At 39.6% G+C, this 51660-nt stretch overlaps 1 protein-coding gene across 1 annotated transcript; it reads right to left on the bottom strand.

Moving 5' to 3' along the window:
• Positions 1–5067: 5067 nt before the first annotated feature.
• On the bottom strand, positions 5068–36723 carry LOC124988463 (cytochrome c oxidase assembly factor 7). The gene is made up of 3 exons (XM_047557951.1): positions 36503–36723; positions 33356–33496; positions 5068–6345 (listed from the first exon to the last, which is right to left on the bottom strand). The coding sequence occupies exons 1-3, from the start codon at positions 36606–36608 to the stop codon at positions 5897–5899; spliced, it is 696 nt and encodes a 231-aa protein (XP_047413907.1). The 5' UTR covers positions 36609–36723; the 3' UTR covers positions 5068–5896.
• Positions 36724–51660: the final 14937 nt, after the last annotated feature.

The following is a 51660-nucleotide window of genomic DNA, read 5'->3' as shown; positions in this document are numbered from 1 at the left end:
ACACATAATGGGGGGGTGGGAAGAGTTAGTGTTAGGGTTGGAGTTGGGTTTAGGGAGGGGGGCAAGAATGGAGGAGGGAAGGACTGTATAGAGGGAAAAGAGGGGTGGGAGGGGTGGGGGGAAGGGAAAAAAATAACAGAATGAATCAAACATTACCCTATGTAAATTTATGATTACACAAATGGTATGCCTTTGCGCCATGTACAAATAGAGAAACAACATGTATCCCATTTGTGTACAATAATAAAAATAAAAAAAAATAAAAAAAAAAAAAAAGCCAGCCTCAGTATCTTAGAGAGACCCTGTCTCAAATACAAAAATAAAAAGGGCTGGGGATGTGGCTCAGTGGTTAAACACACCTGGGTTCAATCGTTGGTACCAAAAAAAATTATTATTAATTCATATTTTTTTCATTCTTGGTCAGGTGCCCGAAAGACACATCTCAATTTGCCTTTGACTAATCCAGAATTCTACACATTGGTAGGAGTCAAAGTCTAGGTATTTTCCTTCTGCCATGCTACTCTTCACAAAATTATAAGCAATTTCATAAAATAAATAAAATGCAATTTATTTCTAAATTAGAAAAAAAAAAAAAATCACCAAACAGCTCAACAAGTTTTTGGTGCCCATCCCCTTTCTGCAAGCTCTAGTCAATATGAATGGTTCCCACTATCTACCCAGTTGCTAAAACAATGGGTGGTTTTCTTGGTTTTGTTTTTTTAACCTCATGCTTGATTCTACTCTTCTCCCACACCCACAAGAATAAATTTTGCTAATTCATCTGCCTCAATCTCTCACCTCTTCCCCTCTCCTTGCCTGACACTCCTTGGCTTGGGCCCAACATGTCTCACCTTGACCTTTCGTAGCAACCTCCCTGCCTCTCTCTAGTCGTCCCCCTTCCAATTCATTTTCTGCACCGGGATGATCTTCCTGATTTCCAGATGTGATCATTCCATTCTTCTGCTCAAAACTGAATCACCTACAAGATAAAACTCAAGCCCCAAGGGAACAAGAACACCTAGAAAGGGAGGAGAGGGGCTCTTGTTGCCCTCTTTCATGGCATTAAGCACTGTACTATCAGATTTTAGGGAGAAGACAAATCATTACTCAATTACAAATCTTCTTCCCCATTACACCATCATGTCCTTTCTTAATTTCCTGTATTCAGCCCAAGCCTGGCATGGAGAGAACATGCAGGAAATAGTCACTAATGATGATTCAAATGCCTGCTGGCCAGAAGGCACAGTAATGATACTGCTTGCTGTGACCAGAGTCTGAAACCCATTTTTAAACCTTGTTTCAAAGGCTGCACAAAAGTGAGAAACTCATCCATACTGGCTCTTATCAACCTAGTGCCTCCTACAGCGGCCTAGAATGAAATGGTCCTGGATCTCTCTGGACAGTAAATAATTGTTCTTTGCATTTGAGTAATTTTCATGAAACCTAACATTTTGACACTTAATGTTCACTCCACCGTTCCCAGTCCCATCTCAGTATGTGACTCAGCAAGCCAGGTACTAAAGGTCCCAGGCAGGAACTAACCCATTAACAAAAATGATTCAGCACATCTGCCACCCAACAATCAAGTAAACCAATTCTTCAAAATCATAAACCCGTTACTTAATTAAAATGCTTTGAGTATTTTTAAAAATTAACATTGCTTTGTTAAAAGAACGCCTGTAGGTGGAGAAATGAGGGATAATGGTTTCTTCTGCTCTGTGTTCCAAATTTTGTTTCATGAGAGTATACTATTTTATTTATTTAAATTTTTTTTTTTTAATACTGGAATTGAACCCAGGGGTACTTAATCACTGAATCAAATTCCTAGCCCTCTTTTTTTTTTTTTTTTTTTTTTTTCATTCTGCGACAGGGTCTTACTTGGGCCTTGCTAAATTGCTGAGCCTGGCTTTGAACTTTCGATCCTCCTGCCTCAGCCTCCAGAGTTGCCAGGATTACAGGTGTGTGCCAACATGCCTGGCAAGAGTATACTACTTTATAATCAAAAACTTCAAACTTTGCTTTTAAAATCATGGGTTTAATAATTGTAGTAAAGTACACATGAAATGTACTATCTTAACCAATGTTAAATGTATAGTTCAGTAGTTTTAATTATATTCACATTGTTTAGCAATCTCCAGAACTTTTTCATCTTTTGAATTTGAAACTCTATACTCATTTAACAACTCTCTAGACACCTCACCTCACCCCAGACCCTGGCAAGCATCATTCTACTGTGAGTTTACATGCCTCTTACAAGTTTAGATACTTCATATGCAGCATTTGGATTTTTGTGGCTGGGCAATTTCACTTAGCCTAATATCCTCAAGGTTCAATCATGTTGTACTGTGTGTCAGAATTTCCTTCCTTTTATGGCTGCACATACCACATCTTATTCATTCATTAATATATTGATAGGCATTTGAGATGCTTCCACCTTTTGGCTTTTGTGTGTAATGCTGCTAAAACATGGGTGTAAAAATGCATTTTGAAGACTCAGCTTCAATTCTTGTGGATGTGTACCCACAAGTGGAACAACTAGATCATATAGAAATTCTAATATTTTGCAGAAGCATTCCATTGCTTTCCACAACAGCTGCACTATTTTACATTTCCATCAACAGTGCACATCTTTGACAATGCTTATTTTAATAGTAGCCATCCTAATGGTGTGAGGCAATCTCATTGTGATTTTGCTTTGAATAGATTTTTCTTTTTTTAAGATCAATTTTAGGTTCATGGCAAAATTGAGAAGGCAGAGATTGTCCACATATGGAAAATCTACCTCTACAAATTAATAGCCTCCTCATTATCACTATCTCCCATCAGAATGGAACATTTTTTATAATTGATGAGCCTCTACTGACACATCACTATCATGCAAAGTCCATAGTTTCCATTAGGGTTTACGCATGGTGTTATACATTTTAGGAGTTTGGACAAACATATTATGATGTATGTCTGCCATTAGAGTACCATATAGTTTCACTACTCTAAGTCTTGTCCTCTGACTATTCATCCTTTTCTCCCACCTAGCCCTGATCTCCTCTACCCCCAGTCCTGGGGATTGAATTTAGGTACTCATGAATGCTAGGCAAATGTTCTACCACTAAACCATATTCCCAGTCCCTGATCCCTGAATCTTTTTGTCTCCAGTTTGGCCTTTTCCAGAATGGATAACCAGTGTCACATAGTAGAGATCATGTAGAATGTAACCTTTTGGGGTTGGTTTATATCATTTAGTAATATTCTTTTTTTTTTTTTTTTTTTTAAAGGAATTGCTAATTTCTTTTTATCACTGAATACTATTCTATTGCATGGACATACCATGGCTTATCCTTTCTTCTGTTGAAGGACATCTGGGTTGCTTCCAAGTTTTGGCAATTATGTGTTAGTTTTCCATTATTGTGGTAAAATACCTGAAAAAATTCAACTAAATGAAGGAAAGGTTTACTTTGGCTCATGGTTTCAGCTCATGGTCAGTTGACTCCATCACTTGGGGTAAGGCAAGGAAGGCAGAACATTATAGTGGTAGGGCATGGTGAAGGAAAGCTGATTACCTCATGCCACCCAGGAGCAGAGACAGGAAAAGGCCAGGTATAAGAAAAGCCTTTTCAGAACATACCCGTCAGTGACATCCTTCCTCCAGTTAGGCCTCCCTACAATATCTACCACCTCCCAGTAGTCCATTCAATTATGAACCACCAATGGATTAATCCATTCATGAGAACAGAGCTCTCAGGATGCCCTCACTTACCACAGCCTTCCCTCTTCACATTGCTGCATTGTGGATCAAGCCTTCAACCCACGAAACTTTGGGGGAACATTTCATATCCAAACCATAACAATAAATAAAACTGCTATAGACATCAACATACTGGCTTTTGTATGGATGTTTTCAATTCCTTTGGGAATACCCAACACATTGTATGTTTAGTTTGATGAGAAACATACACAGTGGCTATATTATCTTGCATTCCTAACAGCAATGGATGAGAGTTCCTATTGCTCCATATCACAACCAGCATTTAGTGTTAGTGTTCTGGATTTTGGTCATCCTAATAATTTTTTTTTTTTTTTTTTTTTGGTACTGGGGATCGAACTCAGGGCCTTGCGCTTGTGAGACAAGCGCTCTACCAGCTGAGCTATCTCCCCAGCCCTGGTCATCCTAATAATTGTACAGTGACTTCATTTTTTTGTTTTTTGTTTTGGAGGTACTAGGAATTGAACCCAAGGTACTTTACCACTGAGCCACATCCCCAGTCTCTTTTTATTTTTTCAGGGTCTCATTAAGTTGCTAAGCCTGGCCTCAAACTTGCGATCCTCCTTTATCAGCCTCCCAAGCCGCTGGGATTTCAGGCATGCACCACCCTGCCAGGTTTCATTGTTGTTATGATTTGCATTCTCCTGATGACATGTTATATGGAACATCTATTCATATGCTTATCTTCTATCTGTATGTCTTCTCTGGTGAGCTATTAAGTCTTTGGCCCATTTTTTAATCAAATTGTTTTTTCTTTTTTAAATATTTTTTTAGTTGTTGATGGACCTTTATTTATTTACATGTGATGCTGAGGATCAAACCCAGTGCCTCAGGCATGCCAGGCAAGCATTCTGTTGCTGAGCTACAACCCCAGTTCCTCAAGTTGTTTTCTTATGGATGAGTTTTAAGATTTCATTGTGGTTTTGATTTGCAATTCCCACATGATTAGTAATGTTGAGCATCTTTCCACATGCTTGTTGGCCTAGAATTTACTTTAAGCATAGGAAAAACTACTTTACATTTAAAAAATGAACTTAATGCCTTTTAAAATTTGGAAAGTCCCTCTCTTCCATCAGCTTGAGAAGTTTGGTGGTTGTACTTACAGCTGCAAAACTGGAAGCCAAAAACAGTAGGTGGTGACATATAATGATCCTGAAATCAGCAGGAAAATGACAAGTTCGCCCCCTGGTGACGAGGTAGAGAGATAATAGAAAAAGCACATGTTCTTAAAAGGCACAATTCCATGAAAAACACTCAACCCTCCCTACCTGGAATCCAGAAAGAACACTAATAATACAAAGTAAAAATCAAACAAAATAGTTTATTCACAGAAACAGTTAAAAAGGCTCAGTATCAGTAGGCAAAATATGTCACAAAGTCTTTGCTTACGAATTCCTAGGTGGAACGGCTCTGGGTATGCCCTTGGCATGAGCTATGCTAGGTGAGTGCCCTGGGATGCTGTGAATGTCTCCTCTATGGGAAGGCAGGTTTCCGTTTCATCTTAGCAACACGAGCCTTTAATCTTCATGTTGCATGGCTTTCCTGATCTATATTAATTTCTTGAAAGATCTGAATCTAAAGGCAAAAAGGAAGCCCACACCAATGATTACATAAGTCAGAGGGTGGCAGTCGTGACTACTTAAGTGTTCTTAGCTCCTTAAGACCTCCATTATGTAAATCAAGACACTCTGATTTTCAAGGCCCACCCAACTAAAATAATGATGATGATGATAGTGGTGGTGGTGGTGGTCATGACAGCTGATTCTTCATGCCTTGGCTGCTAATTTTTATCTTCCTGGTATTCGGCCCTCTAATCCCTCACACAAATCTTTATGGCTCCCTAGTTTGTGCCCATTTTTCACAGAGCTCCAAAAGTCTGAATATTAAGACCCCATAAATGTGGGAGTCTTCACAGAATACAGCCACATAAAGGATTACTGACAGAACACACTCACTATGGGCCACATCCCAGTAGGTGACACTCTGGAGCAAATGGATTTATGTAACCAGAGCTACAATATTAAGTCACAAGTTTTCCTGCTCCAGCAGGTTGACCTTTAAGGGCTGCATCAGGTCTCAGAAATAGAAGGCGCCAGCCTCAAGCTGTTTGTTGCCTGGGAGAGAGAGTGTGACACGTTACCCAAATGTTAACGGCTGCACACTTTTCTGCTGCTCTTTGTGCAGCTGTCGGGCACGATTTTTTAGCATCTCTGCCTTGGCCTCATCCTTATCAACACCATCCCCCATTCTATACATGCGGCTAGCATTGGCACAGGCCCAAACATGGCCCAGGTCACAGGCTTTCATAGAGTATTTACATGCCAGGCCCATGTCCTTGGGAAAGCCAGGGGCACCCTGAAGGAACATGGCACTAAGATTGAAGCAGCTGGAGGCATAGCTGCCATCACAGGCCCTTGTGTAGTAGTCCCTGGCCTTGCCCAGGTCGGGCTGGCCATCCTCATTGACCTGTCCATCATGTGCCAGGAGACCAACATTATGACATGCTTCCACAGACTTCTTTCCAGGCTTCTCACATGCCATCAAAAAACAGCTTGAGGCAGCTTTCAGGTCCTGAGTTAGTCCACCTGCAATGACAGAAGTAAAGGAAAAAAAGTAAACCTAAGTCAGGGCAGAATCTATCTGTCTCAGTTCAAAGTTAGAGAGCAATTACTCAATAAGTTCATATCCTCTGAATTAAGGCAACATGAAAGGAAAGTAGCCTGACATGGAGCACAGACCCTTCAGTTTTTTCAGCCATGTAATCTTTTGCTTAAATGCTGTCCTTATGAGGAAGCCCACATAGGTAAAGGAGGTCAAAATTGGAAACAATAATATCTACCTCAAGGGGTTATAGTGAGAACGTAGCATTTTATGAGCACTTAATTAAATGTTTTTCATTTAAATATACAGTTGGCACTCTATATCTGTGGCTTTGACATCTGCAGATTTAATTAACTTGGATCAAAAATATTCAGAACTCGTACATTGCTGGTGGAGTTGCAAATTGGTGCAGCCACTCTGGAAAGCAGTAATGAGATTCCTCAGAAAACTTGGACTGGACCCACTATTTGACCCAGCTATCCCACTCCTCGGTTTATACCCAAAGGACTTAAAATCAGCATACTACAGTGATGCAGCCACATCAATGTTCACAGCAGCTCCATTCACAATAGCTAGATTGTGGAACCAACCAAGATGCCCTTCAATCAACAAATAGATAAAGAAAATGTGGTATATATACACAATGGAATATTACTCAGCCATAAAGAAGAATAAAATTATGGCATTTGCTGGTAAATGAATGAAGATGGAAAATATCATGCTAAGTGAAATAGGTCAAGCCCAAAAAAACCAAAGGCTGAATGTTTTCTCTGATAAGTGCATGACAATATACAACAAGAGGGGGGCGGGGAGGGTGATGCAGGGGAGAGAAGAATGAAGGAACTTTGGAAGGTGTAGAGGAAAATGGTGTGGAAGTGGGTGGAGGACAGAAAGATAGTAGAATGAAACAGTATTACCCTATGTATATGTATGATTACATGAATGGTGTGAATCTACATTGTGTACAATCATAAAAATGAAAAGTTGTACCCCATTTGTGTACAATGAATCAAAATGCAGTCTGTAAAAATAAAAAAAGATTTTAATAAAAAAAAATATTCAGAACTCAGGCACAGTGGCACACACCTGTAATTCCAGTGGTTCAGGAGGCTGATGCAGGAGGATTGTGAGTTCAAAACCAGCTTCAGTAACTTAGTGAAGCCCTATGCAACTCAGAAAGACCTGTCTCTAAATAAAACACAAAAAGGGCTGGGATGTGGCTTAGTGATTAAGTGCCCTTGAACTTAATCCCTGGCACCAAAACATAATTAAATTAAAAAAAATCAGAAAAGGACATGGTGGTACATACCTGTAATTGCAGCAATTTGGGAAGCTGAGGCAAGAGGACTGAGAGGCCCTTTTATTTTATTAAAATAAAAAATAAAAAGGGGTAGGGACATAATTACTTTACCCAGGTAAAGTGCCCCTGGGTTCAATCCCAAGTATTAAAAAAAAAGGGGGTCTGTGACATTTTGTCATTATTCACAGAATGTATAGTAAAACAACTACTCACATTATCATTTATAATATATTAGGTATTATAAGTAATCTAAAGGTGATTCTAGAAGAATACTGGAGAAAAAGGAAAAGATGTGGCATGATCTCATGAAGGGAGATCAGTACAGTAGAAGAAAGGAAGGGAAGAAGGAAAGAAAGGAAAAGGGGAAATACTGGGGAATGATACCAATTATATCATTATATTGTATGCATGTATGAATACACAACAAATTTCATCATTATGTGCAACTATAATGCACCAATTAAAACATATGGAAAAAAATGCTCAGGTGACTCATAAGCACACTTTTTTTTTCTAAGAAAAATATAAAGGAAGATTACAGAGGTCATATGCAAAAACTATGCCATTTTATATAAGGGACTTGAGCATTCTAGGATTTTAGTACCTGCAGGAGTCCTGGAACCACAGATACTGAGGGATAAGTACATACTGAAGTCTTTTATTTGCCAACTACTGCAGTAGGTCCTGGGGAACAGACATTGCCCTGCCCTTGAGGATCTTGGTCTATGGCCTAATGAGACATATTAAACAACCATACAAATAAATGTATGATTCTAAGCGTGAAAAAGGTATAGAGAAGTACAGGTGAATAAGGATGTATTTAGGGCCTTGATCTAGCCTGGGGGTGAGGGTGAGGATTAGGGTTAGGTCAAGGGAAGTTCCCTGAAAGAAGTAACATTTGCACATTGACATAATGAAAAGGGGGGAAATAAAATATGGGTGAAGGATTTTCCAGGCAGGGGGGAAATAATTCAAAGAGAAAAGAAGCTACTGTGGCTTGAAGCCAGAAACCACTGAGGGAGGAAGCTGAAGAGACGGAAAGGGTCCAGATCATGCAGGGTCGGACTGGTCATGTTCAGGACCCTGAACTTAATCCTAAAAGCGATTGAGACACTGCCCCAAAATAATTTATCTAGACAGAGATAGTGAAAGGGCTCACTTTTTTTAGTTGCTTTTTTTTTTAAAGGCAAAATTTGAAATCCCCGTGTACTGTTACTCATTCTGAAAATAATATAAACATTTTAGCATTATGCTTTAAAGTAATGATTTCAGTCATCACCTATAAACAATTATCATTAAGTCAGCAACATCCCAGCGATCTTTGTAGCATGTTTAGATTAAATGCTGGCTGGCAGAATGGATACCAAATAGAAGTACTTTGAAAAACTGGGCCTGGTGCAGTGGTGCTCGCCTGTAGTCCCAGCAGCCCTGGAGGCTGAGGCAGGAGGATCTCAAGTTCAAAGCCAGCCTCAGCAAAAGTGAGGTGCTAAGCAACTCAGCGAAACACTGTCTCTAACTAAAATACAAACAGGGCTGAGGATGTGGTTCAATAGTTGAGTGCCTAAGTTCAATACCCAGTATCAAAAATAAAAAAGAAAAATTGGATTATATATACTGTTTATAAATAAAAATTTTACCTTTATTTATCAGAAGAAAAACAAACTGTAGGGGACTGAAATAGAGCAAACTGTAACTACAAAAGATAAGTATACTGGTACCTCATACGTTCATCTCTCCTCTCCTAGACCTCTCTATGTAGGTTATGTTATTTCAGCTCAAGGAGATAGTATATAACACAGTGGTTAATGGAGCCTGGGCTCTGTGGTCAGAAAACCTAGGCTCCAGTCTTGTGACCTTAGAGAACTTAACCTCTAAAAGCATTAGTTTTTTAATCAGAAAAATAAAAGTAACAGTATCTACTTCATATGGTAGAAACGTAAAATATATTCTTACAAAGAACCTAGCAAGTAAAGAGTACTTTGAACAGGTTGTTTGTTTTCTTTCTTGCAGTGCTGGAGATGGAACCCGAGGCTTCATGCACACTAATGAAGCACAACACCACCTGAACTACATCCTCAGCTTCAACAGTTATGTTTGTTTGCTTGTTTTTAACAGTTATGTTTTTATGCCATAAGGTATATGTTATTTACATCCTATTCATTAACCCTATTTGCCCAATGGTCATTCTAAATGGATTCTGTTCATCACTAGTTTCGTCATATGAGCTTCTACATTACTGAATTATTTCTTTTTTTCAATGATGTTATTTCAGGCTAGGGCTGTAGCTCAGTGACAGAGCACATGCCTAGCACGTGCATAAAAATAAACCACTACATAAAAATAACAACAAAAAAGGTTATCTCATTTTTTATACCTTTATTTTATGTATTTATTTTCATATGGTGCTGAGGATCAAACCCAGTGCCTCACACATACTAGGCAAACATTCTGCCACTGAGTTACAACTGTAGCTCCTGAATTATTTCTCTTGATTCACCTCTTTATTGATTAGCATATCGATTTTTCTAGAAATCATAAATTCTATATCCCCTGGAGTTCTTTATATTTGGAGGACATATTTCCACCACCTTAGTATTTATTTATTTACTTATTATCTTTTGTGGCATTGGGAATCGAACGTAGAGTCTTACACATGGTAGGCAAGCGTTCTACCACTGAGTGACACTCTAACCCTCTTTATATTTCAATACATATAGTTGAGTCTCTGCTTTTATATCCAGCCTAGCAATCTGTATTTATTATTAGTTTTTATTTACATTTCATACAATTATTGATATACCTAGGTTTAAATCTGTAGTCTTAATTTTCTATTTGTCACATAGCTGCTGTTCCTTTTTTCTTTTGAATTATATATTTCTAACATTCTATTTCATTTCCACAACTTTTTAGTTACACCTTTTTTTTTGTAGTGGTTCACTTATTGATTATCATGTGTAACCTGAACTTTTCACAATCTATCATGAAATATACTACTTCACACACAATGTAAAGCTCTTAGAATGGTGTACTTTCACTTATATTCCTATCCTTTCTGTTACTGCTGCCATGTGTTTTAATTTCCATATATAAAAAGCCTTACAATATACATTATTTTTGCTTTAAACAATCTTTTAAAGACACTAAAATTTTCCCTTTTTTCATTCTTTTATTTTTAACTTTTTATTCTACATATTTTGCTTCCCCCCCCTTTGGTACTGGGGACTGAACCCAGGGTGTTCTACCATTGAGCTAAAGCTGAGATTACAGGCAAACACCACTCCTGGCTTGCCCCATTCTTTTCTATTGTTATTACTGTTGTAATTGTTAATAGAGTGTTTCTGTATTTCCATATCTAGTTTGTTTTTATGTTGTAGGTGGTACTGTTGATTGTTTTCTTCCCTCTCAATGGAGCTGGGGTATCAAGCCCCAAGGCTCAAGTATACTGGGTGGTGTTTTGTTGCTGAGCTATACCCAAAACAAAACTGAAAGAAACTGTACCTTACTCTAGCCACAACCCAGGCCTACTTGAATCTTGGTGCACATTTCAACTTTAAAACAGGGAGATAGCTGGGAGCAGGTGGGCTCACCTGTAATCCCAGTAGCTCTGGAGGTTGAGGCAGGAGGATTGCAAGTTCAAAGCCAGTCTCAGCAACTTAGCTAGACTGTCTCAAAATAAAAAATGAAAAAGGGCTGGGGACATGGCTCAGTGGTTAATCACTCCTAGGTTCAATCCCTGGTACAAAGAGAAAAAAAAAAAAAAAAGGCAGAGATAAAAGTCCCCAAATGACAATCTGGTCCCAAGCAGACATGGCTAGGGAGGGCCAGAAGTCCCACTGCTGGACACTCACTCCATGGCAACAGCAGAGAGAAATGACACAATTATGTGGACACTGCATCTACAAGAGACCTCAATGTAAACTTGCAGTCAGCACATTTTAGACAAAACTGGAAGAGTAACCCCATACACTATGCTCTCTACAACACACCTACTGAACTACTAGGACCTCACTCATTCTTTCTAGAGCTACAGAGGAAGTGAGTCCCTTAGGTAAAATGTCAAAACTTACTAATCGAAGCTAGAGAAACCACAGGAAACTACACTACTAAATCCTTCTTGGAATTAAATTCAATGCTATACAACAACAGAGAGCCTAGGGCATATCATCAAGAGAAGACTACTCCCTAAGAAGGCCCTCACATAAAAGTGGAAGAGCGATGTATCCTAACAAATGAGCAAATCTCAATACACACAAGAAACACAAAAATACAAGACAATTTGACTCCTCCAAAATTTCATAACTCTCTAGTAATTGATTTCCAAGATATTAAAGTGGATATAGGGCTGGAGATATAGCTCAGTTGGTAGAGTGCTTGCTTTGCAAGCACAAGGTCCTGGGTTCAATCCCCAGCACCACAAAAAAAAATAAAAATAAAAAAAGTGGTGGATATAATGTCAAAGAATTGAAAAGAATATTTAAAATGATCGATGAATTAAAAAAGGATACAAATAAACATCTGAACGAGTTAAGGAAGACAATGCAGGATATAAAGGACAATTCCATAAAAAAAAAAAAAATCTGAAAAAAAAAAAAAAAAAGAGAGATCCAAGATGGTGGACTAGAGGGAGGCTGCATTCCTTGTTGTTACGTAACTCAGGTTTCAGTCAGAGGATATCTGTTTCTTGGTGAGGCAGTTTCTGCTGCTTATTGATCCCCTGATGTTTACCCCATTTGTCTACTGTGATCACCTGCAGTCTGCCAGGATATCGGCTACTTTTTGAGTGCAGATTGCTGTCTGGCGCCTACCATCCGCCATTTGCCTGCCTCTTGCCTGTCCATCACCTGCCATTCACCTACCCATCACCCACCGCCCAAGGTTCACCTGCCAATTGTCCTATAGCAGTGAGCAGACTGACCACAGACCAGCAGTGGAGTGCCAACTGCCTGCTGTTGCCTGGAAGTTCACTGTCACAGGACCTGCAGGTTTGGTTACACATGGCTGCCGCCATTTTAAGACAACAGCCAGGACTTGTAGGACTTGCCCCATCTCTAGGATACCTCAACCCGACCGACCACTCCCTGCCTCCAGGGCCCTCAGACTGACTGACTGCTCCCCACCACCAGGACCCCCAGATCGATTGACTGCACCCTGCCTCCAGGATCCCACAACCAGCCTCCAGGACCTCCAGTAGACCACACCCACACCCTGTGCTGCAGCTCCCCATTTGCCAACACATTTGGAAGCCAGAGCGGCCATCTTGGATAATCCTGGAAGTCATATCTCCCATCTTTAGGTGGGGCAAATCTCATCCTGAGACACCTGCTGGAGACTGGAAGCTCATTGTCAGGTACCTCTCATACATCAGGCTACTGAAGACTGGGAGGTTTGAATACTATATGACTGTTATAGTGTAGATTTTTAAAATTTTTTTTTCTCCTTATTGAAAAATTTTTTTATTTCTTTACTTTTCTTGTTCTCTTTTCCTTTTTTTACCTGTTTCCTCAGAGTCTCTTTCTCCCTTTTCCCGTGCTAACAACCGACTTCGTTTGATTACACTATCACTCTATGATCTAGACCTTCTTTTTTTGGGTGCTGGGGATCAAACCCAGGGCCTTGTGCTTGCAAGGCAAGCACTCTACTGACTGAGCTATCTCCCCAACCCCTAGAACTTCTATATATTATTTTCTTATTCCATTAACAGCTACATCCTACACCCCTCTCCATCCTCTTTGTCCTCTATTAGAAACTGCAGACCTTATTGCAAATCTATTTGTTATACTGAAGATAATAACTGAACTCATTCTGTTTATACAGAATGTATATGCAACATCGTTAGTATACTCATAGGGGCTATTTGGTTTAGGGTTGCATATTGTCTGAACTGGGCACTGCTAATATTGATCTCCCCCTTAAAGAAAAGGTTTTGGAAACTGATAGGGTCACTATAAGCCTACAGGGGGGAAACTGCAATACTCCAGATCTGCACTGCTAGAGGGGAAGATACATGAACAACATGAAAAAACAAGAGAAGAAAATGATCCAAACAAACCTAGATTCTATATTAATAAAATCCAGTGATTGGGGGCTGGGGAGATAGCTCAGTCGGTACAGTGCTTGCCTTGCAAGCACAAGGCCCAGGGTTCGATCCCCAGCACCACAAAAAAAAAAAAAAAAAATCCAGTGACAGTATAGTAGAAGAAATGTCAGAAAAGGAGTTCAGATTGTACATAATTAAATGATTCGTGAAGCAAAGGATGAGATAAGAGAGCAAATACAGGCAATGAATGATCACACCAATAAGCAGATGAAAGAGCAACTGCAAGAAGCAAAAGATCATTTCAACAAAGAGAAAGAGATTCTCAAAAAAAAAAGGAAATCCTTGAAAAGAAGGAAACAATAAACCAAAAAAAAAAAAAACAACCAAACAAACAAACAAAAACTCAGCTGAAAGCTTCACCAAGAGTAGATCAAGAAAAAGAAAGAATATCAGAGCTTGAAGACAAGGTTGATGAATTATCACATTCAGACAGTAATAAAGAAAAAACAGAAAGAAAGAGTGAATTGAACATGCAAGACCTATGGGACACAATTAAAAGACCAAACTTTATTGTTTCTTTACTGAGAAGAAGTTTTTTAATTTGAATCCATCCCCTTTATTGATTCTTTATTTCACTTTGTGTGCTTTAGGGGCCTTGTTAAGGAAGTCAGATCCTAGGTGACATGGTGACATGACATGGTGAAGATTTGGGCCTACCTTTTCTTCTAATAGGCACAGAGTCTCTGTTCTAGTGCCCAAGTTTTTGATCTACTATGAGTTAAGTTTCACACAGGGTTAGAGATAGGGGTTTGATTTCATTTTGTTACATATGGTTTCCATTTTTCCCAGCAGCATTTGTTGAATAGGCTATCTTTTTTCCAATGAATATTTTTGGCACCTTTGTCTAATATGAGATAACTGTATTTATATGTTTTTGTCTCTGTGTCTTCTATTTTGTACCATTGGTCTACGTATCTGTTTTGGTGCCAATACCATACCATTTTTATCACTATAGCTCTTTAGTATAGTTTGAAGTCTGTTCTCAGTAAAAGAAACAATCAGTAATGTGAAGAGAGAGCCTACAGACTGGGAGAAAATCTTTACCATGCACCTCAGATAAAGCCTTAATCTCTAGGTTATATAAAGTACTCAAAAAACACCAAAAAAACACAAATAACCCAATCAATAAATGGGTTAAGGAACTGAACAGACACTTCACAGAAGATACACAGTTGATCAACAAATCTATGAAAAAATATTCAACATCTCTAGCAATTAGAGAAATGCAAATTAAAATTACACCGAGATTTCATATCACTCCAGTCAGAATGGCAATTATCAAGAATATAAGTAACAATAAGTGTTGGTGAGGATGTGGAGGAAAAAGTACACTCATACACTGCTGGTGGGAATGCAAACTGGTGCAACCATTATGGAAAACAGTATACAGATTTCTCAGAAAACTTGGAATGGAACCACCATTTGACCCAGCTATCCCACTCCTCAGTTTATAAACAAAGGACTTAAAACCTGCAAACTGGCACCTGACGCATCACTGCTCCCCATCTTGGGTGATCATCTTGACCTGGTCACTGGTTTGGCAGGGCCTTGTTGTCTTGTCCTTCACCATTTGTTTCAGCAATGCTCCTCAATTTTCTTGGTAAGACCAGTTTTATATAAACAAAAATTTTCCTTGCTTTTTTTCTTGTCATAAATTTTCATGTATAAATGTATGTTTGTCAGCATTTTGTTTTTGTATTCCTATGAAATACAATTCTTCATATTTATCATTTAAAATAAAATCTGCAAACTACAGTAACAGAACCATATCGATGTTTATAGCAGTTCAACTCACAATTCCTCAACTATGGAACCAACCTAGGTGTCCTTCAACAGATGAATGGATAAAGAAAATGTGTTACATATGCAATGGAATGTTACCCAGCTTTAAAGAAAAATGAAATTATGGCATTTGCTGGTAAATGGATGGAGGGGGAAAATATCATGCTAAGCAAAATAAGCCAAAACAAAAAACCAAAGGCTGAATGTTTTCTCTGATATGTGTATACTAATTCATAATAAGGGGCAGGGGGTGCTAGAAAGAATAGAGTTATATTAGATAGAGGGGAATGGGTATAGAGGTAGGAAGGAGAATGAAACAGACATTATTACCTCATATGACTGACTGCATTACTGATGTGATCCTACAATATCTACAATCGGAAAAGTGAGAAATAATACTCCATTTATGTATGCTTTATCGAAATGCATAAATGCATTCTACTATCAATGTATAACTAATTAGAATAAAAATATTTTAAAGAAAAGACCAAACATGAATCAAAGGCATAGACAAAGGAGCAGAGTTACAAGCTAAAGGCACAGAAAACCTATTCAGTGAAAACAATAGCAGAAAATGTCTCAAATCATGGGAAGGACATGGACATCCAGAGACAGAAGGAATTTAGAACTATAAATAGACCTGACCCAAAAATAATCTCTCTACATCACATTAAATTGCCAAAAGTACAGAAGAAAGAATATTGAAAGCTGCAATAGAAAGTCACGTATAAAGGCAAACCATCAGAATAACAGATTTCTCAGCAGAAACTCCAAAGGCCAAGAGGATATGGAATGATGTATTTCAAGCCTAGAAATAAAATACTACATCTAGCAAAGTTACTATCCTTCAGAATTGAAGCAGAAGTACTCTCCAAGATAAGCATAAACTAAAGAAACCTATGACTACTAAACCAGCATTACAGAAAATATTTAAAGGAATCCTACACACAAAAGAGGAAGCAAGCCAGTCAATCACAAGAGCACAGGAAAGAATAAAACTCATTAGAAGACACTGATATGAGGGAGAAAGTCTTATATTTACATATATATTGCAGCAGTCTTTGTTCATTTGTGTGAATACTAGTTACCAAATTTTCCCTCAAGTAAACACTTTCTTTGGTATTTCTTATAGCATAAGTCTGCTAGTAACTCATTCTTTATGTTTTTATTTCAAAATGAATTTATTTACTTTCAATTTTAACTCATTTTAATTCAAGATAATTTAATTCACAATAAATTCATTTAGCTTCTCGGGGCGATCCAAGATGGTGGCCTAGAGGGAGACTGCACCCCCTGTCGCTCCAGAACCCAGGAGTTAAGAAGGGGAGGCATTGAGAGACTCGGACTGAAATAGAGCCACGGGTGAGTCTGCCCACTGGGTAAAGCTCGGCCCGGGGGGCAGGCCCAGATAGAGGTGGCTTATCGGAGCCGGGCAGGGCAGCTAGAGTCATCCACAGGCAGCCCTGCGCACTCCGGCGGTGGGCCCCGCCCACACAGCCAGCTTCTCCAGGTTCTCGGAAGGGAACTGGCCCGCTGGTGAGAGCCTTTCTGACCAGAACAAGCTCCGAGTCCCGGAGCCAGTGCAGCTCAGCGTACTCTGGCACGCAAGCAGATTCAGGGTCCAGACAGGGCAGCCAGAGACTTCCCCAAGTAGTCTGGACCCCTGCGGTGGGAGGTGCCGTTCAAGGCTAGCCTCTCGGAGCTGACCGCCCAGTGAGAGACTTTCTACATAGAACCAGCCACAAGCCCCCGAACCAACGGAGAGCCTCGATCCGCAAACAGCCTCTGGGATCAGGGCAGGGCAGCCAGACACCTCTTCAGGCGGCTCTGCCCACTCCGGCTGCAGGCTCTCTTCTCGGGGCGATCCAAGATGGCGGCCTAGAGGGAGACTGCACCCCCTGTTGCTCCAAAACCCAGGAGTTAAGAAGGGGAGGCATTGAGAGACTCGGACTGAAATAGAGCCACGGGTGAGTCTGCCCACTGGGTAAAGCTCGGCCCGGGGGGCAGGCCCAGATAGAGGTGGCTTATCGGAGCCGGGCAGGGCAGCTAGAGTCTTCCCAAGGTAGCCTTCCACACTCCGGCAGTGAGCTCCTCCCACACGGCCAGCTGCACGGTGCAGGCCCACAGTGAGAGCATTTCAGCACAGAGCCAGTTCCAAATCGTGGAACCAGTAGGGGGCTAGGGGCAGTTTTCTTCGGATACGCTGCTTTATCAGATTCCTCCAAGACATCAGGCTACTGAAGGCTGGGAGGTGATACACTGGAAATCTACCGGGACACTATAAGCCAATAGTGGAAAACTGCAATATCTCAGGGTCCCACTGACAACTGACCAATATGAGAAAACAAGGGAAGAAAATGTCCCAAACAAACCTAGATACTACATCAATAAAACCCAATGACAGCACAGCAGAAGAAATGTCAGAAAGGGAGTTCAGAATGTACGTAAATAAAACGATCAGGGAAGCAAATGAGGAGATGAAAGAGCAAATGCAGGCATTGAAGGAGGAGATGAAAGAGCAAATGCAGGCATTAAATGATCGCACCAATCAACAGTTAAAAGACCAAATACGGGAAGCAAGAGATCATTTCAATAAAGAGTTAGAGATACTGAAAAAAAACCAAACTGAAATACTTGAAATGAAGGAAACAATAAACCAAGTTAAAAACTCCATAGAAAGCATAACCAATAGAATGGAGCACCTGGAAGACAGAACCTCAGACATTGAAGACAAATCATTTAATCTTGAAAGCAAAGTTGGCCAAACAGAAAAGATGGTAAGAAATCATGAACAGAATCTACAAGAATTATGGGATATCATGAAAAGGCCAAATTTAAGAATTATTGGGATTGAGGAAGGCTTAGAGAAACAAACCAAAGGAATGAACAATCTATTCAATGAAATAATATCAGAAAATTTCCCAAATCTGAAGAATGAAATGGAAAACCAAATACAAGAGGCTTATAGAACTCCAAACATCCAAAATTACAACAGACCCACACCAAGGCACATTATTATGAAAATACCTAACATACAAAATAAAGACAGAATTTTAAAGGCCACGAGAGAAAAGAATCAAATTACATTCAGAGGGAAACCAATAAGAATATCAGCAGATTTTTCAATCCAGACCCTAAAAGCCAGAAGGGCCTGGAACAACATTTACCAAGCCCTGAAAGAAAACGGATGCCAACCAAGAATCTTATACCCAGCAAAACTTACCTTCAAATTTGACGATGAAATAAGATCCTTCCATGATAAACAAAAGCTAAAGGAATTTACAAAAAGAAAGCCAGCATTACAGAACATTCTCAGCAAAATATTCCATGAGGAAGAGATGAAAAACAACGATGCAAATCAGCAACAGGAGGCGCTAGCCTAAAGGAATAGCCAAATAAAGGAGAAACCAAATCATGTCAAAAACAAATATGAGTCAATTGACTGGGAATACAAATCATATCACAATAATAACCCTGAATGTTAATGGCCTGAATTCATCAATCAAAAGACACAGACTGGCAGATTGGATTAAAAAGAAAAATCCAACAAAATGCTGCCTGCAAGAGACTCACCTCATAGAAAGAGACACCCATAGACTAAAGGTGAAAGGATGGGGAAAAACATACCATGCACACGGACACAGCAAAAAAGCTGGAGTATCCATCCTCATCTCAGATAATGTGGACTTCAAACCAAAACTAGTCAGAAGGGATAAAGAAGGACATTACATGCTGCTTAAGGGAAGCATAAATCAGCAAGACATAACAATCATAAATATCTATGCCCCGAACATTGGCTCATCCACGTACGTCAAACAAATCCGTCTCAATTACAGAATTCAAATAGACCACAACACAATCATACTAGGCGATTTTAACACACCTCTCTCACCACTGGATAGATCGTCCAAACAAAAATTGAATAAAGAAACTATAGATCTCAACAACACAATCAGCAATTTAGACTTAACAGACATATATAGAATATACCATCCAACAAAGAACGAATACACTTTCTTCTCAACAGCACATGGATCCTTCTCTAAAATAGACCATATTTTATGCCACAAAGCTACTGTTAGCAAATACAAGAAGATAGAGATACTACCTTGTACTCTATCAGATCATAATGGATTGAAATTAGAAATAAATGACAGAATAAAAAACAGAAACTTCTCCAATACTTGGAGACTAAATAATACACTATTATACGATGAATGGATAACAGAAGACATCAGGAGGGAAATAAAAAAATTCTTAGAAGTAAACGAGAACAAAGACACATCATATCAAAATCTCTGGGACACTATGAAAGCAGTACTTAGAGGAAGATTTATTTCATGGGGTGCATTCAAAAAAAGAAGTAGAAATCAACAAATAAACGACTTAACACTACAGCTCAAAGCGCTAGAAAAAGAAGAGCAGACCAATACCAAAAGTAGTAGAAGACAGGAAATAGTTAAAATCAGAGCCGAAATCAACGAAATCGAAACAAAAGAAACAATTGGAAAAATTAACAAAATAAATAGTTGGTTCTTTGAAAAAATAAATAAAATTGATAAACCCTTAGCCACACTAACAAAGAGAAAGAGGGAGAAAACTCAAATTACTAAAATTCGGAATGAACAAGGAAACATCACAACAGACACGAGTGAAATACAAAACATAATTAGAAGCTATTTCGAAAATCTATACTCCAACAAAACAGAAAACCTCGAAGACATCAACAAATTTCTAGAGACATATGAATTACCTAAACTGAACGAGGAGGACATACACAACCTAAATAAACCAATTTCAAGCCATGAAATAGAAGAGGTCATCAAAAGCCTACCAACAAAGAAAAGTCCAGGACCAGATGGGTTCTCAGCCGAGTTCTACAAAACCTTTAAAGAAGAGCTCATTCCAATACTCCTCAAACTATTCCATGAAATAGAAGAGGAGGGAACCCTCCCAAACTTGTTCTATGAAGCCAATATCACCCTGATACCTAAACCAGACAGAGACACATCGAGGAAGGAAAATTTCAGAACAATATCCTTAATGAACATCGATGCAAAAATTCTCAACAAAATTTTAGCAAATCGCATACAAATATATATTAAAAAGATAGTGCACCACGATCAAGTGGGTTTTATCCCAGGGATGCAAGGTTGGTTCAACATTCGGAAATCAATAAATGTCATTCACCATATCAACAGACTTAAAGTTAAGAATCACATGATTATTTCAATAGATGCAGAAAAAGCATTCGATAAAATGCAGGACCCCTTCATGCTCAAAACACTAGAAAAAATAGGGATAGTGGGAACATTCCTTAACATTGTAAAGGCCATCTACGCTAAGCCCATGGCTAATATCATTCTAAATGGTGAAAAACTGAAAGCATTCCCCCTAAAAACTGGAACAAGGCAGGGATGCCCTCTTTCACCACTTCTATTCAACATCGTCCTTGAGACTCTAGCCAGAGCAATCAGACAAACCAAAGAAATTAAAGGGATACGAATAGGAAAAGAAGAACTCAAACTATCCCTGTTCGCTGAGGACATGATTATATATTTAGAGGAACCTGGATTCCACCAGAAAACTTTTAGAACTCATAAGTGAATTCAGTAAAGTAGCAGGTTACAAGATCAATGCTCATAAATCCAATGCATTTTTATACATAAGTGATGAATCTTCAGAAAGAGAAATTAGGAAAACTACCCCATTCACAATAGCATCGAAAAAAATAAAATACTTGGGAATCAATCTCACAAAAGAGGTGAAAGACCTCTACAATGAGAACTACAGAACACTAAAGAAAGAAATTCAAGAAAACCTTAGAAGATGGAAAGATCTCCCATGTTCCTGGATAGGCAGAATTAATATCGTCAAAATGGCTATACTACCTAAAGTGCTATACAGATTCAATGCAATTCCAATTAAAATCCCAATGATGTACCTTGCAGAAATAGAGCAAGCAATTATGAAATTCATCTGGAAGAATAAAAAACCTAGAATAGCTAAAGCAATCCTCAGTTGCAAGAGCGAAGCAGGGGGTATTGCAATACCAGATCTTCAACTCTACTACAAAGCAATAGTAACAAAAACGGCATGGTATTGGTACCAAAATAGACAGGTAGATCAATGGTACAGAATAGAGGACATGGACACAAACCCAAATAAATACAATTTTCTCATACTAGACAAAGGTTCCAAAAATATGCAATGGAGAAAAGATAGCCTCTTCAACAAATGGTGCTGGGAGAATTGGAAAACCATATGCAATAGAATGAAATTAAACCCCTATCTCTCACCCTACACAAAACTCAACTCAAAATGGATCAAGGACCTTGGAATCAGACCAGAGACCCTGCATCTTATAGAAGAAAAAGTAGGTACAAATCTTCAACTTGTTGGCTTAGGATCAGACTTCCTTAACAGGACTCCCATAGCACAAGAAATAAAAGCAAGAATCAACAACTGGGATAGATTCAAACTAAAAAGCTTTCTCTCAGCAAAGGAAACTATCAGAAATGTGAAGAGAGAGCCTACAGAGTGGGAGAATATTTTTGCCAACCATACCTCAGATAGAGCGCTAATTTCCAGAATCTATAAAGAACTCAAAAAACTCTACACGAAGAATACAAATAATCCAATCAACAAATGGGCTAAGGAAATGAACAGACACTTCACAGAAGAAGATGTACAAGTAATCAACAGATATATGAAAAAATGTTCAACATCCCTAGTAATAAGGGAAATGCAAATCAAAACTACCCTAAGATTTCATCTCACCCCAATTAGAATGGCGATTATCAAGAACACAAGCAACAATAGGTGTTGGCGAGGATGTGGTGAAAAAGGAACACTCATACATTGCTGGTGGGGTTGCAAATTAGTGCAGCCACTCTGGAAAGCAGTGTGGAGATTCCTCAGAAAGCTTGGAATGGAAACACCATTTGACCCAGCTATCCCACTCCTTGGTCTATACCCAAAGGACTTAAAATCAGCATACTACAGAGATACAGCCACATCAATGTTCATTGCTGCTCAATTCACCATAACCAGATTGTGGAACCAACCTAGATGCCCTTCAGTTGATGAATGGATAAAGAAACTGTGGCATATTTATACAATGGAATATTACTCCGCAATGAAGAATGATAAAATTATGGCATTTGTAGGCAAATGGTCGAAATTGGAGAATATCATGCTAAGTGAGATAAGCCAATCTCAAAAAACTAAAGGACGAATGATCTCGCTGATAAGCGGATGAGGACATATAATGGGGGTGGGAGGGGTTAGCATTAGGTTTAGGGTTAGGTTTAGAGTTAGGCTAAGGAGAGCGGTAAGAATGAAGGAAAGAAGGACTGTATAAAGGCAAAAGGGTGGGAGGGGTGGGGGGGAAGGGAAAAAAAAGAAACATCATTACCCTATGTAAACGTAAAAAAATAAATAAAAAAATAAATAAATAAATAAATAAATTCATTTAAATTGAAGCTTGATTTTTTTTTTCTTTCAACATTTAACAAATGTTCTTTTGTCTTCTGGCTTACATTACATCTGATGAAGAGTCAATGGTAATTCTTACCATTTTTCCCAAGAGTGCGTCTTTTTTCTGTCTGCTTTTCAGATTTTCTTTTCATCTTTGGTTTTAAACAAATTGACAATAATGTATCTACAGGTGATTTTCCTTAGTCATCTTACTGGGTTCACTGAGCTTCATGGCCTGTGGGATAGTATTTTTCATCAGATTCAAACACTATTCATCTGTTATTTCATAAATATTTTTCTACTCCAATTTCTTTATGGAATGCTAATACATGTTAGACTGATGGATACTAAACCAGAGGCTGAGGCTCTGTTCTTTTCTGGCTTTTTCTCTCTTTGCTTTGGTTTCGATAGAAGTCATAGTTCTATCAAGTTCATGTATCTTTCAAATATGCTGATGTTTTTCTTCTCAAGTCTCTAATTTGCTGTTAACACTGTCCAGTGAGCTTTTCATTTTCAAATGCTTTTTAAAAAAAACATTTTTAGCTGTAGATGGACACAATATCTTTATTTATTTCTTATGTGGTACTAAGAATTGAACCCAGTGCCTCACACATGCTAGGCAAGCACTTTACCACTGAGCCACAACCCCAGCTCATGTTTTTCAAATCTAGAATTTCATTTGGTTCTTTTTAAAATAGATTTAATTTCTTTAGATTCTTCAACTCATTACAACCACATTTTATTTAAACCCTTAAACATATTTATTGCACTCATTTAAATTTTAATTAATTCCAATAATCTTTGTCATATCTGGGTATGTTTCTATTCACTACTTTTTTCCCCTTTTAATAATTATACTAAGACTTTGTAGATGATACTTTGTTCACTCTGAATTTTAATATATTCCTTTCAATACTCCTAAATTTTGTTCTGGAAAGTAGCTAACTTACCATCCTGAACCTTTAGAGACTTCAAAAACAGAACACCTAAAATAGTCTACTACTATGGTATGGCCTTTATGGAGTCTCAGTAGAATGCCTGTGATGGACAGTAAGGCTCTCCACTCCGAATAGTTGGAATCCAAACCATTCCCAGCACTATGAAACCTCTAGAACCACTTTTCAGCTGACAGCATGCTAGTAGAGTTTTGTTGTTGTTTGGTGGTACTAGGGACTGGACTTGAACACTACCACTGAACTTCATTCCCAGCACTTTTTGCTTATTCTCACACAGGGTCTTATTAAGTTGCTCAGGCTGGCCTTACTTGCAATCCTCCTGCCTCAGCCTCCCAAGTGGCTGGGAATACAGATGTGTGCCACTGTACTTCCCCAGTAGGTTTTCATTGCAAGCTCTCTCAAGAGCCTATGCATGTACAGCTTAACACAAGGCTGAGAGTACCCCAAATGGATTTCTGGAACTCCTCTATCTAGCTCCTTCATCTCTAATATCCTAACCTGCAAACTCCAGTCACCATTGGCCAAAATTTGACCTCTACCTTCTCAGGTCAGCAAGACTACTAAGGTCTGCTTCGCTTCCATCTCTCTGTGAAAGGACCTCTAGGAAGAAAGCCAAAGCAATCATGAATGTAGCTCACTTATTTACTTCCTTTTTCTCAAGGATTACAGTACTGCAAGGCTTATTGTCCAATGTCTGAAAGCATGTATTTCATGTTTTATCCAATCCATGGTTTAAATTATAAGAAGTTCATTTTCATTGCCTTATGGAAAGATTGAACATCTGCATTAATCTCTAACTGTAATCTAAACAGGAGAGGAAGGTGGAGGGTGGCTTGGAAAGAATGCTGAGAGTGAACAGGGAAAGATAAAAGACAGATTTGAGACATATTTTGGAAATAAACTGGTCATGAGCTACCAAGTAAAAACAGACACAATGTACTAAAATGGAGGACAATGTGAAGGCATAATAAATTAGAGGAAAAATAAAACAATTGAGAATTCCACACAGGGCTTGTTAAATTTGAGATGCCTATGAGAACTTTAAGCAGAACTGTCTGTACATAGTCAGCTATTTACACCTGAGTCCACAAAGATGGTCTTGTAATCATCATTAACTTCTGAGTTTTCATTTCCTCCACTAAAGTAATTCCATTTCTTTTTTTTTTTTTTTTTTTTTTTTGGTGCTGGGGATCGAACCCAGGGCAAGGCAAGCACTCTGCCGACTGAGCTATCTCCCCAGCCCCAATTCTATTTCTTACAAGATGAAATTGAGGACATTTAAATAGTAAGAATAAAAAAAAAAAATCCTCTGTTGTTTTCACCACCTAGAGACCATTACTCTTTTTTTTTTTTTTGCAGTACTGGGGATCGAACTCCGGGCCTTGTGCTTGCAAGGCAAGCACTCTACCAGCTGAGCTATCTCCCTAGCCCTCTAATTTTTGGTATGTTTTTTCCCAGGACTTTAGAATTTCTAGAGTTCTGTCCTGTTTTTGCATACTGTAATCATGAGCCTGCCTCACTCCTTCTTAGAAACCTTTCTTAACATTTGTTTTATTGGCTGCAAAACATTTCAAACAGATATATCAGAATTACTTTCAATTATCTTTTGTTGGACACTTAGATTGCTTCAAAAAACAGTTCACATTCTGCAATCAGAAAGGATCAGTGTGCAGATAGTAAATATTATAGTGAATGTCTCCTGATCCTGATATGCATACAGACTCACCAGCCACTGCGAGTTCATCAATGGGAGTACACTACCAAAATAGTTAAAGGTGGTAGGTTAAAGTGCATGTCACTCTAAAATAATTTTTAAATGGACTGAATTTGTTGGCTACCCTCACTTGCATAATTCTTTTCCTTTGTCAGAATTCCAGAACTAATTTTTCTTTTTAATATTGCATTGTGAGGGAATATAATCTTAAGGTATTGAGGAATATTTCTCTTAGGATAAAAATGCCTTTAGATTACAGAATTTCATTCTACTGATTCTTCCTACAGGAAACTTTTTGGTAATGATAATATACACAATGAATTTAGCTTTTATTTTTCTCCTAGGATGGGGGTTGGCAAACTATGGCTGGCTGTCCAAATCTAGCCAACCACCTATTTTTGTAAAGCTCCCAAGTTAAAAAGGCTTTTTTAAAAACACACATTTAAATGTTTGGAAAAAATGCCATATTATGACTGTGAATATTCTGTCAAATTTAGATTCTAGTACCCACAAATAATTTTATCAGAACACAACATGTTTTGGTTTACATATTGTCTGGGGCAACTCACACCACAATGGCAGTTTAGTGGTTACAACAGAGACCATGTGGTTCACAGAGCCCAAATTATTTACTATCTAGCCCTTGATAGAAAAATCTTCCAGAAATCTGTAACAGGAACTTAACAAAAGTCATTTTAAACACTAATAGGAAAGAAACTGCCTTTCCCTTATTTTCTTTTGCATCTATCTAGGCTACTCATTATTCTAAGTATTTTGTGGTTTTCATTTGTTAAAATTTTGAAACTTCTAAGTAATCAGATGGTTTTAGCACAAATTTTTTTTTTTTTTTTTTTTTTTTGTGGTGCTGGGGATTGAACCCAGGGCCTTGTACTTGCAAGGCAAGCACTCTACCGACTGAGCCATCTCCCCAGCCCCAAGCTTTAGCACAATTTAAATGTCCACGGACACTAGGTTATTCCTCATTTCTTGTTACCATAAACAATGCTGCTGTAAACACTTTCGTATTTGTCTCCGGGTATAGGTTTATGTGAAAGGTGGGCCAATTATGTCACATTGTTTTCTAAAGTGGCTGGTTCTGATTTATGTTCCACCAATAGCCAATAAATTTCCTTTGGATCTACAGTCTCTTCAAAACTTGGTATTATCAGATTGTGTGTGTGTATGTGCGTGTGTATGCCTAATTTAAATTCCTTTGCTTAGTGTACGTGCGTGTGTATGCCTAATTTAAATTCCTTTGCTTAAATATCATTAAACATTTTTTTCATGTTTACTTCTTAAAAAAAAAAAAACAGTTCAAAGCTACTGGGCATGGCAGCATACACATGTAATCTTGACTACACAGGAGGCTGAGGTAGGAGGATCACAAGATTAAGGTCAACCTAGGCAACTTAGCAAAACCTTGTCTCAATTTTTTAAAAAGGGGTTTGGGATATAGCTAAATGGTACAGCATGTGCCTAGCATGCATGAGATCCTGGATAAAAAAAAGTCTGAAGATAATTCATTGATGGAAACATATGGTCAAAAACTCCTTGAGTTTGTCTAACTGGAATCTCAGGTAACCTTTGCAGCAATCAGTATTAACTAGACCCTATTCACATTTGGAGAGTAGTTTAAATTTAGCAAAACAATCAGATCCACAATTTAATTTGATGCTCAGAAAAATATTATGAAGACATAAGCATACTTCATTGCCCTCAATTTGTCAATAAGGAATTCATAGCTCAGGGAATAAAAATGCCAATTAATGCTCAGGATTAAAAATGGACTATTTGCTCTCTAGTCCTAATATTCTTTTGTAGAAGTAGTTTTTAGCCAGTCTGTGTCAAGGATGGACACTGGGTATATTTTCAGAAACAGAAAGTTAAACAAAAAACCTATACAATCTTTGGTTTAGAACTAAGGAGGGGGAATCAATAATATTGGTGTTTGGGGGGTTTTCTGGTCTTTTTTGTCAGTGAGCTAAGGGTTGAACCCAGGACTTCACGCATGTGAGGTAAATGCAAATTTAAGGCCAACTTGGTAATTTATCAAGACCCAGTTTCAAAAATAAAAAAGGCTAGAGATATAGCTCAGTGGTGAAGTATCCTGGTTCAATCCCCAGCATGGGGGAGGCAGGACCTGGGGAGACAGCCAAGTAGCAGAACTTGCACAGCTACTTAAAAAGTTCTGGGTTCAATCCCCACACCTCAAAAAATAAATAGATTAAAAAAAAAAAAAAGAGCTGGGGTATAGTTTAATGGTAGAACATGTACGTGCCTAGCTGCATAGACCCTGGGTTCAATTTCTAGTATAGGGGAGGTGAAGACGTGAACCTAGCATGGCACTGACATAAAACAGATATCTAGGCCAACTGGACAGAATGGAAAGCCCAGAAGTAAATCCATGTATTTATGGTCAATTGATCTCTGACAAAGGTGCCACAAACACATAATGGAGAAAGGACAATCTCTCCAATAGTTAGGAAAACTGGATATCCACATGCAGAATGACACTAGATTCTTATCTCATAACATATGTAAAAATCAAAGTAAAATGGATTAAAGACACTAGGTATGGTGGCACACACCAGAAACTCAGAAGGCTAAGGACCTTAAGTTTGAGGCCAGCTGTGTTTCTATCAGGGAGATAGAAACTCAAAATAAAAAGTAAAAAAGGCTAGGGATATAGCTCAGCAGTACAGGGCCCCTGGATTTAATGTCCAATACAAAAAAAAAAAAAAAAAGGGACTTAAATATAAGACTCGAAATTATAAAACTACCATGAGAAAATAGTGATGGAAAACTGAGACAACACAAATAAATTTTAAAAAAATACTATATGTTCACAGACAAGAATATCGTTAAATCGTGCATATGGCGCATACCTGTAATCCAGCGACTCAGGAGTCTGAGGCAGGATTGCCAAGTTTGAAGCCAGTCTCAGAACTCTGTGAGGCCCTAAACAACTTTTTGAGACCCTGTCTCGAAATTTTTTTTAAAAAGAGGGGGTGCTGGGAATGTAGCTCAGTGGTAAATGCCCCTGGGTTCAATCCCTTGTACAAAAAAAAAGGAATATTATTAAAATATCAATTATACTCAAAGAAAAAAGCAACTGAAGATAACACAAATAAATTCTAGTAATGATTTTTTGGCTATGACCCCAAAAGCACAGAAACAAAAGCAAATAAGGCAAATTTGTCATAGTGTGCTTTCTTTTTTAAATTTTGGTATGAGGGACTGAACCCAGGGGTGCTTAATCACTGAGCCACAAACCCAACCCTTTTTATTATCATCATTTATTTCAAAACAGGGTCTTGCTAAGTTGCTTAGGGCCTCATTAAAGTGGTTGAGGCTGGCTTTGAACTTGTGATCTTCCTGCCTTAGCTTCCCAAGCCACTGGGATCATAGTCTGCTTTCTGCTACTATAATACAATACCACAAACCAGGTAATATTTTTTTCTTGGCAGTGGTGAGGATCAGACTCAGGGCCTTCCTTGTGCATAATGAACAAGCATTCTATTACTGAGCTACATCTCCTGCCCTGGATACATTATCAACAAATAGAAGTTTATTTGGTTCATTGTCCTGGAGTCTGGAAGTTCAAGAACATGAACCAGCATCTGGTGAGGAGTCTGGAAGTTCAAGAACATGAACCAGCATCTGGTGAGGGCTGCTGTGCTACTTCATAACACAGCAGAAGGGCAAGCAAGCACATGCAAGGGGGTGAAGGGTGGGGAGAAGAGGGCCAAACTTACAGCAAATCCACTCTTGCAATAATTAACCGAATTCCATTTATGAAGGAAGAAACTTTATTATAACCTAATCATCTCTTAAAGGTCCCATCTCGCAATACTATTATAAAGGCAATTTAAAAATTCAACATGAGGGCTGGGGTTGTACCTCAGTGGTAGTGAGCTTGTTTCTCACATGTGAGGCACTGGGTTTGATCCTCAGCACCACATATAAATAAATAAACAAAATAAAGATATTGTGTCCATCTGTAACTAAAAAGTATTTTTTAAAAATTCAACATGAGCTGGGTGTGGGGGCACACGCCTGTAATCTCAGTGATTTGGGAGGCCAGGGCAAAAGGATCTCAAGTTCAAGGCCAGTCTTGGCAATTTAGTGAGACCCTAAGCAACTTAGCAAGACCCTGTCTCAAAAAAAAAATAAGAAGGCTTGTGGATGTAGTTCAGCAGTGAAGCATCCCTGGTTTAATCTGCAGTACAAAAAAACAAAACAAAACAAAAACCAACATGAGACAGGTGCAGTGGCACACACCTATAATCCCTTCCCTCAGTGGGCTGAGACAGGAGAACTGCAAGTTCAAGGCCAGCCTCAGCAACTTAGCGAGGCCCTAAGCAACTCAGCAAGATCCTGTCTCTAAATAAGATACAAAAAAAAAAAAAAAAAAGCCAGGGATGTGGCTCAGTGGTTAAGTGCCCCTCCATTCAATCTCTGGTACCAAAAAAAAAAAGGGAGGCGGGCTAGGGGTGATAATCATTTTACAATGTCTTAGTGATAAAATGATCCTGAGTTTGATCCCAGTATCACAAAATGAAAAAAAAAGGAAAGAAAACAAAACACAACTTGAGTTTTCAAAGGGATATCAAACTAAGAAGCTCTCTTACAGCAAAGAAAACAACAGAGTGAAGAGACAGAATGGAAATCATACATCCAGTAAGGGGTTAACATCCAAAATGTAAAGTATAAAATATATAAGGAACTCAACAGCAAGAAAATAACCAATTAGGGGTTGGGGATGTAGCTCTAAAGCACTTGCCTAGCATGCACAAGGACTTGGGCTCAATCCCCAGCACTGCAAAATAAAATAAGAAAATGACCAGTTAAAAAAATGAGCAAAGGACATGAATAGACATTTGTCAAAAAAAGACATATAACTGGCCAACAGATAATGTGAAAAAATGCTCAATGTTACTAATCATCGGGAAGTGAAAAGCAAAACCACAAGAAGATATCATCTCACAGCTGTTATGTTGATGAGGATATGGAGAAATGGGAACCCTTAAACACTGCTTGTAAGAATATAAATTGGTACAGTCCTTAAGGAAAACTACATATATCCCAGGAACTTGTGGCCTGAGACATAAGGGTGTTCAAGTTCAAGACGAGCCTCAGCAACTTAATGAGGTCCTAAGCAACTTAATGAGATCCTGTCCCAAAATAAAAAATAATAGGAACTGGTGATTTGATGTGGTTCAGTGGTTAAGCACCTCTGGGCTCAATCCCTGGTACCCAAAAAAGAAATGAAATTAATGTCTCAAGGAAATATCTGCACTCCCACAGTCACTGCAGCATAATTCACAACAGCCAAACTATGGAATCAATCAAAGTTCCTATCAACAGAGGAATTGATAAAGATATATACATAGTGGCATAATATTCAGCCTTTAAAAAAGAAGGGAAATCTGTCATTTGCAACTTGCATGAATCTTTATGTCCTTATGGCAGACATAATGCTATGTAAAATAACTCAGGCACAGTAAAACAAAGCATGAGCTCTATTATATGTAGAATCTAAAAAGGCCAACTCACAGAAGCAGAGGGTAGAAGGGCAGTTGCTAGCATCTAGGGAGATGTTGGTCAAAGGGTACAAAGATTCAATTAGGTAGGATGAGTAAGTTCTGGAGAGCTAACATACAGCAAGGTGACTACACTCACCATACACTTGAAATGTGATAGGAGAGTAGATCTTAAATGGTCTCACCACTCACGGAAGTACAGTAACTATGCAAGGTGATGAATACATTACCTTGATTGTGAAAATCATTTTTACAATGTCTACATATCCAAGAATCACATATACAGCAAACATAGAATATTTGTCAATTATTAAATACTTTAGTAAGCTGGGGGGAAAATTAAAAATTAAAAAATAAAAAACACTGGGCATAGTGGCGCACACTTGTAATCTCAGCAACTTGGGAGGCTGAGGCAGGAAGATCATAGGTTCAAAGCCAGCCTCAGCAACTTAGAGAGGTTATAAGCAACCTAGTGAGACCCTGTCTCAAAATAAAAAATACAGCTGGTGATATAGCTCAGTTGGTAGAGTGCTTGTCTTACAAGTACAAGGCCTTGGGTTCAAATCCCCAGCACAAAGAAGAAAAAAAATAAATAAATAAAAAAAAAAAATAAAAAAAAATAAAAAATAAAAAATACAAAGGTCTGGGGATGTGGCTCAGTGATTAAGTGCACCTGGGTTCAATTCCTGGTATGTATGTATGTATGTGCAAATGAATAAACAAACAAACAAACAGACTACCACAGACCCTATGTTCCATGTAAAAGTCAAAACAATCAAAACAACTCCAAAAATTAAAGACATCCTCTTCATCAAACTTTCACTGAACATTTTCCTAACCAGGGTTGGCTGGGAATGAGATGAACAATCATTACCTTCCAGAAGCTTATTACGTGATGAGTAAAAAAAAAAAATTAGCTTCCTGTCAAAGTCATATTCCCTATGTGGTGGTTTTAAAATATATCCACTGGGGACTGGGAGTATAACTCAGTGGTAGAGCACTTGCATAGCATGCATAAGGTGTCCTGAGTTCTATCTCTAGCACTGCAAAAAATAAAATATGTCCATAAATTCTTTGATACTCCTTCCTTTAAGGATTGTAATTTAAGTCCTTGCTTGCTAGCATGGGCTAGGCTTAGTGACTCACCTCTAATATATAGAATGTGATGGAAATGAAAAACGTGGGGGCTGGGGTTGTAGCTCAGTGCTAGAGCACTTGCCCAGCAAGTGTGAGGCACTGGGTTTGATTCTCAGCACTGTAAGTAAATAAATAAAATAAAGATCCAAGAACTATAAAAATATATATTTAAAAAGAAAAGTGTGTGACATCCAAAGAAAGATCATAAAGACACCGTGGATTCTACCTTGCTCTCTCTTGGATTACTCAGTGGAGGAAGCAATAGACCATATCAGGAGATACTCAAGTAGCCCACAGAGATCCACATCACTAGGATCTGAGGTCAAATAACAGCTGATAAGGAACAGAAGCCTCTGCCATCAGTCACATGGAGTAGTCATCTTAGAACTGGAATTTCAAACTCTAAGCAAGCCTTCAAAATGACTACAGCCCTAGCTTCCTGACCAGAGTCTTGTCTGCAACTTCATGAGATCCTGAGGTATCCAGGTAAACCACTCCCAAATTCCTGACCCACAGGAATTATTAGGGTAATTAGTAATTTAGCAAAAGATAACTGAAACACCACTCCAGTGATAAATAAAATTAGAGCATGAGGAGAAAAGAAAGAAAAAAGGGAGTAATTACTGATCTCTTATTCTGTGCCAGGCACATGCTGATGCTTTTATCTACATTTTCCTTTTTAATCCTCACAACAATACTACAAAGCAAGAACTGTTTCCCCCTATTTCACAGGTGATATAACTGAGTCCCAGAGTTAGTGACTAGCTCAAGATCTCACTACTTGCAAATAGCATTCTCTAGGTTTTGCTTAACTTAAAGGCTGTGCTCTTCCCCCATCACTCTGAACTCTTTATCTCCAAATGTTCCTGCAATGTGCTCCACAATACCTATGAGGATCTGTGAAGAGAGCTCAGCATAAGGTTTGGGTATGATAACAAGCAATGGCATCAAAAAGGGGAGACCAAAGAAAGCAGGCCCCTCCTTACCTTTTCCAGTCACATAATAGGCCCCCAGTTTGTAGCAGCTATCGCTGTGCTTGTTCTCTTCACAGTTGAACTTCAACACCTTGGCGGCCTCATAAAAATTCTTCTGGATCCCTTCCAAATAGTCCACCAGCCGATAGCAACCTGAGGAAAGGGCAAGAGGTGTTCATGTCTGGGGCTACTGCTCAGCAGTGGGGAGGATCCAGTGTAGCAGGTCAGACTGAGTTATTTAGGATGGACCCCTGTTCTCCTGAAGTGTGGCAAACTGACCTTACCACAAAGACTGTACATGGTATTCAGTCATTTCCATAAGTGGCCTTTTCTCCCCTTCCCCAAGGATTTAGCAATGTGGACTGGGGGAGAACTTGGCCCCTGCACTGGCTCTACCACTTGCCACTGCTGGTCCAAAGACTTACTGACTTCCATGGCAAAAACAGGCTAATGGGCTAATCTTGTGGCAGCAAGAAAGAAATGTGATGTAATCTCAGCAGCTAGGGAGGCTGAGGCAGGACGATTGTGTTCAAAGCCAGCCTTAGCAAAGTGAGGCGCTAAACAACTCAGTGAGACCCTGTCTCTAAATAAAATACAAAACAGGGTTAGGGGTGTGGCTCAGTGGTCCGAGTACCCCTGAGTTCAATACCCGGTACCTAAAAAAAAGAATGAAATGTGGCGAAACTGCACCTTATTCCTTGGCCAGGCTGGAAACATGGCAGCTACCACAGGAGCTAGAAGCTGGCTCTTTCTCCTTGGCAGTCTCCTAGTTCCAGTACTTCCCTTCCTTTTTTTTTTCAAGGGGGCGGGGAGAGTACCCAGGAAAAAACCCAGGGATGCTTAACCACTGAGCTACATTTCCAATCCTTTTTATTTTGAGACAGGGTCTTGCTGAATTGCTTAAGGCTTCACTAAGTTGCTGAGGCTGGTCTCAAAACTTTTGATGCTCCTGCCTCAGCCTCCCAAGTCCCTGTGCTTACAGGTGCGCATCACCATGCCCTGCAAACCTCCTTCCTTAAAATCTCCTTCCTCTCCCTTCCTTTTCATCCCCAACATCATCATATGTCATATCTCATTCACTTTCATTCCAAAAATATTTGAGCATTTATGCAGATATGCAGATGCTGGGAATATAGCCATTTGTCCAACAAAAATTTACATTCTAAAGGAAGAAATACAAAAAGATAAGCAAAGAAGTGAACGGAATGTATTCAAACAATAATAAATGTTTCAACTGAACTAAAACAGGATGATAAGCTAGTAAGCACAGAATGGGCAATCAAAGAAGGTATTAAGGCGAGTCTCACCAAGGATTGTGCTGAGCTGAGATTTGAATAGGGAGAAAGCACTAGCTATTTAAAGACAATGAGAGCAGGGCACGTGTAGCTCAGGGGTAGAGTGCTTGCCTAGGAGGAACAAGGGCTCTGGGTTCTCAATCCCCAACACTCCCCCCCAAAAAAAAAAAAAAAATTCTGACTACACATCCTGACTTCAACCTTCTAAAGGAGCTCGTTCTTCTCCTACCACCTGCTTCATTTCAACAACCTGGGATTAGCCCTATAGACTGCCCCTAAAAACCCTGCTCCTCAACAACGCCAATTCCTCTAGGGCTGGGACTAGCTCTCAAAAACAATCCTCCCAAGCAGTTGGTTAGCTACAAAACATGGTGAAGTCACATCTGGAAACCAGACTGCAAGCTCTAGAAGGCAGGATGTGCATCTTTCTTCCTCCTTTAAAAAAATAACTAGTGCAGGACATGGCTTGAGCACACACATGTAATCCCACCAGCTCAGGAGGCTGAGACAGGAGGTTCTAAGGTTCAAAACCAGACTCTGCAACTTAGCAAGGCTGTAATGAACCTAGTGAGACACTGTCTCAAAAATAAAATAAAAATAAAAAAGCTGGGGATGTGGCTCAGTGGTTAATCATGGTTGGGTTCAATCCCTGGTACCAAAAAATAAAGTAGGAAGAAAACCATCCAAAAACACAGGCTGCTCTGGATAGTTCCCTCTGGATACCGTCATTCACTCATATACTCAATCAACTCAATCTCCACACAGTACTCGGGAGCACACGCTGGCCTCAAGGCTTTCTCACCAGCTATTATATCTGCTTGGCAAAAATCTGCATGGTTCACCGGGTGCAGTGGTGCATGACTGTAATCCCAGCGACTGAGATTCTCCTGAGTTCAAAGCCTATTTCAGCAACTTAGCAAGACCCTGGTCTCAAAATAAAATACAAAAAAGGCTGAGGATGTGGCTCAGTGGTTAAGCACCCCTGGATTCAATCCCTGGTGTAAAAAAAAAAAAAAAAAACACAACCTTGCATGGTTTACTCCCTTACCTTCTTCAAGGCTTCTTTCAGGGCTTCTTCAAGCACTATTCAAATGCCAGTTTCTGGGGATATAGCTAAGTTGGTAGAGTGCCTGGCTCGCAAGCACAAGGCCCTGGGTTCAATCCCCAGTATCAAAAAAAAAAAAAGCCAGTTTCTCAATGACTCCCTTGTCCGATGGCTCAATTTACAATCATCCTCCTAAACTCCAGTGGTCCTTCACCCTCTTTAAATCCCATTGCATTTACTAGTTTCAAACCCATCATTTCATTCATTTCCTGATGTTTACTGACCGATTCCCCTACTAGAATGTAGGTTCCTTGAGGACAGGGAATTTCGTCTGCTCACTAATGTATCCCCAGTTCCTTGATCTTTTTTGGGGGGGGCGGGGTACTGGGGGTTAAACTCAGGGGCACTCAACTACTGAGCCACACCCCTAGCCCTATTTTGTATTTTATTTAGAGACAGGGTCTCACTGAATCGCTTAGCGCCTCACTTTTGCTGAGGCTGGCTTTGAACTCCCGATCCTCCCACCTCAGCCTCCTGAACCGTGGCGTGTGCCACGACGCCCGGTTCCCTTGATCTTAAGTGCCCGAACATGTCCCGTCCCCATCCCAGCCTGCAGGGTCCCAGTGTTCATTCCCCCACTGTGCGCTCTGCAGGTCCTGCGGCACACAACGCTCCTCCCACCACACACAAGGTCCCAAGTGTCCCGCAGACCTGGTCCCCACGCGTCCTCAGCCCGACACGTGACCCCTTCCAGATTCCCTCAGAGTTCGCCTACTCAATCCCACCCCTACGTGTCTCCAGTGCGCCGGCGGCGCTCACCTTCCGGGTCCTTCTCGCGATAACACTGGTAGTTGCACTCCACTTCCATGTTCTCCAAAAATGACTTCACTTGCTCCTCGTCCTGGAAGTCCACCAGCCCCGCCATGACTCCGACTCCTTCAACCCGTGGCGGTCCGGCGCTCCGCCCACGGTCACGTGAGCTCGCGGGGCGGAGCCTGAGGAGGGCGGGACGCTTACGTCTGAACTCGCCCGGGATTTGCAGAGACCGAGGCACCAGCCTGTGTTTCCCGTCAGCCCTCCGGCTGTTAAAGTCTGGCAGCCGCTTTTCCTCTACCCACCCAAGTCCTGAAACTGGTGCCGGTGTTTCCGCAGGCTTTCTCTGTGGCCTTAATGACTTTCAACCTGTAAGCATTTATCCATTCTTCGGTCCATGGGTTCTTTAGTTCGGTAATTCCTAAGCGTAGTGTGCTTCACCCAGGTGTTTGGTTTTAGGGATGTGAGAGGTCTTCAAAAAGCCTGTAGTTCATGGGAGAACATTTGCTTATTAATTCAGCAAGCTTTTTTATTTTATATATATATTTTTTAGTGTTCAGTGGACCTTTATTTTTATTTATTTTTATGTGGTACTGAGGATCGAGCCCAGGGCCTCACACTTGCGGGCAAGCGCTCTACCACTGAGCCGCAACCCAGCCCTCAACAAGCTTTTAGAGTACCTTCTATATGGCAGGTACAGTCCATACAAGTTCAATGGGAAGTCTAGTTTATCTTTGTGTATCTTCCAGACCTATCACGACCAGCGACAGGTATGACCTGGGAAATGAATATGACTGTGAAACACAGTAGCCGTAGAGATTGTAGTAATAACATTGTTGTTACAATAGTTAATGTATAAACAATGCGGATTTTATACTAATTAATTCATTTAATTTTCACTGTGAAAATGTATGACTATCCCCATTATGCAGATGAGAAAACTAAAGTAGAGAGGTTCAAAGTCACACAGTGAGGTAGTTGGTCTGCGATATTTTTTTGAATTGGAGAATGAATGAAGTAGAAGAGGAAGGTGTCAAGGAGATGCAGAAGAGAGGAACTTCACCTTGTTTTTGTTTTGTTCTGGGTAGAATCATCAGTTTCATAAAGTCAGGACAAAAAACTCTCCAAAGATAGTTCCTATTCATCTTTGAATCAAAGCCAGCCCTAGAGTCCTTAGTGGAGCTCAATCCATAGTTTCCCATTACCTATAGCGGTGCTTCTCAAATGACTTCACTACTAATCTATCCTAATGATGGCCATTAGGATATACCATATCCAGCCACTTGAGAATGGACCATATCCAGCCACTTCCTTGGGGAATGACTTATTGTAGCTGGTATATGGCATTGAAATCCAAGTTTTATTTTTTTAATTCATATGATTTTACAATCAATTACAGTTCATTCATCTTTCACAGGATAACACAAAATTGCCTCTTCCTATACCTTTGAATGAAATTGACATTTCATTGTAACATGCCACCATTTAATAGTTTCTTATACTTCTGATCACCTTGCTTGAAGCCCTTAGAACAAATACATGCTCCAGGCTAAGAAACCTTGACCTTTAGTTTTGATCCCATCTTACTTAGCCTATCCTTCAAGGCCCTGTAAAATCTAATGCTAGCTTTCTCTCTTGCCTCTCTTCTTACCTCACCTTATCCAACTTTTTGTTTTCTAAGTAGGTCTCAGGTTTGTGTCCCCCTTCATCTTGGTGCCTAGACCAAACTCCTCTGTACAGATCAGAAATCCTGGGCTGGGGTTGTAGCTCAGTGGTAGAGTGGGTTCAATTCTCAGCACCACATATAAATAAATAAAATAATGGTCCATCAACAACTAAAAAAAAATAATAATTTTCTAAAACAATTAGAAATCCTCTCTATAAAGTCTTCCCAGATCCAACAACACACACACACACACACACACACACAAACAATAATAGTAATAATAACTTTAGAAGCTCCTACTTGGGTGCTCCATGTTACTTGGTTTATTATTTTTTTGGTACCAGACATTGAAATCAGGGGCATTTAACCACTGAGCCACATCCCCAGCCCTTTTTTTGTATTTTATTTAGAGACAGGTCTCACTGAGTTGCTGAGGCTAGCTTTGAATTCACAATCCTCCTTCTTCAGGCTCCTGGGTCTCTGGGATTAGAGGCGTGTGCCACCATGCCCAGTGCTATTTTGTTTATTCTTATATCCCATATTAGGAAAGGACTGACTTTGGAAGGGAAACATCTTAATTCAGAAATCATGTCCCATATTTACTAAATTGTGACCTTGAACCAATCACATTATGGGCCTAATTCCTCTTCTGTAAATGCAGATCCATCCTATGACTGTCAGTGGGACTAAAAATTAGTATATTCAATGTGCTTATCGCAGTGCCTGGCTCAGAGTAATTCCTATTCTAGAGATGTTTTTTGTTATCCCTATAATGGCATGAGAGACTGTACCTCTCACCAGACTGATTTATATGTCCCTTGTATGACCCCTGGTTTTTGGATCAAGAATAGATATGGACTCAGTTTGGATGATATAGATACCTAAAATCAGGGACTGGTCAGAAGTATTACTTTCCCCTTAGTTTTATTTGGAGAGTTTAATTGCACGGAAATGAAACCATTCGAGCAGTAGAGGGCAATAGAGAGTTGATGAAAAGATGGAAGAGAGCTAAGCCAAGTATGATGTCACATATTTTAAAAAGAAATTTAAGATCATCCAAAGGGGCAGCCAGCTGCTTCTTTTTAACTGTTCTTATCTCTGTAGGTTTATTTCCCTTCTATTCTTCAGTGCTGGGGACTGAATCCATGGCATTACACATGCAAAGACAAATGTTCTACCAATTGAGCTACATCCCCAGCCCTCTATTCTTAAAAATGTTCACATTTACTTTTAAACCTTGTTTTAATTATTTAAGTTAATACATGAATATATGCTCATTGCAAAATAACTTCATGGTTTTCGCTTATTAGCCCTTCATAAATATGATGCAAGTCGCAGACATTTTTCCAATTGTTGCAGAGAAACAAAGATCAGAGAAGTTAAGTAATTTATTCTAAAAACACAGTGAGATGAGCATGGTGGCACATGCCAGTAATCCCAGTGACACAGGAGGCTGAAACAGAAGCACTGCATTTTTGAAGCCAGCCTCACTTTAGTAGACCCTGTCTCAAAATAAAAAATAAAAAGGGCCAGGATGTGGCTCAATGGTAAAGCATCTCTGGGTTCAATTCCCAGTACCAAAAACAAATAAACTAAAACAAACAAACAAAAATACAGTGAGAGGATGGGGAGAACCCATGCCTTTTGTAATCCTAGACTTACAAGATTCTGAAGGGAAGAATTCAAGAGCATTACAGAGCTCACTCCCTAACTCCAGACTTAGATTCAACTAATACTTGTTGATCACTATTTCACCTCTTTTTCACAGCTTTGCTTTCCATTCATCAAACATTCCCTGGGTGCTTAATAATGACTAAGATTTAAGGAATGCAATAATGAAAACATAAGGTTTCAATAACAACATGAGACTCTCGAAAGAGGAAAAACATTGGTTAATAAACAGAAGATGTTCTTCCTAATGATTAAAGGAAAACATTGAAAACAGTATGGCATTTTCATCTATTAGTTTAACAAAGATGGACATCCTATGTTTGCGAGGATACTGAGAAACCAGCATTTCCGCAGATTGTTGGTGTGTTTATAGATTGATGCCTCCTTTTTGGAAAGCAATTTGATAGTATTTATTAACATTGATATATGCTTATATTTTTACCTAGAAATTCAGCTTTCGAAAATGTATCCTACAAAAAATTCTTGCACAAATAAATATTAGCTGCAGTTTCTGTTGTTGCTGCTGCTCTTCTTGGAAACAACAAATGTCCTATAATAGTGGATTTGAATGCAATGTATACATTAAAAAGAATGAAACAGATCTATTCATACCAACATTGAAAGACATAGTTTTTTAATTTTTAAAATTTTTATTTAATAATGTATTCTCCAGATAATTCACTTCATTTACTAGATTTGGTACCAAACGACTCTTTAAATCAAAAAATAAAAGTTTGGGGCTGGGGAGATAGCTCAGCTGGTAGAGTGCTTGCCTCACAAGCACAAGGCCCTGAGTTCAATCCCCAGTAACAAAAAAATAAATAAATAAATTAAAAAAATAAAAGTTTGCCTTCCAGATGTGAAGATTTACTATGCCTAAAGACCTCTAACCCTTTGGGCTGGCAAAACCTGTAGAAATTTTCCAAATAAATCAGCAAGGATAATAAATTTAAAATAAATATGGATATTGTCTTCCAACTGGGAAGGTTATATAGATATTAAAATTTCACTTCTGTCACAATACTTCATGGTTAAACCTTGTATTTGAGGTAAGTAATGAAGACACTCAGCTAAAATAATTTAATATTTTTAAGCTGAGTTTCATTTACTCATAACTTGCCTTCTAATCCTTAATGAGAAAAAAATAGCACCACCTCTCAACTTCTTAAAAAACAGCCAAATCTTTGTTTTTACATTTTTTTAAATTGTAGATAGATGCAATACCTTTATTTTGTTTGCTTATTTTTATGTGGTACTAGGAATCAAACCCAGAGCCTCACAAGTGAAGGACAAGTGCTCTGCCACTGAGCCACAACCCCAGCCCTCTATTTCTTTTCTTAATGCATCAGATGGATAATTAAGTGTTCTGGTTTGAAAGGCCTTCCCTAGTTGCTGATTTTCTTACAAACTGTGTTCTAACCAAGCCCTGGAGCCCTTACCCACATAATCTTATTTTATACTCACAACAAAGCTGTACAGTAGGCACACTTTCAAAACACCAGTCTTATAAGAAAATTGGGTTCAGAGAAGCAAAGGATACAAGGTTCTGGAAGTCGGGAAGAGGCACAGTGGGGATTCAAACTCAGATCTTTCCTACTCTGGCATCCTTGTATTAAGTTAAAAAAAAAAAAAGTTGTGTAGTATGACTTCATTTTTGTTTAAAAGCTAAACTTTAGCTGGGTATGGTGGTGCACGCCTGTACTCCTAGTGACTGGGAAGGCTAAGGCATGTTAGAAATAGTGAAGTGCTGCAAGAAATCAAATGCTTGAAAGTGGGTGGACAAGGCAAACTTTACTTCTAATAGAAGGGCATGCTACAGAACCTGGCTAGCAAGCAGGAGGCCGGTGTATACACCTAGTGGCATGCTGCCCTTGGCCCTGATTGGAGGACTCAAGGGTACACTCTACATGATTGGCTAATTTTAAAATTAGGGTGGGCAAAAGAGAAGGGCTATAATTAAAATGACTCCAATTGGATTCAACTAAGACTGAATACCATATTCTAAAGATGGACCAACAGTCTTTCTATGTCTCACAGGCATGAGGCTCACAAGTCCAAGGCTAGCCTCAGCAACTTAATGAGATTCTGTCTCAAAATTAAATATATAAATAAATAAAATAAAATAAAATAAAAAAGGACAGAGAATGTTAGCTCAGTGGTAAAGCACCTCTGGGTTTAATCCAAATATGAATGAATAAATAAATATAATTCATTAATTAAAATTCAACTTTTAGCTGTGTGTAGTGTTGCAAACCTATAACCCCAGCTACTCAGGAGGCTGAAACATGAGAATCACTTGAACCTAGGAGTTTGAGACCAGCCTTATCGAAGAGATAAAATAAAATAAATAAAAATTAAACTTTGTATATAGTACTGGAGATTTAACCCAGGGTGTTCTATCACTGAGCTACATCCCCAGCCCAATTTTATTTTTTTACTTTGAGCCGGGTTCTCGATAAATTGCAAAAACGGGCCTCAAACTTGCGATCCTCCTGCAGCAGCCTCAGGAAGAGTCAGGGATTACAAGATGGCACCACCATGCCCAGCAATATATCCATTTTTAAGAGGAGGTTCAGAGAAGTAAAGTGATTTCTTCAGAGTCACACAACCTGCTAAAGTCATCCTCCTCCCTCAGGCTTTCAAATCTGAGCTAACAGTACTTGCTCAGTGTGGAGAAACGGGCCAGTCGCGTTTGCTGTGATTTCACTTTGAAGGCCTGGCATTGGTGCTGAGATGTCTGAGATGGCCCCCCCTCAACTAGGGATGGCAAGCAAGAGAGGCTGGGCCTGAGTTGCCAGAGGTTTGCTTGGGGCTTGCCACGCTCCCAGACCTTTGAAGATCCCCTGGGGACCCTTGGTAGGATAGTGATGGAGGTGGCCTGCCCTTTCTGCTGTGGCAAATCCCAAACCCAAGAGCCGCAGCCCCTCCTCACTGCCTTACTCCCCCACCCTACCTTCCGCTGCCTGAGACACCAAAAGGTTGTTGTGACAACTGCCAGCTCCACTCAGACTCACGTTTCAACAGCGGTGATTGCACATCACATAATCCTCACAAGACCTGCCTGGCCTGGAGCCAGCACAAAGCGCTCAGAAATAGGACCTAGTTCAACCCGAACTTCTGCCTGTCTCTGAAACTTGGGGCCATTCTTTAAAATGGAAAGGTCCCTGCTTTACAGACAAAAGGACTGAGGTCTGGAGGGGAAAGGAATTTTTCCAGGGCATACAGGGAGTTAGTGACAACCCTGAACTCTTCCCTTGGCAGCAAGTTGGGTGGTAACCTTTCCAATTTTATCTTTGCCTCCTCCTGAGAAATACTCCCCTCCTTGCTTGTTTCCTTAGTATAAGAGACAGTGAATTTTATCAAGGATGACAAGAGGCTGAGGATGTAGCTCAGTGGTAGAGTGCTTGCCTAGCATGTATGAGGCCCTGGGATGAATTGCCAGTCCTACAGGGGGAAAAAAAAAGAAAAGAAAGAAGAGAAAAAGAAAAGAAAAAGTGCTGTGGGAATTGGAAATTGGAAAAGTTGTGCTACTTTTCTGGCCTCATTTTTCTCATCGTTAACTCCATTCGCTTCACTTTATGGGAATAAGTAAAAAATTGGGAGGCTGGTTGGTATAGAGTGGTTTGCAAAATATGGTCCCCTCACCAGCACCAATAGCATCATCTGGGAATTTGCTAGGAATAAATATTATACAGATCTATTGGATTTGAAATTCAGGATATGGAGCCCTATAATCTGTTTTAACAAGCTCTCCAGGTAATTCTGGTACATGCTTAAGTTTGTGAACTATTGGTGTCAAAGGTTAAGACCATTGGATATGGGATCACACAGTCCTGGATTCTAGAAGTATCTTGGTTCTACCTTTTACTTTTATTTTTTTAGTATATTTTAATTGTTGACGGACATTTATTTTATTTTTTTATATGTGGTGCTGAGAATCAAACCCATATGCAAGACAAGCCCTCTACCACTGAGCTACAACTCCAGTCCTTTTACTATTTAGGAGACTTCAAGCAAAGCATTTCACCTACCTGATCCTTAGTTTACACATCTGTGAAATGGTGGTAAAGGGTGTATGTGACCAAGAAGGTTGTTTTTTCATTCATGTGACAAAATTTTTTGAGTGCCTATTACATGGCAAGCACTCTTCTAAGTTCTAAGGATATATCAGTGAACAAGACAGACAAAAATCCCTGCCCTCGTGTAGATTCTAATGAGATTTTTGAACACTAATTAAGATAAATATAAAAATAATATATTAAACAGCACAACACTGGTATGTATTAAGTACTAAGCAAATGGCAGTTATCATTAATGATGGGGATAGGATTCTTTTTTTTATTTTTGTTTTGGTACTGGGCATTGAACACAGGGGTGCTCAGCCAGTGAGCCACATCCCCCCAGTCCTTTTTATATTTTTATTTAGAGATGGAGTCTCTCTGAGTTGCTTAGTGCCTCACTAGTTGCTGGGACTGGCTTTGGGATAGGACTTACATACAGAAAATACTGTAATATACTAAGCTGTGAACTCTCTGGGACCTGCCTCTGAGTCATGTCTATGCCATCAGAATCTAATGAATCTGACATAGGGCCTGGTGAAGAATAGGGCTTGGCAAATATTTAATGAATGTGTGTACAAAAGTCAGAGATTAATATTAATATCTCCCTGCTTCCTCTATAATCTGTCTTTAAAACTGACAACTCAATAATAAGCCACACACTGCAATAAGCCTTCTCGCTCTACATTTGTATATCTCACTCTTTCCATTTGCTGAAAGGTGACTTTCCCATCATTCACATTGTGACCAGTCTGAAATGTAGTTGGTGTAGGATAAATCTGTGTTGAATGAATAAATGAGCACCTCAAGCAGCATAGAAATATGCCAGAAATAGCATTGAAAGAGGAACCAGGAGGTTTCATTTGCAATTCCTCTTCTGTCAGTTCTGTAGTGTTTGGCTATGGCTAGATTCATTTTTTTCAGACCTCAGTCTCCTAATCTGTAAAATGGGCCTTATACTCTCTACTTCACCCCAAAGCTGGGAGGAGATAGACCAACCTTAATACCTGAGGGTTTTTTGTTTTTGTTTCTTTTTGCAGTCCTGGGGATTATAATTCAACCAGGCGTATAAAGGGAACATGCTAGGCAAGTACTTTTTCACTGATCTGAACCTCCAGCCCCAATACCTAAATTTTGTCTGTGTGTGTGTGTGTATGTGTGTGTGTGTTATGTTGGTACTGTGTGTTGAACTCAGGGATGCTTTTACCATTGAGCTACATCCCAGCCCATTTTATTTCTAATTTTGATACAGGATCTCACTAAGTTGCTGAGGCTGGTCTTAAACTTGTGATCCTCCTGCCTTAGCCTCCAAATGGCTGGGACTCTCTAGGCCTGTACCACCATGCTTGACTTCTAGTACCTAAGTTTTAAGGATGTTTCACCCAAACACAGCCTGTGTTGTCTCCTTATCTTACCTCTCAGGAGCAATTGTTGAAAGTACTAAACAAGATAAGGTATGAATCTCTCCTCATCCTTTTTTATTTTCCCATCTAGCACTCGGAGTAGAACCTAGGGATGCTCTATCCCTAATCTACATCCCCAGCCCTTTATTTTTTACAGGGTCTTACTGAATTGTCCAGGCTGGCTTTGAACATGTAATCCTCCTGCCTCAGCCTCCCAAATTGCTGAGATTACAGGTATATACAGTAGTAGATATATCTCTTTGCAAACCTTCAAACACTGTAAAAATTAACTAGAATACTAATCAGATAACTTCTAGAACATATAGGTTGGAAACAATGGTTCTACTTCTTTGCTACTCAAAATGTAGTCTGAGAACCAGCAATATTCTGCTAAAACAGACATATTAAACCAGAATCCACACCTTAACAAGATCTCCAGGTGATTTGGATGCACCATGAAGTTTGAAAATCCTGTGGTACATATATGCAATGGAATATTACTCAGCCATAAAGAAGAATGAAATTATGACATTTGCTGATAAATGGATGGAACTGGAGGCTATCATGGTAAGCAAAATAAGCCAATCCCAAAACAGGGGGAAGGGAGGAGTGGAGGTTCACTGGATTGGAATGGGGGACAGTGGGGGAAGGAAGTGGGGATGGGAATGGAAAAGACAGTAGCATGAATTGGACATAACTCTCCTATGCTCATATATGAATACATGACCAGTGTAACTCCACATTATGTGCAACCACAAGAATGGGAAGTTATACTCCACGTGTGTATGTCAAAATGCATTCTATTGCCATGTATAACTAAAAAGAACAACGACAAAAAAGTTAACAAAAGAAGCTTGAATCAGATTTATAGGACACACACACACTGAAAAGATTTTGAAAATCATCTTCAACTCCTTCATTTTATAGTACACTGGTCCCTGCAATGAAAGGCATTTTCCTTTCTAAAATGCAGAGTTGTGTCACCCCCATTTGGAAACCAATGGCTTCACACCATCCATATCCTTTTCTCAGCATCCAAGACCCTCCTGTACAATCCCAGCAGGGTCACTTGATACTTCCCCACCTGTCCTAGAGCCAGCCAACCAGTCTAATCCATTCCCCTGAACTCAGGCTGTTTTCTCTGTGGGCTGCCCTTCCTGCCTCCCTGTAACCTCAGCTCAGACTGAAACACCCTTGACCTCAGTCCTTATCTCAGTCCTTATCCTCAGTTTTACTAGTTGACTGTGGGCTGTGGTTAGCCAGTGGAGACCACATCTGCCTCCTGAAGCATTGCAGTCATTACCTATTTTCCTTTCTTTCTTCCCCTCCCCTCACTTTTTGTAGTACTGGAAATTGAACCAAGGGCCTAGAACATGACAGGGAAGTGCTTTGCCACTGACCTACATGCCCAGCCCTTTTTCTATTTTTTATTTTTGAGACTGACTCTCCCTAAATTGCCCAAGCAGGCCTTGAACTTGTGATTCTCCTCCCTCAGTCTCCTGAGTAACTGGGATTACAGGTGTGCACCACTGTGCCTGGCTAATACCTGTTTTCCCTTATGCACCACTGTGCCTGGCTAATATCTGTTTTCCCTTATAGTACCTGTTTTACCAGACTATGAACTCCTTACCAATTGGAACCAAGTTTGATTTATTTATTTGCCCCTCGGGTCCCAACTATCGCCAGACACTGTGTAAGTGCTCAATTTATCCCATGTGGCCAATGATTTCTTCCAGGGCTAACTCTGCATTCTTAGTTTGTGAAATTCCAGAGTGTAGGGACCTGATTTTCTCTTCCTTCTTCATCTCACTCCTGAGACTCTTGTGTGCCAGAGTACAATAGGTATTTGTTCACCACCCAAGTTGACTGGTTCAGTTTGTGATTGTAGCCATTCCAAAATGTACGGGAGTAGGGGGTAGGGGACCTTTTACTGCAGCATGCTCAGGGAAGTCCAAATGACCCAGCTGGGTTGCAAAACCCCAGGCAGGGAAGGGATCAGGTTTCAGGGTAAATTATCTCGAGTCTGGGCTGAGATTTAGTGCCTTCTAAAAAAACTCACAAGGTTTCAAGCTGCAATTCCAAATCTATTCCTGAAGCCTCTGCCTGTACACAGGAACTGTTACAGGTAGGTGCTTAGCACATGGGCATAAATGAATAAATTAATCTGAACTTCTAAATGCAACCAAACCCTGACTGTCAGAAAAAAGCACTTGTGCCTGAAGGGGGTTGTAACCAAATGTCACATAGCATTAAAGATGACGTATAAGCTCTTTACCTTTGCCTATGAACCCTGCAGTAATCTGCCCCAGCCTGCCTTTCCAGCTTCCTTTCCCTTCCACACACACTCTATTTGTAGATCCAGAACACATCATCTGGTTTCATGCTCCAGTGCCTTCACACAAGTGGTTCTCTCTACATGGAATGTTTTCCCTTCTCTAGTAATTTAGATAATTCTTCCTATAAAGGCCAGGTCAAGCCATACCTCTTCTAGGAAGCCTGCTCTGATGCCTCTGTGCTCCAGTAGGCACCATATTTGTTTTCTTTTTCTTTGTCTTTTTTTGTGTGTGTGGTCTTGGGGTTGCAACCCAGCGCCATGTGCTCTTCCACTAAGCTACACCCCCACTGTATCCCTTTGTGTGTAAGTGTGTGGGTGTGTACTAGGAAATTAGACCCTTTCTACTTAACCAGTGAGCCACATCCCCAGCTCTTTTTGCTTTCATTTTGAAACAGGGCCTTGCTAACTTGCTGAGGATGACTTTGAACTTGCAATTCTCAGCCTCTCAAGCTGCTGGGATTGCAGGTGTGCCATCTCACCTGGCTAATCATATTCTTTTTATATTGTCTGTCTTTTCACCCATTAGACTTTTTTTTTTTTTTTTTTTTTTGTGGTGCTGGGGATCGAACCCAGGGCCTTGTGCTTGCGAGGCAAGCACTCTACCAACTGAGCTATCTCCCCAGCCCCCTCACCCATTAGACTTGATTGAGCACCTTGAGGGCAGGGTCTAGGTCTTATTCATTTCTGTGTCCTCAGTTTCCAGCATATAGACTTACACAAAGGAGAGGTACTGGGTACATGATTCAGTAGAAAGAGTATAGAATAAAAGACTTACTAGTTAGGGAATTTGTTGCCAATAGAATTCCTAGTTTAGGAAAAGCTTCAATTAGTATTTGTTGGGTAATAAATTATTTACATGCATATAACTTCCCAGGAAAGGGCTAGAATGGTAAATAGATAACAAGTGAGGATGCCTGGGGAATTGGAATTTTACCCCACTCCACACACATGTGTGTGGCAGATGCATGATTTGTACCACTGGACAGATAACACTCTAGAAGGGTACCCTGGAAATAAAACTCCAAGAAAATGTGCATACAAATTACCAGAAACGAATCAGTTACCAGATCTGAGAGTTAATTTAATTCTCTAAGGTGGGGCAAGTCACTCCTCTCTCTAAACTTCAGTTTCCTCATCTGTAAAATGAGGATTATAATGTCTAACTTGCAGGATTGGCAGGAGGATTTTTATAATAGCTGATCTTTATTAAACAGTTATATCTTCTCAGTCTTGTTCTAAGAGCTTACTGTACAAATATATAGAAACTCAGTCCTCAGTGGACCCCTTTGAAATAAAATTATTATATCAATTTTATAGATAAATAAATAGAGCTGGGTGCTGTGGTGCAGGTCTGTAACTTGGGAGGCTAAGAAGAAGGATCTCAAGTTTGAGGTTAACCTGGACAAATTAGCAAGAGCCTGACTCAAAAAGGACTAGAGATGTAGCTGGTGGTAGAAGACCCCTAGGTTCAATGTCCACTACCACCACCAAAAAATAAATAAATAAATAAAGAGGAAGGACTAGAGGTACAAAAAATGTCACAGTTTTATTCTATGATTCTGTGGGTCAAAAGTAAAGCTGGGAGTGAAATCTAGGCAGATTGACTTACTCCAGAGTCCAGACTGGCTTACTCTTAGCAAATATTATGGTCTATTGCTTATAATAAGATAATTCTGTGAAAGGGAAGGAGTCTGATCCTCAACAGTGCATACCAAATATCGAGAATAAGAATGGTAATTCAGTTGGGTGCGGTGGTGAACGCCTCAGCTACTAGGAGGCTGAGGCAGGAGGATCACAAGTTCAAAGCCAGCCTCAGCAACTTAGTGAGGTTCTGAACAACTTAGTGAGACCCTGTCTCTAAAAGTAAAAAGGGTCAGGGTTGTGGCTCACTGGCAGGGCACCCCTGGGTTAAATCCCCATAACTCTCTCCCCATGCCCCGCCTCCCACAAAATCATCCAGTACCTAAAATTGATGAGATAAACAAAATGGGTTGATATTAAGGGTAAAGTGTTGTCTTACATTTCTTTTTAGAATGTCTTACCTTTCAACGATTATATACTCTTGTGATTGGTTTTCTGTCTGAGGTCTAGGCTATTTTAAGATGCCTAAAGGTAAACTGGCTTTGCTTTCTCCCAAGAAACTGGAACAAGTTCTTAGCACTGGAGCCAGAGGGCATTTGAGGGACACCAGGATCCTATGAAATTAATTCCTTCCAGTCAGGCCATGTTCTAGGCACTGAAGACAGAGATAAATCAAATTCAGTCAAGGCTCTCAGGCTACTCACAGCCTAGCTGGGGAGATAAACAAAAGGGACAACAACAAATATAGTAGAATCTATGGAGGGAAGCTCATAAAGGATGACTAATTTAATTACAGAAAGAGTAATCAGGAAAGGCCTTCCAGAGGAGGACACATGAATGTAGTATTAAAGGGCAAGAGGAAGACATGTTGGAAGAAAGCAAGTAAGGGTTTATTGGCAAAGGGAATGCCATCAGTAAATGCATGAAGCCTTGAAATAGCACATGTATTCTAAGAGCTATGAGTAATTCATATAGCTATAGCAGAACAGGAAAACATGGAGCCAAAGCATTGATGACCAGGGCACAGACAGAGGCCAGATGGGGAAGTGACTCAATTATTAAATTCAAGGTTTGGATCTTGTCCTGTAGGAGATAATACACCCAAACAAGAGTGTAATGTGGTTAGAAAGATAATTTTGATAGCAAAAGTATGTTGAGTTAAAGGCTTGAGACCGGAAATAGCTTTTAAGTGCATTAAAAGAGGTTTAACATTATTAGTCATTAGGGAAATGCAAATTAAAACTTTAATGAGATACCATTTAACACCCACTGGGATGACAATAATAAAAAAAGGTGGGGTTGGGGATATAGCTTAGTGGTAGAGTACTTGCCTTGCATGTGAAAGGCCCTGGGTTCAATCCCCAATACTGAAAAAGAAAAAACAAAAACAAAAGCAAAAACTATTTGGACCCAGCATATGTGGTGCACACCTGTAATCCCAGGGACTCCAGAGGCCAAGGCAGGAGGATCGCAAGTTGGAGGCCAGCCTCAGCAAATTAGTGAGGCCCTAAGCAAGTTAGTGAGACCCTATCACAAAATAGAAAATCAAAAGGGCTGGGATGTGTGGTTCAGTGGTTAAGTACCCCTGGTACCAAAAAAAAAAAAAAAAAAAAAAAGAAAGAAATTGAAAAGGTCAAATTGCAGAGAGATCAGAGAGCTGAATGGGTCACTGAGGTGAATGTTGAAGTCACCCAAGTTATCATAGGATTGCAGTGGTCCAGTAGATCTCAAACTTTAGTGCTGACCAGAATCACTTGGAAGCCTTATTGCAACAGGTTTTTGGGTCCCACACTATTTCTGATTCAGCTCATCTTGGTGACCCAAGCATTTGTTTTTCTGTTGGTGGTGTGAGGACTACACTTTGACAATTGCTGCAGTAGAGTGAAGACTGGGTCAGGTGCCAAGATCTTCTATGAATGTGTTTAGTTGATGACAGCAAAGAAGAGGGAGAGACAACAACTCTAAATAACTGATTTAGAATATGACCCTGAGACTTGGATGTGTCACCTGATGGTCAGTTCTTTGTCCACCTTAGGCACACACTTCTCCCTGTGCCATACCCGAAGTTTTGGCAGCTTTCCTCTGTCCTCCTTGGTCTACAGTTTTCAACTCTATGTCCTGGAGTCCTGGTTCCTTGTTTTATAGACTACACTGCACCTTGATGTTTGAGTCAGAAATAGCTGGAAAAAACTATTTTAAACCCAGCAACTTCAGGGGGAAACAGCAGTGGGTAGTGCCAAACAGCTTTCTACCCCCAGAGATTTCACTATGTGCTAGGGAGTGAAGGAGGGAAAAGGAAAAGACAACACAAATGAGGTCACTTATTTCTCAACTAATCTTTCTCACTAAAAACATGCTTTGTGCCCTTATGTAATTTTCTGAAACATAGTTTATGAACTTTAGAAATTAATCTTATCTATTTACATTAAAAGTCAGGCAAATAGGGGAAG

This window comes from Sciurus carolinensis, chromosome 1, assembly GCF_902686445.1.
Source record: "Sciurus carolinensis chromosome 1, mSciCar1.2, whole genome shotgun sequence".
Taxonomy (NCBI): Eukaryota; Metazoa; Chordata; class Mammalia; order Rodentia; family Sciuridae; genus Sciurus; species Sciurus carolinensis.
This window is presented reverse-complemented; position numbering and strand designations above follow the sequence as displayed.

Excerpts from the sequence above, each read along its gene's own strand:
- LOC124988463 (XM_047557951.1), bottom strand. The coding sequence starts at position 36,608 with ATGGCGGGGCTGGTGGACTTCCAGGACGAGGAGCAAGTGAAGTCATTT. Across the intron at positions 33,497-36,502 it reads TCGCGAGAAGGACCCGGAAG|GTTGCTATCGGCTGGTGGAC; the intron begins GTGAGCGCCGCC and ends CCCTTTCCTCAG. Across the intron at positions 6,346-33,355 it reads CTATTATGTGACTGGAAAAG|GTGGACTAACTCAGGACCTG; the intron begins GTAAGGAGGGGC and ends CTGTCATTGCAG.